This window comes from Mercurialis annua, linkage group LG6 (assembly GCF_937616625.2).
Source record: "Mercurialis annua linkage group LG6, ddMerAnnu1.2, whole genome shotgun sequence".
Taxonomy (NCBI): Eukaryota; Viridiplantae; Streptophyta; class Magnoliopsida; order Malpighiales; family Euphorbiaceae; genus Mercurialis; species Mercurialis annua.
Window position 1 is genome coordinate 1,565,172 of NC_065575.1, and position 64,983 is coordinate 1,630,154.

A 64,983-nucleotide genomic window follows, 5' to 3' on the forward strand; every position below is an offset into this window, starting at 1 on the left:
AGTGTTCTTTTTGCAGATTTATCATAGAAAGCATGGAAATTAGTTAATTAGAGTGGATTAAGTGGTTCTAGGAAGTTGCTTGTCTTTGATTTATGGTTTCATGTTTTGGTATTGATCCTAATCTTGCTCTGGATAGGTAAATAACAGTAATAATATAAACAAAATGTAAAGAGCTATTGAAGCAGTAAATTAGTAGAAAACAAAAGTAGAAAAAGAGCATTTGACATTAGTACTTGCAAAAGATAAGGTACATGTACATAAGAAATACAAAGAAGAGAGGAGTCATTTAAAGATTAAAACCGAATAGCCACTGAATATGCAATTTTGCTGCTCTGCAAATAAACAAACTTCATTTGAGCATTAATTATGGATATGCGATGCTGTAAATGTAAAATAGCTGAAAAGAAAAAGAAGAATCTACCTATCTGAAGTAATTATAGTGTAAAAGAAGTGTGTCTGTGCTTTGTTACAATAGCTGACTTATATACTATTTGATGCAGGGGCATAAGAGTCAAGCAAGCATTATAAATGTGGCTATAAAGAAGCCAACACAACACAATACAGTTGTATCAAAGGAGCCAAATGTCAACAAATGCTTGGATGGAATGACCTAAAATGGCCCCTATTGTGACTCCTATGGAAAATAGAGGGCAACCCTTGCTGACAAAGCCAGGCCTGCCGCCTGCCAGTTTCTGAAGTAGTTAAAATAGATGGTTTTTTAGAAATATGTAAATAAACTAAGGGTATAAAAGAGAACTAAAGAACACCTAGAGGGTTAAGAAAAGAAGAAACTATTTCTAACTAAGGGAGAGTATATAAGAAAAGCCATTTCACTGTTCATTGTACAGTGAAATGGCTTCTCTTTTATACTATTTATATAGATATATAGTGGTGTATTTAATAGAAATAATTACTCTTATTAAATCATTAATTCATATCGATTTGCCTATCCTAAAAACAATTAAAAGTATTTAAAATTTATACTCTTGTTTAATTATTTATTAAATTCTTATATAATTATTTATATGAATTAATGTTGATTTTAATGTAATTTTTTTCTACTCTTATATAATTATTTATATAAATTACATCTTTTTATTAGAGCTTATATGTTAGCAAAGTCACGGATCATGTATAAATTAAACTCTTATCTAAGCAGTGCATTAATTCGAGATTTTAAAATTTAATTTTATTAGAATTCTTTTTAAGCGTATTTTATTTTCTAATTCTAGTTCTACTGAACTTTAAACTCCTCATTCACATTTTCTATTCAAATAAACTCATACTAATTTTATACCTTTTTAATATGAATTATATACTCTTAAGGAAGTCTAATATTATAATTTTGCCTGCCGGCCCTCGCCCCCTCGCGCCCCCTTCTCACACTTATAAAATTCATATTAAGCAACATTGTTTCGGTAAGGGAATTCTTATGTTAACTGTCACAAATCGTATTGCTCTTATGCGTCTAAGGCGTTTTGGCAGGGCATGAAATACATCCATCTTGTATTAAATAAAGATAGGATGTGATGTTAATCTTAAAGGAATAGCTGAAGATACGAATTTTTTTACAAGTGCAGAACTAAAATGTCTTTGTGAGAAAGCTGAACTTGCTTCTCTGAAGGAGAACATGTTAGGCATATTTGTGTGTGACAATCATTTCCGGACCGCAAAAAAGTTGGTGAAACCAAAATTCACTGAGGCAGATATGGAGAAGTACGCATCATTTAAAGCACACAGTCAGCTTGTGCTTTCTAACTTGCTTGCTCACTTTCTTAAGTCATTTCATCTATCCATAGAATAGCTTGTTTGACTAAGTAACCCCCTTTCGGCTGACTGTTGGCTAGCTGAAGCAGAGACTTGGTTGCTAGCATGAACGTTGGTGCGGGAGACACTGAAACTATAAAACTCAATGAAAAAGTTAGTAAAAGAAGGGTTGTGTGTTAAATTATTTGAATTTGATTCTTACAGTTTTAAAATAAACATACTTTTTAAAACTTATCCAATAAGTGTGGCCTTGTTTAGAAATTCTCCGCAAGTTCTCTAATTAGGAATTTCTTAGGTATGGGATTTTCATATATTCAGAAAATTCAAACTAATTCAAAATTGGATAATTTTGTGTACATTATTTAATTGTAGTGATTTATTTAATATATAGTGGTGTATTTAATAGAAACAATTACTCTTATTGAATCATTAATTCATATCGATTTGCCTGTTCTAAAAACAATTAAAAGTATTTAAATCAAATTTATACTATTGTTTAATTATTTATTAAATTCTTATATAATTATTTATATGAATTATTATTTTGATGTATTTTTTCTACTCTTATATAATTATTTATATAAATTACATCTTTTTACTAGTGCTTATATGTTAGCAAGGTCACGGGTCATGTATTAATCAAACTCTTATCTAAGCAGTGTATTAATTATAGATTTTAGAATTTAATTTTATTGGAATTCTTTTTAAGCGTATTTTATCTTCTAATTCTAGTTCTATTGAACTTTAAACTCATCATTCACATTTTTTATTCGAATAAACTCATACTAATTTTATACCTTTTTAATATGAATTATATACTCTTGATAAAGTCTAATATTGTAATTTTGCCTGTCGCCCCCCGCCCCCTCGTTCCCCCTCCCCTCGCACCCCCTTCTCACACTTATAGAATTCATATTAAGCAGCATTGTTTCGGTAAGGGAATTCTTATGTTAGCTGCCACAAATCGTACTACTCTTATGTGTCCAAGGCGTTTTGGCAGGTAGGAAATCCATCCATCTTGTATTAAATGAAAATAGGATGCGATGTTGATCTCAAAGGAATAACTGAAGATACGAAGTTCTTTACAGATGCAGAACTAAAATGTCTTCGTGAGAAAGATGAACTTGCTGCTCTGAAGGAGAACATGTCAGACACTTTTATGTGCGATAGTCATTTCCAGACTGCAAAGAAGTCTGTGAAATCAAAATTCACTGAGGCAGATATAGAGTAGTACGCATCATTTAAAGCACACAGTCATTGAAACTAGAAGGTCTTGCAAGGAAAAGTAGTCACAAGTTACTCTTGGTCTTAAAATAGTTTTAGTATGTATTTCCAATAGTGAATTTTTTCTTTATCTAAACATATTTATTAAATATCAAGTACCTAATACCTAATTGATGTAAACCACAAATAAACAAAACAACTATTGAGCTAAAAGGGATATGTAGCTAATTCTTACTCATTTCAATTGTATTACCTCATTTTTTGTTTGATTAATGATTAATAATCATGTTATAGTATTTGTTTTTTTAGAGTCAAAGACTTTATTATAATCCAAAACAGTTACATTTGTTATAATTCAGAAAAGTGACAGAACTACTCCTAATGACCTGAAACGGAACAGACATTTTGCGCAAGAATATACGCTGTTTGATTTGTAGATTGATAGGTGCATTTTACACCTATGTTTAGGAGTTGTTTTCGCTTGTTTTTAGTATACTTTGAAGCGTTTTTTCCCCGTATTGGTGTGCTTATTTTGTGTATTAGCGTTTCAGGTAAAATGAAGCTATGCGAAGTGTTTTGGGCTTAAAGAATGAAGAAATCAAGTATCGGAATAGGAGCGAGTTGAAAGAGCGAAGAAACGAGCAAGATACGGGCGTTTAAAGGAGGGGCTCGATCGAGCCCTTCACTAATGAAGGAAGGCTCGATCGAGCCCTATGAACAAAGCTGTCCAGAAGTTTCTTCAAGGCATAAGGCTCGATCGAGCCCTCACTCTTAAGTGGATGGCTCGATCGAGCCCCTTAAAAAGAAGCTCAGAATTTGAATTTCGAGACAAGACAAAACTCAAGGGCTCAATTTCTATTTTAGGCCCAACACTCCTTAGAAGGGTGTCCTTTGTTTACCTCATTTGTAACCCATATAAATAGCACATTATCTTTTTTAGGGTAAAAAACAAGTTGTAGACATTTGGATTATTCTCTAGTTTTTACCTTTTTTTAGATTAGCCATCTTCTCCTTGGAGATTCCTCCATTATTGGAGCTTGATGCAAGTTTTATTTGCTTTATGATAACAAGATCTTCATTTTTATTACAAGCTACTTATTGTGAATCTTCATTATCTTTATGGTTGTTTGTTCTACTTATTTAATCAAGGTAATTCTTCTTACTTTAATGTTCTACTTTGCTCATTCCTTGATTGTTTGTGTTAATCTAAATATGAGTAGCTAAATTTCCTTTGTTAGGGGGTTAGTATGATAACTTAGGGGTTTGATTGATTGGTTGGTCCTTAGTGTTGTATGCTTTTGTTTCTTTCCTATTACTCATTACTTGTTTAGGATTAGCTACCTTAATCAATGTCATAGTTTGATTGACGCACCGAGAGGTGGTTGATTAGATCGACCTTTAGGTTAGAAAACCTAGATTTTAGAGCTCCACGAGAGTGGGTTTGAACCTAGGTGACCTTGGAGCGGATTGATTAATCGTTTGATATTGATTTAGTTTGCCTTGTAACACGAGAGTGAGCTTGGTGTGATTGAATGACTAGATAGCGGTTTTGGCATTCCTTGAGGCTCGAGAGAGCGGGAATGACGTTTTAGGCCTCGCCCGGTCCTTAGTAGTTTACACTTGACCAATCATGATGGCATAACCTAGGTTGGATTACTAACTCCTTGACATTCCCCTTTTATTGAATTAGATTCTTGATAATTAATTCTCTTTACTTGTTTAAATTGCAATTTCACGTTAGTTAATTCTTAGTTAGTAATTGGATACTTGAACCTTCAACTATTTGTATCGCTAAACGAATTGAATCATAACTAAAATTCATTCTCATCAATTTACTCCTAAATTCACACCTTGTGGGTTCGACCTCGTATTTACCGAGTATTACGAGTTGGGTTTTTGCTCAACAAGTTTTTGGCGCCGTTGCCGGGGAGTGACGAGTGTTTATTGATTGATTGAAATTAGTTATTGTTCGGTCGAGTTAGCTTTATTTTCTGTTTTTATCATTTTTGTTGTTTTTGCTTCTTTCCGGATTTACGCGTGGTTTGCTTGTTGTTGTTTGTGTAGGAGATCAACTATAGTGTATGCACAATACACGAAGGGCCAATCTTCCGCTAGAACCGTTTCAAGACAACCTCGGGAGATTTGAAAGAAGTGTGAGAAGGGAGAATCGTATACCCGTTATCATGGAACATGGGGATGATAACTATGAGGAGGAGCATTATCACCCTCAAAATGATGGAGTGAGGCAACATCCGCCTCCTCCACTCGATGAGAGGAATCGGCAAGAGCAACAAGAGCAACAAGGGGATAATCACCCTCAAGTTCAAGGCCATCAAGCACAAAGAAACTTTGGGGGATTTCTTCCTCCCGGATGTGGATAATGCTACCTATGGGTGCTTTGCAAGACCGGTCACTGCGGCTACTTTTGAGATCAAGCCTAGCACGATTCAACTCCTAGAGAATCGGTGCCAATTCTTTGGGTTACCGAGTGAGGATCCGAATGAACACATAGCCAAGTTCTTGGGAGTGTTGGACACATTCAAGCTCCATAATGTCACCTCCGATCAAATCAAGCTTCGGATGTTTCCGTTCTCACTAAGAGACAAGGCTAGCTTGTGGCTTCGATCACTACCTAATGCATCAATCCACAATTGGCGGGATCTTGCTCAAGCTTTCCTTCACAAGTACTTTCCGATGGGGAAAACCGCGAAGTTGACAAAGGACATCATTGATTATTACCAATATGAGGGGGAATCTCTCTATGAAACTTGGGAGAGGTTCAAGGATCTCCAAAGGCACGTACCGCATCATCGGCTTGTAAGGGAACATGTGCTTCAAATATTCTATAATGGTTTGGGTGAGATCACAAGATCTACCATTGATTCGGCCGCGGGAGGTTCTTTGATGCAAAAGACGCTTGATGAGGCTAATGAATTGATTGAAAAATTGTCTATGGTGAGTAGCACTTGGTCCTCGGAAAGGAGAAGACCACCGGCTCAAAAGGCATTAATGACACTTGACCAATCCAAGGAGTTTGAAGCGATGAAAGCCATGAATGCCTCTTTACAAAGTCAAGTTGATGCCTTGAAGAAGCAAGTGGGTCCACGGAATGCTCCGGTTGCATATGTCCAAGTAGGTTGTGAGCATTGTGGAGATTTCAATCATGGAAGTAATGAGTGCTATGCCATGGGTCAAACTTAGAGCGAACAAGTGAATTATGTGGGAGGTCAACGCCAAGGGAATGATCCTTACTCGAACACCTATAATCCGGGGTGGAGAAACCATCCTAACTTCGGATGGAGGAATCAAGAGGGCCAAGGCAATGTGCAAGCAAATCAACAAGCGGGTCCTAGCTTCCAAGGAGGAAATAGGCCCCAACAACAAGGTCCTTATCAAGGCCCTTATCCTAACCATCAAGGGCAAGGAAACAACTATGGTGGTAGACCTCAACACCCTCCGGGATTCCAACCACAAAAGAATACGGATGAGGGAAATGTGCTTTCCAAGGTACTAGAGAAGTTAGAGAAAATGGAGCAAAGGGAGAAGAATCAAGCTTCTACCATCCATCATTTGGAAACTCAAATTTCTCAAATGGCAATTTCGCTTCAAGGAAGACCACAAGGGGGATTGCCATCTACTACGGAGAACAACCCTAGAGAGCATGTTAAGGCGGTGGAGCTCCGAAGCGGGAGAAACCTTGAGAAAGCCAATGGAAAGAGACAAGTTGTTGAGGAGGATGAGCCTCAAGTTTTGATTGACATAGCAAGTTCAAGTCAAGAGTTGCCAAAGGAATGTGAGGAGGTGGTTATCGAGGTGGAAGAGCCTTATGTGAGGCCACCGCCGCCGCCGCCGTTTGTACCACCGGTTCCGTTCCCAAGCCGGTTAAGGAAAGCTCAAGGGAACGAAAAGTTTCATAAGTTCCTTGAGATTTTCAAGAAGTTGCAAATTAATCTAAGCTTGGCGGACGCACTAAGGGAGATGCCCCAATATGCAAAATTCTTGAAAGATATAATTATGAACAAGCGTAGTTGGGAGCAAGGTGGGACAATACCGCTCACGGAAAATTGTAGTTCCATAATCCAAAGCACCCTACCAACAAAGCTTAAGGATCCAGGGAGTTTTTCTATACCTTGCACTATAGGAAATATGAATGCTATAAATTGCTTGTGTAATCTTGGGGCAAGTATTAACTTGATGCCATTGTTTCTTTTTAGGTCTTTGTTTAGTGATCAACCGGTAAAGCGCACCTCGATGGTATTGCAACTTGCCGATCACTCTCTCAAAAAGCCGTATGGGATAGTGGAAGACGTACTTGTTAAAGTGGATAAATTTATCTTTCCGGTGGATTTTGTGATCTTAGACTATGCGGTGGATAAAGAATGTCCTATGATCCTTGGTCGCCCTTTTATGAACACCGGGCGTGCTCTCATCGATGTTCATGCCGGCAAGCTCACCTTGAGAATTGATGAGGAAAGTGTGGAGTTTGATATGAAGAGAGTGATGCGGAATGCCTCGAGAAAAAGAAAATCAAAAGAAAGAAAGAATAAAAACAATATCAAGAAGAAAAAGAAAATAAAAATTAAAAAAAAAAAAGAGGAAAAATGAAGAAAAAGAAAAGAAAGAAAGAATAAACAAAGGCAATAGAAAAATAAAAGGAAAAAAAAAATTCACAAGTGTTGAAAATCCGAGTTAGGTCAAAAAGTGCATAATAAGTTAGTTGTTCAAGTCAAGTTTTAGCCAATTATCCAAATTTTCCTACCCCTAACCCCTAGCCAAGCTACAACCCTTACACAAGTCCATATGATAGTTGTTGATTACCGAATCAAGTAGTGGAGTTCGGGACTAAGAGCAAGCTTATGGTGAAATTTCGCATGTAGTGAGCCTAATTGTTTACCCGAAACACTTGAGTGTTGGAGTGCCATCTTGTGAGAATTAAATTGCTTTTGCTTGATGTCTATGAACAATATGCCATGAATTGCCATTTCTTGTGGACCAATGTGTGCATGTCCCGTAGATGATTGTAACTTCGAGATTGCTTGACATGATGCCATATCGATAGTATTCTCAATGTCATTGGACTATGTCATTATAATTGCATTCCTCATTTGTTTGCATCGCTTGTGGTTGATAATACTAGTTGATTGTTTTTGTGTCTTCATTGATTGGGAGTTCGGTTGTTGACATGAGTTCATAATCACCAAGATTGTTAATGTTGTTTTGTTAGTAAGATTCATTTCTTGCTTGGGGACAAGCAAAGGGTAAGTGTGAGGAGGTTTGATAGGTGCATTTTACACCTATGTTTAGGAGTTGTTTTCGCTTGTTTTTAGTATACTTTGAAGCGTTTTTTCCCCGTATTGGTGTGCTTATTTTGTGTATTAGCGTTTCAGGTAAAATGAAGCTATGCGAAGTGTTTTGGGCTTAAAGAATGAAGAAATCAAGTATCGGAATAGGAGCGAGTTGAAAGAGCGAAGAAACGAGCAAGATACGGGCGTTTAAAGGAGGGGCTCGATCGAGCCCTTCACTAATGATGGAAGGCTCGATCGAGCCCTATGAACAAAGCTGTCCAGAAGTTTCTTCAAGGCATAAGGCTCGATCGAGCCCTCACTCTTAAGTGGATGGCTCGATCGAGCCCCTTAAAAAGAAGCTCAGAATTTGAATTTCGAGACAAGACAAAACTCAAGGGCTCAATTTCTATTTTAGGCCCAACACTCCTTAGAAGGGTGTCCTTTGTTTACCTCATTTGTAACCCATATAAATAGCACATTATCTTTTTTAGGGTAAAAAACAAGTTGTAGACATTTGGATTATTCTCTAGTTTTTACCTTTTTTTAGATTAGTCATCTTCTCCTTGGAGATTCCTCTATTGTTGGAGCTTGATGCAAGTTTTATTTGCTTTATGATAACAAGATCTTCATTTTTATTACAAGCTACTTATTGTGAATCTTTATTATCTTTATGGTTGTTTGTTCTACTTATTTAATCAAGGTAATTCTTCTTACTTTAATGTTCTACTTTGCTCATTCCTTGATTGTTTGTGTTAATCTAAATATGAGTAGCTAAATTTCCTTTGTTAGGGGGTTAGTATGATAACTTAGGGGTTTGATTGATTGGTTGGTTCTTAGTGTTGTATGCTTTTGTTTCTTTCCTATTACTCATTACTTGTTTAGGATTAGCTACCTTAATCAATGTCATAGTTTGATTGACGCACCGAGAGGTGGTTGATTAGATCGACCTTTAGGTTAGAAAACCTAGATTTTAGAGCTCCACGAGAGTGGGTTTGAACCTAGGTGACCTTGGAGCGGATTGATTAATCGTTTGATATTGATTTAGTTTGCCTTGTAACACGAGAGTGAGCTTGGTGTGATTGAATGACTAGATAGCGGTTTTGGCATTCCTTGAGGCTCGAGAGAGCGGGAATGACGTTTTAGGCCTCGCCCGGTCCTTAGTAGTTTACACTTGACCAATCATGATGGCATAACCTAGGTTGGATTACTAACTCCTTGACATTCCCCTTTTATTGAATTAGATTCTTGATAATTAATTCTCTTTACTTGTTTAAATTGCAATTTCACGTTAGTTAATTCTTAGTTAGTAATTGGATACTTGAACCTTCAACTATTTGTATCGCTAAACGAATTGAATCATAACTAAAATTCATTCTCATCAATTTACTCCTAAATTCACTCCTTGTGGGTTCGACCTCGTATTTACCGAGTATTACGAGTTGGGTTTTTGCTCAACATAGATCGCCTCACGAAAATAAAAATGACGTTACTAAACTGCTTAGTAAAGAACGAATACTCTCCAACTAGAACCCTCGCGTCTATAAGATTTGGATTCCTAATTTTTAATATTTAGATTTAGAAAATTCAAATATTTACTTCTAATTATGGAACATTTGAAAAAAGAGAATGAATCGAAATATAACTTCTATAACAAAATTAGGCGCAAAAAGCAACCAAATTGTTCCAGTGGATAACTCGAGATTATAAAAATTAAAAATGTCAATTAGATCAAAAAATGTGAGTGCATTATAAGGTGGTAATTACACATAATGAACAAGTTTAAATTTAAGTAACCTAAAATCTATTAGCCTAAAATTACTCTACTACTCTACAATATTCTAGATTATTCTATAACATATATCAAATTTAGCTATAATTGAAACACAAACTTTTTAATCTGATTACATTGATGAAAACAACAATTTTAGCGACCTTATAGTAAAAGATAAACGTGTGAGCATGAGTATGGAGTCAGCAGAAAATCCAAATTAATGAACAAGAAAAAACCTCATGCAATTCACATCATAATACTTCCTTTAATGTTAGAATTTTTCCCTCTATAGCTCACTCCACAAAGCACTGCTCTCTTTCTTCCATGAGCCTGAGGGTAGAGTCAAAAACATCGGCCTAATCAATGGCTCGACATAATATCCATAACCATATGTACTTCCACCGGAGGACAAGTCACGGTGGTCAACACCCTGTTAATGATCCGGCTAGCTGTCTGGTTTATGGAGTCACGGACTTGAGCCAAAGAGTGGTCATGAGGTTGAAGTTTGGTTATAGCTTGGCATAGTACACATTTTATTGTTTGAGCTTCGAGTGGGACAAGTAGTTGCACACTGCAGCGGCTACATTTTTCCCTTCTACTTGTCATGGGTCTATAGTTTGTGTTACAAATTATAATGTGAAATTTGAGATATGATCATGGAAATTGAGAGGTGTGTGTGGAGGAATTCTTGTATGAAACAGTTCGCCACGTCATGTTATAAACCATCTATTAATTATTTAACATGTATTGGTTACATTTAAGATTTATCTTTTTTATTCTAAAGTGTTTGACTATAGTTAACTCGTGGTTAATTACAGATATACCTTCCATTAAAATTTCTCTTTTAGACATTATATTAGTACAAAACTCTCGCGTTGCTTTGAGATTATCGTTTTTCTAAGAAGAGAAAGTGCCAAAAATTAAATTATAAAAAAATTCAGAAATATTTAATAAGATTTTAATATTAAATTTGCAACGATAAATAAATATTCAAAAAAAGTAATTTGACGTGTATTATTGAATAAATTTATGTATATATATACTATAATAATAAAAAAATATGATTATCATAAGAGCTATTCTAATTACAATGTCAAATGGATTAAATTTTAATATGACCGATTGCATAATAATATATATGTATTTAAAATTTATTTTAATAAAAACATACATATATTACAAAATTTATATGTGATTACTTTACATATTTAATTTAAAACGTTGAGTTGATAAAGTATTCAATACATATCACATTATAAAAACATTTAGGCCAATTAAAATAAACAATAATTTTTTAAATATAAACAATAAAAATAAGTCCCATCTTTTGAAAAGAACTCACAAATAATGAATATATAGTGTCTTATTTCTATTTAGTTTGTTTTTATCTTTGAATTTTGGTAATTAAAAAACTATAAAAAGAATTTTGAGTAAGAAACAAACAATTGGAAAAGACTCCGATAAATATGAGTATTGTAAGGGGCAAAGCAGAAAACTGGAAGGGGCTTTTTAGGGAGAAACACTTTCACTGTTTGAAAGTTGCTTCTCTTTTATATGTTTTAATGAAAAATTATTGCACGCAACCGTTGCATTATGTCATTCGTGCTATAAACAAATGATGCGATAGTCATGTGAAAAAATTTATAATAAAAAAATTAAATAATAAATAAAAGATTTCGTATCGCAAATCTCAACTGGCTTGTTGTAAATATGACATGGCACAACCAATGCATGGGATAAACACTCGTTTTATATAAATTATACTAATCAAACGAACGAAGGATCACTTTACCCCCTCAACTTGGCACAAAGTATTAAAAACGTCCAAATTAGCAAAACATGATCACTTTTACCCTGAACTTGTCAAAAATGGTACAAAACCACCCCTCCCCACTCTCACCCAAAAGAGTATACACTCTCCGATTTTAATGGTGGTTTATTTTTTCAAGATGGTTTTTTGATGGAAAAAGGATTAAAATAGTCCTAATTTTTTTTAAACATTATAAATTAATACCTAATGATTTTAAAAAATAAAATTAATCCCTTTAATTTAAAATTTTTTATAACAAATTAACTCCCGAATTTTATAAATACAACAAATTAACTCCAAAATTTTATATATACAACAAATTAACCCTAAAAATTTTATATTTTTAATAAAAAAAATTAATTTTTTTTAATTTTTTTAAAAACTTTTGTTTTTGAAGAACATACATGTGTCTGTTCTTCAAGAACATGGCGGCGCCGCCGTGTTCTTGAGAGAACAGACCGACTATTCTTGAGAGAACAGATGGTTGTTCTGTCAAGAAAAGCCGATCTGTTCTTGAGAGAACAGATGGATGTTCTCTCAAGAACAGATTTCCGGCAGGAGGAGCTCCTCCTCGCCGGAAATTGGAAAAAAAATTAGTAAAAAGTTTAAAAGGGTTACTAGGTTAATTAGAATTAAATTATCATTAATTAGTATTTAAATATAATTTATTAGAGTAAATTATGATTAATTAAAATTGCACTTTCCAATTAAGGTGTCACATCAGCATAGGGGTGTTTTTGTACCGGTTTTGACAAGTTCAGGGTATTAATTTAAAATGAGTTAACAAAAATTAGGATCTTTTTAAATCTTTTGCCATTAAAAACCATCTAGGAAAAGAAACCCACTATCAAAAATCGGAGAGTGTATCTCACTCTCTTAGAGTGGGGATGAGTGTTTTTGTACCAAATTTGATAAATTTAGAGTAAAAGTGATCCTGTTTTATTAATTTGGACGTTTTTGATACTTTATGCCAAGTTCAGGGGGTAAAGTGTTCGTTCGTAAAAAAAAATATAAACCAATCCAACCTACATAATCAACTAACCAAACTTAAAAACGTACTTGTTCCCCTAGACAAACTTTAAGGGCATGAATGCCCTTTTTCCCTCTTTCAAACCTACATATAAATCCCTAGAATTTCAAACAAGCATACCTTGGAATTTCAAACAAGCATATATTTTTGTGATTCAGATGGAAAACCAAAGGAGTAGCAGGTGGGTAGACAACCATGGTAATGACAAAGATGTAAATGAGAAGAATGGGAAATGGAGAGTTAAATGTGCACCACATTGTTAAGGAATGTGGTGCACATTTAAGTGTCATCAGGTAGTGTCCTGTTTCTGTCTACACATTGCTGCTCTGCAGTTGGTTGTTGGTTGTTGGTTGTGCTTCCTCTTCGGTCATACCATATATTACGATCTAGATCGTTTTAATGAACTTGTGTTTATTTGAATATGTGGACAGTCCGCAGTCTGTTCATAGAGCTTATGCTGGAGAAAGTGAGAAAATTCTGCGTGACGCATTTTCAGAGGCAGCATCTCATGCACTCACAGGCAAACCGTCCCTAATTTTCATAGATGAAATAGATGCATTGTGTCCACGCCGTGATTCAAGGTATGGGATGATGCCTATATGTTTTTCTTTTTAATAAGGATATGTGGAGAGTAAATATCCATTTTATAAATTTAACTTAGACTTTTGAATGCAGACGGGCGCAGGATGTTCGCATAGTCTCTCAACTTTCTTCTTTAATGGATGCAAACAAACGGCCGTCTAATTCCTTAGTTCACGCTGTTGTGGTTGCATCAACTAACAGGTTGTTTTCTCATTCTTCTGATTAAGCTATTATATATTACATAGAAAAGAATTCAATTAGAACAAAAATATATTTTCTTGGATTTCCATTTAACTTGATGAAATCAAAATATGCTACATGAAAAGATGGTGCTTACGTTGAGCTTTTTGCAGTTATCTTATAGCATATAAGTATTATATATTACAGATGTAAGATATGTAAGCTATTTTGTCGTTCTGGTTGGATGGTACTTGTTTATGCATATCAAATTGGTCGTATATTCAATTTTTTGATAGTATATACAATGTATGATTATGGTTTATTTACTTTTTCAATCTGAGTTGTTTAGATACTTCATGCTTGAATTCTGCAGAACAGACCTTTTTGTTTATTGTCTTCTTTACATACATTGTTAAGCTGCGCGTGTCTGATGATGTCTCTTGCAAAATGATTGTCTGGGATACTTAATATTAGATCAGCTGTTAGGGTAATATTCATAAAAAAATTTAAAAGTTTGTTTGTCTGAAACTTACAAGTTACAATGTGTGATTATTGTGTAGAATTGATGCAATTGACCCTGCACTAAGAAGGGCAGGGCGTTTTGACACTGAAATAGAAGTTACGACACCTACTGTAGAAGAGATATTTGATATATTAAAGGTAAAGTTCCACAGGTTCAGTTTTATAAACATATCTTAGTTGCAACATGGTAAAGGTTCACATTTTGATATTTTTGTTCATTGTAAAAGTAGATCCTTGTCGCAACATGCATCATCCTGTTAAAATTCATTTCAGTAAATTTACAACCTAGTGATTGGAGTTGAAACAATTGTTTTTGTAAATTTCTAAAATTCATTTAATGAATAATATAAAATTAATGGAATGCATGATGCCTTTTATGTTTGTAACTTTATGAAAATTGACTTGTAATTTTGAATTCTATGGTACTTAAAGTACTTGCAAAAATTATTTGGAAAAGCAATGAAATCTGCAATTGAATGGTCTGCAGTTTTTACATGTCTGTTGGATGGAGGCTGTTCTCTCTCATGCCAATTACGAATTATAGAAAATCTAGTTCTGATATGCATGCAATTTTATTCCCAGTTGAATTCCCACTTAACATTATATTTTTCCCCCAGATTAGTTTGTTCAAAATATTCCAAATTAAACAAAATTTCGAACTGAAATAAGTTATTAGTTTAGTTCCAAGCATATTTAACAAGCTTAGTGTTTGATTTTTGTTTTTCCTTTTGATAAGAAAAGATGTATAATATGTAATTTTCTTTTCCTTTTTAATGGTTTCAGCTCTACACTAAAAAGCTTCCTTTGAAACCCAATGTTGACTTGCAAGCCATTGCTGCATCTTGTAAGGGGTTTGTTGGTGCTGATCTAGAAGCTTTATGTCGTGAGGCTAGGGACCATGCTAAAGGAAGAGCTGGTGTGTTTTGCTTAACTATGGAAGATTTGGAACATGGTAAATCTGTGGCACATCTTTATTGTAGCTGAGTGAACTCTGATGATGCCCATATTTATCATTGTAGAAGCTGAAAGTTTCTTGTGTTTCTCTATTGTCAGGAAAAGCTCCAACAAGCTGTTGAGTGGCCTATCAAACATTCTGCGGCATTTTTAAGGATGGGAATATCACCTGTCCGTGGTGTGCTTCTGCACGGGCCTCTTGTTAAGGCTGCAGCTAATGCTGCCCAAGCTTCCCTTTTTTCCTTGAGGTTTGATAATTTATTAATGCCAAGATTATTATAGCAAATTGTCCTGGTTGTGATCCAATAAAAAATAATACTTTCATCAACATGGATGTCTTAATGAGTATATAAGTTAGTATATTACACAATTAAAGTTCGAGCTTGGAAAACTGTTGGACACTGTAAAGAGACTGATGACTATTATATGCAGTGGCTGTTTATTCATGCGAATAAACTTTTTTTGTGTATATATAAACAGTGGTTGTATATCTGTCACTTGGGAATAAGGATGTGTTTATATAAGGATGTATTTGCCTTTCACTTGAACCATTGACCTGGACTTCATATATCATCTTCTTGAATCTGCAGCGTGATTTGTAATTCCAAGAAACACTTCTATGAATGCAATGAGTAATTGTGTACAGAAATGTGCAATGATATTTTTTTTCATCCTAATCAGTGCACTAAGAAACCGCTCTATTTGAATCATGGAGCACTTAATCAGCTTAATTTTGTATCTTGTTTTCTTCTTTTAAAATCTGCATTGGTGATTCTTTTTGTTCATAGTGATTTGTAGACCAAGAAAAATCCTATTATGCTATAGTTGATTCCTTTTGGAGAACAATTTGGTTATAAACGAATCAAAATGGCGGTTAATTTTATTATGTCATATTTGTCCCTCACCTCCATCCATGGCTTCTCATTTTACTAAAATAAAGTTGCTTCTCTGGTATTCCATTCTTTTTGTGATAGATAGAGTTGAATTTTCTTTTTTCTTCCAACTCTTTTGATTCAGGTTTTTTTAATTTAATGAAACTTCATCTTATGTTATTGAATGCTGTAAAATACTTAGTTTTAATTTCATTTTTACTTTCTAAGTACTTGGAAACTGCAATTCAGTGGTGCAGATGTACATTCAATGTATGTTGGAGAGGGTGAAGCACTGCTGCGAAACACATTCCAAAGAGCTCGCCTTGCAGCTCCAAGCATGATATTTTTTGATGAGATTAATGTTATTGCTCCCAAACGGTGAGTTATTTTCAATTTGTCAATATCTACTTTGCATGAGCACTCGTGCAATACATCTTCATGAAAGAGAGGGAGAAACGTTGCACCCAGTGCATTTGCTAAATGCAATCACCGGACTTGAGAATGCAACATTCATGGGTTTGGTTTGCATCGGAATGTCAAGCTCCCTGGAAACTGGAAAGTGACATTTGTGAACCAGATTTTCTCTGCTTGTAGTGTTCACTTTAAGATTGAAATATCATATTTTCCTTGTGAATAGGAGAATGGAAAAATTAAATGCAAATTCCTGATCTTTAGGCAATTCTTTAGGCCGGAATCTCAGCAAATTTAATCTTTTGTGTTTTCATGATGACATTTGAATATTTGATGTGCTTTTGGCATCTGTTGAACTGATCAAAAAGCTCTTTTTCGTCCCCTCAGCTTGATGTTTGGTTTTGAATTTCTAAAAGATAATCATTTTCTTTTTATGGCAGAGGTGGGAATTCAAGTAATAGCACTACAGTTGAAGACAGGCTTCTGTATACTTTGTTGACCGAAATGGATGGTCTGGAAGAAGCTAAGGTAAATGCTAATGTCATGGACTCATGATTAAACTTTCCATTTATCTTGAAACTGTGCATGTAGAAAGTTGGAGACTTAAATCTAACTTTGTTGTCTATGATTTAAACCTTTTTTGAATAAGGGAATTCTTATATTAGCTGCCACAAATCTTCCTCATGCAATAGATGATGCTCTTATGCGTCCCGGGCGTTTTGATATGGTAAGAAATCCATCCTATCATATGACTTATATTCTTCCCAAATCCTCGGTTATTGTGGAACATATAACCTTGTTTTATCCTTTGTTTTCTTCTATGATGGTTTTTCAAATCTAAAATACATAATTTTTATAACACGTAAAGTTGTTTTCTCCTAAGGTACTTCATATTTAAAATAGAATTAACTTAGTTATGTTGATCTTGCATTATGGGATCTTTGCAGTAGTTTAGAGGTGAAAAAACTTTGACGGTGAATATGGAGGGTAGTATGATCCCAAGGTCAATTCCTCTTTGACTCTCAAAAAAATTTCTGATTCAGGCTGAATTTACGAGTTACAAATTCAACAGAGGGAAGAGCTTGGGTAGATGACTTATCTGTATCTAGAGACTGAATGTAGAAACTCTTTATCAAATCGAAAATGACAAAATTAGACAGCATCGGCTATGTTACACAGACTCGGATATGGGTGTCCAAAATGGATACGTATCCGCATATCCGACTCGCTAATTTTCTTAATTGAAGATACGGGGATATGGATCCGATATAGGACTCGGGTACTTAGATACAGATATATATGTATAAACTAGACATAAGTTTTCATATGTTAGTTTTAAAAAATAAAAAAATAACTCAAATAAAAGTTTATAACAAGAAATACAGTCTTTGCTCTTAAGAACCGAAACATGACACCAAATAAGATACATGATATGGTCTTTTTACCACATGATATGGTAACTTTTCATGAATTCTATCTTTAGAAGTGTCCACCTGTCAGTTAAAGAGTCGGACCCATATCATGTGTCGTGTCGGTGCCATGTCATGTCCGACACGGGTATGGCAGGGCAAAATGAAGAGTCCGGGTAACATAGAGCATCGGAACATGATGTGAATTTAACTTGCAACTTAATCTGTTAGTCCAAATTGACCACCTTTAACATCTTACAAAAGAAAACAGGATACCCTTGGTATTTAGTATATTCAATGTGGAAGTAGAAATATTTGGAAAATTTATCATTCTTAAAAACAAAAGATAAAAGATAATGCCTGTAAATGTACTATTTTTTGTTAATTTTATTGTGAGTGTACTTGAATAAAAAAAGCTATTTCTTTGTTGATTTGATATTCATTTATTAGACTGGTTTTCTTGGTTGGTTCTTTGAAAGATCTGTTAAGAATCACCTGAAACAACCTAAAGAAGCCATGGGAGATTAACACTGAAGCATAATCTTACTATCTAGAAGTCAAATATAATTTATACTATGACGTGATCTTGAAATTGTAATTCTCGCTGAATGCCTGAATTCAACAGTAAGAGTACTGAAAATCTGAAAGGTGCTTGCTTATTAGTATCAATTATTAGATTATTGCATGTTAGTTGAAATCGTATAGGAAGTTCAAATATGACTTTGGATCTTAATTACTGATACATATAAGCCTAGCCTGAAATATAATATTTGTGCATAAATTTTTATTCTTGATTTTGCCAAAACAAATTTCGTAAGACACAACATATGTAGATATCTTAAAAAGGCAGAATTTGATTACAAAATTGCAAAGTTGCTAAACGGGCAGTTTGTTAAATTAACATTTAGTTCTGAAATCTTGTCTTTACTTTGAATTGCCAGGTGTTGTATGTACCTCCACCTGATGTTGAGGCTCGGTATGAGATACTTCTTGTTCTTACCCGGAAAATGCCGTTAGGCGATGATGTCGATCTAAAAAGAATAGCAGAAGATACAGAGTGCTTTACAGGGTCAGAACTAAAAGGTCTTTGTGATGAAGCTGGACTTGTTGCTCTGAGGGAAGACATGTCAGCCATTGTTACGTGCAACCGTCATTTCCGGACCGTAATGGAGTTGCGGAAACCAGCATTAACCGCGGCACTTATAGAAAAGTACTCATCATTTATGAAGACCCGCAAGACCTCTTCGCGGAAACCAGCATCAACTGCGGCAGGTATAGAAGAGTACTCATTTATGAAGACCTGCAAGACCTCTTCTAACCGGATTGGATCTTATAATAGTGATAGCAGTGGACGGAGTCACAACTTGTTCCGTACGACTCTCTCTCTTAAAATTGGTGTATTAAGCTTCGTATTGCTTGTTGTTGCAATTGTTGCTCAATAATTTGTTGAAGGCATCCCTGTCCTCGTAGGGACCCAATGCTTCATTCTTGTATTGTACCTACATAATTATTAATATTTTATATGTAATTTATATTTTTATTTAATTTAGTATTTATTAGTATAAATTTAATATTGTATGTATTTATATAGTGATTACAAGATTAAAAACTATAAATGTAAAAGTTAATTTAATGTTTGTTGCTGGTTTCTTAAATTTAGAAAATAAAAGAAAACTTTAGAAAATTCTCCACATCATTTATTGTCTCTCCCTGTTCTTATACCAATATATTCTTTGTTATTTTTTCCTCATATCTGTGGGTTCTTCATTTTTTTAAATCTGATTGTTTTTTTTTTTTGAGATTCTGATTCGTAGGTACTGTTCAATTTGAGTCAATGTGGTAAAATAAATTATTTTTTATAATATTTAATATGTGGATACTGCTTAATTTAATTCTTTCAATAAGATGTTTGCTAATAAAATTTATGTTTTTTTTGTTCAGGGAGTCATCATGGTGGTTAATTATAGATCTTAAATATTATTAGCTCTGAATTCTTTAAACTGACGGAAACTATACTAACATGTAAGGTCTTTTTTTTTATCAAAGAACATGTAAGAATTTCATGTATAATATATTTATCATATCCATATTCCTTGCACTTAAACTGAAATTTATGTTTATTTCTTTTGCAGGATAATATTCGGAATACTTCATTTTAAATCTTGAAAATACTGATTTTACTCCACTAAGAATCATCAAGGGAAGTCTTCATCCTCTTTGTGCTACAGTAGCAGAGATCATTTCGCCAAGACAATATATTATAGGTTATTTAATTGGTAAGATAATTCTTTGGATTGTATTACAGGAAAGTAATTTGTTTTTTTTCTAAATCATGTACTCTTTGATTTCACTATTGTAAAATCCACACTTATAAAATTCTTTATCTCAATTAAATTTTATTTCATTTTTGTTCCTGTTTTTATTTTTCTGTGTCAACTTTTAACTTCAAGCCACTAATTATGTGTAGCCAATATATTCTTGCGCATTTTAAAAAATTGTAATTTAATTTTGGGAACTTTTTATTTTTAATATACAGGAATAATGCTTTAGCTAAATTTAATGTATCTTCAATCTCTAAAAAAAAAAGATAACACTTAGAATGAAAAAAATAATAAAAGTATTTCTAAAAGATCTTTTTAAATGGTAAAACTCATATTAAATATAAATGCTATTTTAATTTAATTTTTATGAATGTTGTTTTATAATTTTACTTGAAAATAAAATAATCATGGAATTGAATTGAACTCGCTATTTAAATTCTACATTTTCCATCAATCTCTATTAATATATTGAAATATTTATTTTTATTACTAAGATTATTTATTGATCCTAACTGATTTAAAGGGAAATTCAAGCCTAAAACAATTGTCTAAGTTTATCAATAAATAAAAAAAAAACTCTTCCGTTTTTGTGGAGTCTCTCTCCTATTCTAGGGCTTCCTAGGGTTAGGTTTTTCTCTTCTACTCTGAAGTTTTTTTTTGGTTTATTCCGTTTTCTCTACGTCTGTGTACGTGTTTTTCTGCTTACTGTGGTTTGTGGATGGGGTCATCATTTTGGCGTTGGGATTGAAGAGGGGTTGGTGGAGGCTTGTGCCCAATTGCGGTTAATGGTGGAGGAACAAACGGCAGTTAACCTTGAAGACGTGGTGGATGAGGTGATTGGAGAAGTCTGAATTATGTGTTGTGGGGAAGTTGCTGACAAAAAAATCTTATAACCTAAACCGTATGAAAAATGCCCTAGCTAGTGCGTGGCGACTTGCGAAGGGTTTTAACATCAAAGATGTAGGAGATAACCTTTTTATCTGTGATGTGAGTTTTTCTCAAGGTTGGATAGGGCGAGTATTCTCCGAGAAGGACCATGGCACTTTGACAAACATTTGATTTTGTTCAAACCAGTAAAGGTTAATATGCAACCAAATAACCTATTGCTGGTAGGGTGTCCGATGTGTGTTCGTATATATGATCTACCCATTAATTGTCGAGGTAAGGCTGCAGTGGAAAAAATTGGTTCGAAAATTGGAAGGGTTATGGAATGGGATGATGAAGATAGGACTGGATGGAATAGGTATAGCAGAATTTGGGTGGTTATAGATACAAATAAACCTTTGATGAGAGGTATGATGGATATTAATCCACTAGGAGACAAATGTTGGATCTCTTTTAAATATGAGCGGATTCAAAACTTTTGTTATTGGTGTGGAATGCTTGATCATATGAAAGTAGATTGTGAAGTGAAGCCGGAACAGACGGAGGTGTCGGAATGGCCATACGGTCCTAGCTTACGAGCTACTCCACAAAGAAGGAAATTGATGGGGAGTAGAATGGCTTCGGGTATGGGCAGTAGGAGCCAGGAGAGACAACCAAGCTCAACCTCAATGAGTAACGCTGAGAGGGATACAGTGAGATGCAATCTGTTTGCTGAAGATGGAACACGAGGGGGAGATGATGAAGTAAATGATACAGATGTGCAAAAGGGCGGATGTAATGATTTGCATGGAACGGTTACTGTTCATGAAATCCATGCAGGAGAGACGATATATGATGGGGTTATGGAGGGTTTGGTTGAAGTAAATGTTAGTCAAGTACATGTTGATGATCTGGGAAAGCTGGATAGTTGAGAGACGATGGAAAGAAGTAAAGTGCATGATATTAGTAGAAAGAAAAAGACCTGGACCAGAAATAAATCCACTCAGAAGGGAAACAAGGGCAGTATTAGTGGTGGGACGTTAGTGGTTTCTATCAAACGGAATCACGTGACGATTCAGGATGATCAAGAACCGATTAATCTTTTTTCGAAAAGAGTCAGAGATGGATTATCATATCAGTTTGGAAATATCAAGATATCAGCGGAGACTGCTGAGCAGTCTCGCCGGACGCAATGAAAATTCTAAGTTGGAACCTTCAAGGTATGGGGAATCCTTGGACGGTACGAGCACTCAAATTTTTGATTCAAAATAATTTCCCAAATTTTTTCTTCTTGAATGAAAATAAGCTTAACCGAGGTGAGTTTGGTAACATTTGCAGAAGTTTCGGTTCTTATAATTCTTTTGTTGTCGATCCTTTTGGTAGACGAGGTGGCCTTGCACTGTTTTGGAATAAAAACCTAGATGTTATGATTAATGATTTTTCCAACAATCATGTTGATTTTTATGCTATGGATTTGGCTCTGGATGTGAAATGGAGGGGTTTGGGAGTTTATGGGTGGCCTGAAGGAAATAATAAGCATCTTACTTTTGATCTTTTGAAGCGCATAAAAGTTGCCCTACTATTCTTTTCGGTGACTTCAATCTCGTTCTTTACAATTACGAAAAGAAAAGAGGTCGTTTAAGGGACCAAAGGGAGATTGATGCTTTTCAGTCGACTATTGATGAATGTGGTGTTGCTGACTTGGGTAATGAGGGTCATGCTTTTACGTGGACTAATAAGCGAGTAAAAGATCAGCTCATCCAAGTGAGATTGAACATATTTTTTGCCAATTCAAAATGACCGGAGGTTTTCGTCGATTGGCAAGTTTCTCATCTTGTAAGGCACCAATCAGACCCACTGCCCCATTCTGTTATGTACCAAAGTGGAGAGTCAAAGAACGGCAATTAAACCATTCAGGTTTGAACCTTTCTAGATGTGTTATGATGGTTTTGATAATTTTATGGTTCAAGCATGGGGTAATGAGAGGTGCATCGACGAGAATTTTATGGATAAATTAAGAGACTGCGAGTTCAGTTTGAAGGAGTGGGCTTTTCAGAATATTGACAGCCTTCAAAAACAGCTAAAACAGGATGTAAAAAAGTCAAGAGTAATGCAGAATAGAGATGGGGAGGAGATACAGAATGGTACCACTATTGTTCTTCAGTCTGAAATAGATGAGCTGCTTCGAAGGGAGAAAATGATGTGGAAACAAAGGTCAAGAGAGGATTGGCTTCATTGCGGAGATAGAAACACCAATTTTTTCACCAAAAGGCATCAAATAGAAGGAAGAATAACATAATACTTCGAATTAGAGATGATATGGAGACATGGCAGGTTGATGAGGGTGTGAAGCGAGTGGCTATAAGCTATTTTCAAAAGATGTTTTGTACATCTAGTCCCTCGAATCAAGAGGAGGTCTTCTCTTGTATTAATTCAAAAAATTTGAATGAGCAGGTAGCTGACATTAGCAGGCCGTTTAGTACAGAGGATATTACTCAAGCTCTAAAGCATATGGGTTCGTCGAAGGCTCTAGGTCCGGATGGGATGTCAGCCATGTTTTATAGCTCTTACTAGAATGTTGTGGTTAGTGATGTGATTGCTTGTGTGAATTTTTTTTTGAGGATGGGGTTATGTCTAGCAATATGAATCACACCAATGTTAATTCAGAAAGTGGCTAAGGCGTCGGCTATGAAAGACTTCAGACCCATTAGCTTGTGTAATAAACATGGCAGAAATACATATTAACCCAAGTTAATAAAAGAATGCCACAACAACAATAATCTATTGAAAGTTTATAAAAAGTATTAGACATATAAGACTTATAATTACTACTGTGTTCTAAGAATAAAATCAGTTTAATAAACTTTATTAAATAAGTAAAACCTCCGAAAAATAAAGAATCGGAGAGCAGCTGACTCGCTCATATCATAACCTTGAAAAAATTGGGAAATAACGGGGTTATATATACTGAGATGAGTTCATACCACTATTTACATTTATTAAGTGGAAATTTTTTAAAACTCTTTTAAAATATTTAACATAAACATTACGTATAATAGTTGGAACCCTAATCCACAATACTAAATATATCCATAATTTAATAGGCCTGATCCCGAGAGTTAAACTACACTGAGTTACCACCGATCGCACTTAAACCATATCCAGAGTCCCGAGAGCCGAGCTACACCGAGTTACTCTAGTGGTCACGAGAGCTATGCTCACACCGAGTTACCACCACATATCACATACCTTGTCTAGATCAATACCGGTGCGCATGCAGTCTTAATGATGCCCATTAGGTAGCATGTTCCAACTAAAAGTCATAATGGAAAAACATTTCAAAATATACATACAGTATATATTTATATATTAAAATAACAATTTACTTAATAAAGCGGTAAATAATAAGTACAAACTCATTGTTTGCTAATCCACGTGATAACCTGGCAAGCAACTTATCCTGGTTCGTCTTCGAAGCACGAACAATCGACGAGTCTAGACAATATAAATAATTATTAAAAACGGACTCTAATTCTAGAGAGTACTAGACACCACATAAAACTAGCACAAACAACATGTCAGAGTAAATCAATCCAGAACAACCACAACTCAAAATAAACTATAATGCCCAAATAATACAAGTCTATTGAGTTCTTATTTTAAAAATCATTTAGAAAATATTATTTAATTATATATTAAATAAATAATAATTCAATTTCTCAATAGCGGGTTAGCCGAGTTACCGATAACTACCAAGCAAACCTCACTTGTCGGGTGACCCAAGTCTAACCCGACTCAAAACATTTACCAAATATAAATCCGAGTGTATATTTATAAAATAATTTGATAACGTTAATATATTTATATCCAATTATAAACATAGTTTATAATTATAGAAACAACTTGATTAAAATAATAATCAAAATTTAAAACGGAACTCAATAACTTAAAACTCAAGTAACCAATAGTTACTAACAATTTACTTAATTAAAATAAATTAAGAAACCTTTTAAAATTCAAAACGTCAAATTGACACGTCTAGTCAATAATTCCAAAATTTAATAATTACCCGAGTAATTATAAATTATCGGTCAAAATTTAGTTATCGATTTCCGATTGAAATTACCAAAACACTTTAAATTATAAATGAATTAACAAATTAGAATTCAAAATGATAATCGATGGTCTAATTTTTAATCGAAAAAATCAAATCGAAACCTCAGATTAGTTATACATAACTAACCAAGCATTGAATAAATTAATTAATCCTAACCATTATGAACCCACCATTAATCACTCTAACCAAACAAATTAGGCAAAAATGTAACCAATTCATTTAAATTTAACATTAAGTAAACAATTGCCCAATAGAATTTAAGAACCATAACCCCGCCCCAACATTATCTTCCTCAACTAGAATTTTATATTTACTGTAACACGACCAGTAGCATAACCTCATTGTCTCCTTTACAATCATACATATAATCAACATATTAATACTCAAATGAACAGCAACAATTCAGTTTAGAATAACAACCAACAATCAACGACGAACGATGAAATAAAAATAACGTAAACTCAAGAGAATCAAACATACCGTTTGAAGATAATACGCTTAATGATTTCAGGAATGAATCGGTTAGGCTTAGTCTAGGATAACTGAAATTGTCCTTCGTTTCCTTAATTTCCTCCAAGACAACTGTTGATGGAGGAGGAGGACTAGGACTTTTCTTAGGCATTAACTTCCTAAAATCCCCAGTGGAGTACTTCCTAACGTACACCTAAACAGTCCCCGTCTTTGCTCCACCCCTAGCCATTTCCATAAAATGCTCACTCTTTTCTTTTTGTTTTTCTTTTCTGAATCCTTTTCTCTTCATTTTTTTGTACCCACACAAACTTCAAACCTGTCAACCATATTAGTGAAGTTAAAATTTCTAACCAACCCATAAAAAATCAAATAGCCAGTTGCTAAGTTTAAATTTCTTACCTTTATCAAAAAACAATCTTCAACTACACCCTTGATCACTTTCTTCTTCTTTGTTGCAGATGTAATGTTCTTTTTGTAAGATTTTTCAGCGAATTTTCTTATATTTTTTATAAAGGTGTTCTTTTTCTGTAAACGGTGGTAATGTTGAACAATAGAGGAAGAATGATGAACAATGAAAGGAGAATGAAAAAGAATAAAAAAAAAATATAAAACAATCAAACCCTAGATCAGTGTCAGCGGAAGAAACGAAGAAGACGAAGAGAGGAGAAAATATTTGAAAACAAAATAAAATAAAACGGAACTGAGGCGAGAGAGGGAAAAAAAGTAAGAGAGACAAAAAGAAAACTTATTGCAGTTACTTTTCATTTTAATTTGTTTAATTTTATTTTTTTTAGAAAAAATCAACTAACAGACCCTGACACAAGCAAAGATGTCACACATGCGTGCAGAGGGGACAGGCGCCGTCAGATGGTGTCTTGACGAGGAATCGGGTGCCACATCGACGAAAAATGAAAAAAGCGCCGAGTAATTCATTCAGGGGATTTTGTGAGCGCCGTCACAAAAATCAGGGGGTTTTGTGCCCATTACAATAAATTTTGATATATTAATAAATTGAAATGAATTAAAATTATATTAAATTTTTTCTACAACAGTTTAAAATTTATTAAGCTACCTAGTTATATACATAGTATAAAAACCATATATTTTTTAAGAAAAAAAACATTTTGAGCTTAATTTATGTCACGACCCATTTTCATGAATCGCGACCGGCGCTAGGGTATGGGTATGGTTGTACCAAAACCCGTAGCTAGCCTTGCGGATAACCAACTTATAACATTTAAAACAATGTACCTGTAGAAAACCACATGCTCGGGGGCAACCGAGACTTCAGCCTAGACTAGCAGTACAATATAAACAACATATATTTAAAGTACGCTTATCTCAAAATAATCTCCAACAGTATGGCAATATAATATAAATACCATAAACACTGTAATCATGTCAAAAGCGATAAAGTAACAGTTGGACAAATCCAACAAACAATAGTCTAAAATATAAATAAAAGACTAAGACATAAATAAGCTGATACTACTACTGCGGTCTAAGAATTTAAAACAGTTCGACTCTTTTTTTCTAAAAATAAAATAAAAACCTCCGAGAATGAAGAAACGGAGATCGACCAATGCTCAAATCATAAACCTGGAAAATTTGGGAAAACAACGGGGTCAAGATTACTGAGTAGAGTTTATATAACCATTTACATTTATTAAGTTGAAAAACCTTTAAAACATTTAATAAAACATTTTCATTATGGATTATCAATGAAACCCTAAACCACAATTCTAAATCCATTGTCGTGTCGGTGAGACGTATCTCAATAACCGATCCCCGACTATCACTTAATAAATAGTGAGCCCAGGAGACGTATCTTCCACCGGTTCCCTCACTAAGGTGAGACGTATCTCAAACCCACCTCAATACCATAATCATTACCGGTGCGCACGCAGTCCCGATGATGCCCATCGAGTAGCACGTTCCAAATCAAATCCACAATGCCGAAAACAATTCGAAAGCTGTGTATACATATAAATATACAAAATATAACATTTGCTTAATAAAGAGGTAAATAGAGATATAAACTCACTGCTTGCTAAATCCACGTGATCCTGACAAGCACATAACTCTGGTTTGACTCTGAAGTACGAACAGTCGACGGGTCTAAATAAAATATTAAAATCATAATTAAAATCAGACCCTAACTCTAAAGAGTACTAGACACCACATAAGACCAGCACAACACAAAAACCAAGTCACATTTAATAAACACTTATATTAAATGCATTCCAGATATAACCCAAGTTATAAGGTACAACCATATAATCACCTTTAAAATGGTACATAAAATAATTTAAATAAATCCGAGTTAAAATCCATATTAGTGAGTCAGCCGAGTTATTAAAAATTACCAAGCTTCTTCCCACTTGTTGGGCGACCATAGCCTAACCCAAAACAAAACTTATTAAATTCATAAACCCGAGTTTATAAATTAAAATTCTTTAATAAAATAATTATCTATTTTAAAAATAGAATTCAATATCTTGCAATTTAAGTAACCTAAGTTACAACCCAAAACTTAACCATTTTAAGCTTATAAAAGTTTAGGGACTAAACTGTACTTTAGCCAATTAGGAACTAAACTGTACTTTAGCCAATTTCGACATTTCGATTAAAATTAAATATAATTACCCGAGTAATTAAATTAAATTAAGTTATAAAATATTTAACCTAATCAAATTGTCCATTAAATTCAAACTAGTTCAAGTTTTTATCAAAACCAAATTTAATAGTTAAAACTAACTTAAAGGATTCAATTGGTTTCAATAAAACAATTTGGTGACCATACATGATAATTAACCACCTTCAACAATTTGAATTCCATCAAATTCATGCTTCTGCCGCCCATAGCAACTCATGGAGGAAAGGTAATCTAATGTTAAGTTTTCACTCCATTTTCTTATAATGAACCAAACATTAAATCTATATCATGAATCCTACAATTTAATTACAACAATTAATCTTAAAACATAACTTAATTAACAAGAAAAACTCAAGAACAAGTTTCTGTAATCGTAACAATTCACGGCGAATCAAACGGTTTCAATAACGATGATTTATCACGACTCGACAATTCAATCTACATCCTATTCATTATAGATTACAAGAATTCGATCTAAGGCAGCTGAATCACAACAGAAAAAGAACGGCAGAAAGTAGCAAGGACACGTCGAAATCGAAACGGCGATAAACAGAGAAATCCTTACGTACCTTATAGATTCCGAAACGTAGGGATCGAAGAGAACGTTGAGTCGATGTGAATCGTCGAAGAAGTTTTTAGATTGATGCTACAACATGACGGATATGAACTTAGAAACGTATGTGACGATAACGAATAGGATAAACGAATGAAAACAAACATGATTTACTTACCGAATGCGAGAACAAGTGAAAGGAATGATGGGTAATGAACTTCAGAGCGTATTAGGGTTTTCAAACGGCTAGGGTTTTGTTAAAACGAAGTAAAAGAGTTTGGTCGAGTTATGGGGTCTATTTATAGACCCCACGAAAAAAAATCAACAGCGGGGCGCGATGGCAGGCGCGTCGCGAGGCGCGACGGGCCATCGCGCCCTAACACAAAAATTTTAACAGGGCGCGACGCGAGGCGCGCCAGCCCTGTCGCGCCTTCCGTCGCGCCCTGCAGGCCAAAAGAAGAAAGGGCCTGAAATGGGCCCCGAGCCCGGCAACGATGGGCATCCGAATCCAAACTTCAAAAATGAACTAAACGAGCTTAAACACGCGAGATACGAGCGACGAAACAATCGAACGACCAATGGAAACACGAACGGAAAATACGGGGTATTACATTCTCCCCAACTAAAAAAAAATTCGCCCTCGAATTTAAACATAAACAAATAATATAACAACACACCAAGTACAGAAACAATCAACTAAATTACATAAGTAACGTTACACGTACCTCAAGGAAAGAGGAAAGGATAGCGTTTCCGCATATCGGACTCCGTCTCCCAAGTGCACTCCTCAACAGAATGATTCCGCCACAGAACTTTGACCATCAGAATCTCCTTGTTCCGTAATCTGCGCACTTGCGTACCGACAATCTCAACTGGTTGTTCCTCATAGGACAGCTCCTGGTCAATCTCAACGCTCTGAGGCACAATCACATGTGAAGGATCTGAGATGCACTTCCTCAGCATAGAAACATGAAAAACAGGATGTACCAAAGACATGTCTGGCGGCAGAACCAGACGATAAGACATAGCTCCAATCCTCTCTGAAATCTCATAAGGCCCAACGTACCTCGGTGCCAACTTTCCCTTGACACCAAAACGAACCACGCCTTTCATAGGCGAAACCCGAAAAAACACAAAGTCTCCCACCTGAAACTCGATGTCTTTTCTCTTCGGATCAGCATAACTCTTATGCCGACTAAAAGCAGTCTCCAACCTCCGTTTGATCAACGGTACCTTCTCTGAGGTAATCTGAATAATCTCAGCACCAGACAACTTCCGCTCGCCGACCTCTTCCCAGCAGATAGGAGATCGACACTTGCGTCCGTACAAGGCCTCATAAGGTGCCATCTCAATGCTCGCATGGTAACTGTTGTTGTAGGAAAACTCAATCAACGGCAAATGAGTATCCCAGCTACCCTGAAAATCAAGAATGCACATCCTGAGCATATCCTACAATGTCTGAATGGTCCTCTCAGACTGACCGTCAGTCTGAGGATGAAAAGCTGTGCTGAAGTCCAATCGAGAACCCAAGGACTCCTGTAACGCTTTCCAGAACCTCGAAGTGAACACCGAACCTCTGTCTGAAACAATCGAAACTGGTACACCATGCAAACTGACAATCCTGTCGATGTACAACTGAGCCAACTTCGAAGCAGGATACGAAACCTTGATCGGAAGGAAATGAGCTGACTTGGTCATACGGTCAACTATCACCCAGATGGAATCGTACCCCTGTCGAGTACGTGGTAAACCAACAACAAAGTCCATGGCAATCCGCTCCCACTTCCACTCTGGAATAGGTAGTGGCTGCAGATAGCCAAAAGGTCTCTGATGTTCCAGCTTCACCTGCTGGCAAGTTAGACACTTGGAAACGTACTCTGCAACATCTTTCTTCATTCCGCTCCACCAATACGTACCCTTGAGGTCATGGTACATCTTGGTAGATCCCGGATGAACACTGTAAGCTGACCTATGCGCTTCCTCCAGAATTTGGTCTCTCAAACCATCCAAATCCGGAACGCACAGTCTAGAACCAAACCTGAGAACTCCGTCAACAAGAACAAACTCGGAATTCCCTTCCAGATGGATCTCATCCATAATCCGTTTCAATTGTGGATCCTCAGCTTGTAAAGCTTTAATCCTATCAATCAAAATTGGCTGCACCTGCAGTTGTGCCAACAAACTCCCGTTCTGAGAAACCTGAAAACCGTAGCCCGAAGCTATCAAACTATGCCACTCCCTAACCATGGATCTACGCCCAACCTCAGAAATATGGGCTAAACTGCCCGAAGACTTGCGACTCAAAGCATCGGCTACCACATTAGCCTTACCAGGATGGTACTGAATAGTACAGTCGTAGTCTTTAAGCAACTCTAGCCACCTCCTCTGTCTCAGATTCAACTCTCGCTGATCAAAGATGTACTTCAGACTCTTGTGATCAGTGAAGATCTCGCAAGTCGCACCGTACAAGTAGTGCCTCCAGATCTTCAGAGCAAAAACCACAGCAGCTAACTCCAAGTCATGAGTAGGGTAATTCACCTCATGCTTCTTCAGCTGACGAGAAGCATAGGCGATCACCTGTCCATGTTGCATCAACATGCAACCTAAGCCGATCCGAGAAGCATCGCAGTACACTGTAAAACCCTCAATGCCAGAAGGCAACGCCAAAACAGGAGCTGTAGTCAGAATCTCCTTCAGCTTCTCGAAACTTGCCTCACACTTATCGGTCCACTCAAACTTAACACCCTTCTGTGTCAGTTTAGTCAAAGGTGCAGATATTCGAGAAAAATCCTACACGAACCGACGGTAGTAGCCAGCTAACCCAAGAAAACTCCTGATCTCGGTAACTGACCTCGGCCTCTGCCAATCCATAACCGCCTCAATATTCTTCGGATCAACCTTGATCCCATCCTTAGACACCACGTGTCCTAAGAAGGTAACCTGTTCCAGCCAAAACTCGCACTTTGAGAACTTAGCATACAAATGATGCTCTCGCAAAGTTTGTAGTATCGTCCTCAAATGATAAGCATGCTCCTCCTCACTCCGAGAATAAATCAGGATGTCATCAATGAAGACGATAACAAACTGATCCAAAAACGGCTTGAAAACCCGATTCATCATGTCCATAAACGCTGCTGGTGCGTTAGTCAACCCAAACGACATGACTAGAAACTCAAAATGCCCATAACGCGTTTTGAAAGCAGTCTTAGGCACATCGACCTCCCGAATCCGAAGTTGATGATACCCGAATCTCAAGTCAATCTTGGAAAAGCACTTCGCACCCTGCAAGATCAAACAAGTCGTCGATGCGAGGAAGAGGATATCTGTTCTTGATGGTAGCCTTATTCAACTGCCTGTAGTCGATACAAAGCCGAAAGGAACCATCCTCCTTCTTAACAAACAGAACTGGAGCACCCCACGGAGAAGTACTCGGTCTGATGAAGCCACTGTCCAACAGTTCTTGTAACTGCTCCTTTAACTCCTTCAGCTCAGCAGAAGCCATCCGATACGGCGGTATCGAAATAGGACCAGTTCCAGGAACAACGTCAATGCAGAACTCGATATCCCGATCAGGTGGTAATCCAGGCAACTCCTCTAGAAAAACGTCAGTGAACTCATTCACTATAGGGACAATGTTTATGCTGCCCACCTCAGCATCCATGTCTCGAACCACAGCTAAGAAAGCTTGACAACCCTTACTCATCATCCGCTTTGCCTTGATCGCAGAAATCAGATTCTTCGGTGTCTCCGCCTTTTCCCCTTGAAAAGAAAAGGGTAGATCACCTGGAATCCAAAACTCAACCGACTTCCCTCGACAGTCGATCGAAGCATAATGGCGTGCCAGCCAATCGATCCCTAAAATCACGTCAAAAGAAAGAACATCCAAAACAACTAAGTCAGCACGCAAGTCTCTTCCATGGATAACCACGGAACACGATGGATACACAACGTCCACCACCACACAGTCAGACAAGGGAGTAGAAACACCCCTCTTCTTGTTCTTGTACTGAGAAGCTGCCGATTGGTAGCTACCACCACCACTCTGCTGTCCAGAGCCAGAAGACTTCTTGGTCTGAGAAGGACCAGAAATCTCCCCAAACTGTAATAACGAACTCTCCATATGCCGAGCACTATCCACTACGTCTGTAAAGTCTCTCTGTGCCTCAGTCAGCAAACTAACAAAATCGCGCCCTAAGCCCTTTACGTATCTGTCGTTCACTCTTTGCGGATCTGCCTGTAAGTCCGGAGCGAACCGACCCAACCTCACGAACTCCGTCGTGTACTCAGATACTGACCTATCATCCCTAGTAAGTGTAAGCAACCTGTCTCTATGACCCTCTGTCACTGAGAACGGCAAGAAAAAGGCTGTGAATCTCTCCACAAATTGAGCCCAAGAGATGGTAGTCATGTCAGCATGAACAGATCTACAAAACTAGTCCCCAGCTGAACCCTTCATTGACATCTCGACTAGAACGACGGTCTGACGCTCAGTAGCCTGTAGTCGCCGAGCATTCTGCTCAACCTCCTCGAGAAAGTCCAGTGCGTCTCCAGAACCGTCAAACTCTGTTGGCTTCAACCTCATGTAAGCCAAAACCAAATCTTTGTCAGTGGTTCCGACACCACCAACTGCTGCACCACCAGCCTGTGGTTGCTGCTGCTGAACAATCTGACCCAACACTGCATACTGATCCTGCATGGCGACTTGCCCCGCCTGCAGCTGAACTTGGTTGAGTTGTAGAGCAGCAACTCCAGCCAAAAATGTGTTGAAGTCAAAGTCCTCCAACTCAGGTTGTGCCCCACCTGGTGCTTGAGCACCTCCTGCAGCACCGCGTCCAACGCCTCTGCCTCTACCTCTTCCAACTTGACCTCGGCCAGCTTGACCTCGGCCACCTCGACCTCGACCAGCTCGACCCCGACCAGCTAGGCCTCTGCCTGCCAATCCTCTACCAGCATGAACCTCTGGTTCATTCTGATCCACCTCCATAGAGATCGCATCATCAGCCTCAGCATTTTGCTGAGCCGCAGCACGAGTACGAGTGTTCATTCCTAAGAATGAAACAAAAATTCTCAAAACAAACAACATTTAACCAAATAAACACAACATGGCGAATCAGCCAACAAGTAATCACCCAAGTGAAAACAGCCATAAAATAAGCAGTAAACAATTTAATTCACACGACTGACTCATGACATTCCTATAGGAGTAGGCAGAAAGTTTTGAAAACAAAAGATGACGTTTCAAAGACAAGACTCGAATCCTAATTCTGCAGTAGTTCCTAGGGCAAATTAACCACTTAACATGCCAAACAATAAACACTTAACATTAAAAAGGCCTTGGTTTGAAACCAAAGCTCTGATACCAAGTTTGTCACGATCCATTTTCATGAATCGCGACCGGCGCTAGGGTATGGGTATGGTTGTGCCAAAACCCGTAGCTAGCCTTGCAGATAACCAACTTATAACATTTAAAACAATGTACCTGTAGAAAACCACATGCTCGGGGGCAACCGAGACTTCAGCCTAGACTAGCAGTACAATATAAACAATATATATTTAAAGTACGCTTATCTCAAAATAATCTCCAACAGTATGGCAATATAATATAAATACCATAAACACTGTAATCATGTCAAAAGTGATAAAGTAACAGTTGGACAAATCCAACAAACAATAGTCTAAAATATAAATAAAAGACTAAGACATAAATAAGCTGATACTACTACTGCGGTCTAAGAGTTTAAAACAGTTCGACTCTTTTCTTCTAAAAATAAAATAAAAACCTCCGAGAATGAAGAAACGGAGATCGACCAATGCTCAAATCATAAACCTGGAAAATTTAGGAAAACAACGGGGTCAGCATTACTGAGTAGAGTTTATATAACCATTTACATTTATTAAGTTGAAAAACCTTTAAAACATTTAATAAAACATTTTCATTATGGATTATCAATGAAACCCTAAACCACAATTCTAAATCCATTGTCGTGTCGGTGAGACGTATCTCAATAACTGATCCCCGACTATCACTTAATAAATAGTGAGTCCAGGAGACGTATCTTCCACCGGTGCCCTCACTAAGGTGGGACGTATCTCAAACCCACCTCAATACCATAATCATTACCGGTGCGCACGCAGTCCCGATGATGCCCATCGAGTAGCACGTTCCAAATCAAATCCATAATGCCGAAAACAATTCGAAAGCTGTGTATACATATAAATATACAAAATATAACATTTGCTTAATAAAGAGGTAAATAGAGATATAAACTCACTGCTTGCTAAATCCACGTGATCCTGACAAGCACCTAACTCTGGTTTGACTCTGAAGTACGAACAGTCGACGGGTCTAAATAAAATATTAAAATTATAATTAAAATCAGACCCTAACTCTAAAGAGTACTAGACACCACATAGGACCAGCACAACACAAAAACCAAGTCACATTTAATAAACACTTATATTAAATGCATTCCAGATATAACCCAAGTTATAAGGTACAACCATATAATCACCTTTAAAATGGTACATAAAATAATTTAAATAAATCCGAGTTAAAATCCATATTAGTGAGTCAGCCGAGTTATTAAAAACTACCAAGCTTCTTCCCACTTGTTGGGCGACCATAGCCTAACCCAAAACAAAACTTATTAAATTCATAAACCCGAGTTTATAAATTAAAATTCTTTAATAAAATAATTATCTATTTTAAAAATAGAATTCAATATCTTGCAATTTAAGTAACCTAAGTTACAACCCAAAACTTAACCATTTTAAGCTTATAAAAGTTTAGGGACTAAACTGTACTTTAGCCAATTAGGGACTAAACTGTACTTTAGCCAATTTCGACATTTCGATTAAAATTAAATATAATTACCCGAGTAATTAAATTAAATTAAGTTATAAAATATTTAACCTAATCAAATTGTCCATTAAATTCAAACTAGTTCAAGTTTTTATCGAAACCAAATTTAATAGTAAAACTAACTTAAAGGATTCAATTGGTTTCAATAAAACAATTTGGTGACCATACATGATAATTAACCACCTTCAACAATTTGAATTCCATCAAATTCATGCTTCTGCCGCCCATAGCAACTCATGGAGGAAAGGTAATCTAATGTTAAGTTTTCACTCCATTTTCTTATAATGAACCAAACATTAAATCTATATCATGAATCCTACAATTTAATCACAACAATTAATCTTAAAACATAACTTAATTAACAAGAAAAACTCAAGAACAAGTTTCTATAATCGTAACAATTCACGGCGAATCGAACAGTTTCAATAACGATGATTTATCACGACTCAACAATTCAATCTACATCCTATTCATTATAGATTACAAGAATTCGATCTAAGGCAGCTGAATTACAACAGAAAAAGAACGGCAGAAAGTAGCAAGGACACGTCGAAATCGAAACGGCGATAAACAGAGAAATCCTTACGTACCTTATAGATTCCGAAACGTAGGGATCGAAGAGAACGTTGAGTCGATGTGAATCGTCGAAGAAGTTTTTAGATTGATGCTACAACATGACGGATATGAACTTAGAAACGTATGTGACGATAAGAATAGGATAAACGAATGAAACAAACATGATTTACTTACCGAATGCGAGAACAAGTGAAAGGAATGATGGGTAATGAACTTCAGAGCGTATTAGGGTTTTCAGACGGCTAGGGTTTTGTTAAAACGAAGTAAAAGAGTTTGGTCGAGTTATGGGGTCTATTTATAGACCCCACGAAAAAAAATCAACAGCGGGGCGCGATGGCAGGCGCGTCGCGAGGCGCGACGGGCCATCGCGCCCTAACACAAAATTTTTAACAGGGCGCGACGCGAGGCGCGCCAGCCCTGTCGCGCCTTCCGTCGCGCCCTGCAGGCCAAAAGAAGAAAGGGCCTGAAATGGGCCCCGAGCCCGGCAACGATGGGCATCCGAATCCAAACTTCAAAAATGAACTAAACGAGCTTAAACACGCAAGATACGAGCGACGAAACAATCGAACGACCAATGGAAACACGAACGGAAAATACGGGGTATTACAATTTATCAAAACAACTCTAAATTTTAAAGTAAGTTCGAAATAACACTATAAGAAAAATCATCTAAATACAGTCGATTCTTTTGATTATTTTTATAAATATATAACTTATGTTCACTTAATTACGAAAATACTACCAAATAAAAAGGACAATATCTCTTAATTAATTACAAGAAAACAAACATAAAAAAAATTAAAAATAGTCACCTTTTGTTTTGTTTTGTCTGGAATTAATATGTAAATTGTTTTCAATAATTTCTTTTAGCATTTTTTTTATTTTATGTGAATTGACTTTCAAAATAATCTTTCTTAAACATTCTAAACGATGAATTTTAAACAATCCATGGATTTGGATAAAATCCATTGTTTTTCTAAAAAAACAAATTAATAAAATTCTTAAATTTATAAATTCCCTCATTTTTTAAAATTCATCATTTTTAGGGTTTTAATTTCCCACCTCCTAGGTGGAAAAGTCCAAATCCACCATTTTCATAAATAATGAATTGTATACTATTTATATTTCTCCATAATTATCCCTAATAAAAAATTAATATTCCTAAAATATCTTTAATCCTAATTAAACCATTTTTTTTCTTTTATCGCATTTTTACCTTTTTATTTATAGAAATATCTTTTAAAAATATTATTCTACTGCGAAGGGTTTGGCCAATTATTATTTTGTAAGTTTCTTTACATATTTATTGTATTTAATCAATAGCTATGTGATATACAAATTATTCATATTTTAGATTTATCAATAGTTATGATGTGAAAAGAGAAGCAAAAAATATTAATTTTACTATTATCTTGATCTTATGTTATAAAACAATTGTCTTTTGCTATAAAATGATTAGTGTTTAAATATCTAACTGAGGGTAAAAATGGAAGAAAAATATGTTAAATTTATGGATTGCAGTTATTGAACCAAACAAGAGTGGAAGAAAAATTATGTTAAAACTCCATGGATTTTGTTTTCAATTCAAACGATGAAATTTTACAATCTATGTATTTAAATTCATTGATTTAGAATCCATCGATTTTGTTAAAATCTATAGATTTAAAAACCTTCAATCTAAACGGTGCCTGTATAAAATAAGATTTTCAATAAAAAAATATAATACTTTTGTTAATTTTAAATTATTGAATTTAGATCAAACAAAAATTGACCTATATATACTTCTTTTAATCGCGGATTCAATTTTTTTAACCTAAATCTATAAAACAATTAATTTCACCGTTCAATAATATATAACATCATAAAAATATAATAATGAAATTTTTCAACAATTGATATTTAGTTAGTTACTTCAATTATTTTACTACTTAATCATACAACTTTAAAATAATTATTTTTATCTTATTAAGTTAATTTATTTAAATTTACATCAATACTTGATTATAGTATTTAAGTTAGTCATGTTCCTCTTTATACATTTAACTAATTTTGTATTTTTATACTATATGTCAATTTTAATACTAAAATAAAATATAAATTGTGCATATACCAAAATCTAAATATTGGAATGAGTATGTTTTTTTTTCTAAACAGTTAATATTTATATAATTTAAATTGTTAAATTTAAGTTTATAATTAAATTTAAAATTAGTCGATTCCGAAGCGAGGGTTTTTCACTAGTTAAACAATATAACAGAATAAATTGAATGAGTTAAACATATTGACATATATCACATTTTAACCCGTATAATTAATTAACTCGTTTATGATACAACTACATATAACCTCAACAGTATTCTACCTCGGCGGTAATTCATTATTTTCAATATTCGCATGTCACAACTCATTTTGACAACCTATACAATCATTTGACATTCACATAATGAGAGAAATAAAAGGGAAATGAACCCTCAAAGAACTTTGAGGTTCTTCGGGTTTAAATTTGATTTTAATATGAGAAAAAAGTTAACAAAACATAGTTTTGCATTTCCTTAGGGTTTAAAGATTGCAGGATATAAATAGAACAAATATAAACATAAAGCCATAACATAAGCACAAGGATTATAGACAACATGGTAAACATAAGAAAAATGTACTTTTTTAAAAGGAAGAACAAAAAAAATTCAGATACCGATACATGAAGGATAACTCTGGCCTCATCTAACATTAACAGCACTCTCCACATTCCAACATTTTGTACAGTCACGTTTTAGACTACCCTCGTCGTCTGCTGATTCTTTACACACCGTAAAAACACTTGTATTGTCGGTCATTTTATCTCCTCTTGCAGGGGCGTCAGGTGCATTCAACATCTGAACCTCAGCTACCTCAACTCTATGTATAAACCTTAAAACTACACAATGTACAGTTTTCGGTACAAGCAACAACTTTTATTTTCAATAAGCTCATACCTGTCTAGAAAGATAGGCAGAGAAGTAGTAACTCTAGATACTCGAAGGAAGAAAGTGATGAAGCTCACACTAGCCTCAGTTAGCTGTACAGACTTTCTTTCCTAGGCCGCCTAAGCAAGGTGCAAAGACTGCAAAGCAACTCTCCGTTCTGCAAACAAATAAATAAACCAGTAATTGAAGTTAGTTGACATGTAATTTATGAGTCCTTTGCAGCCCAGTTACATGAATTTGTTTTTAGGCGCAAAAGATATAAAACCATGCAGATTCAAATTTGCATACACAAAATTCAGATACAATCTCAATCAGCAGAAAAATCAAGACTATTAGTACTAAATGTTCAGCGAAAGCCAGAAATTCAAATTCTCACGATTTACTGCCCATATGCATGATTTAAATTCTCAAGAATGTGCAGATCAGAATCTAAGATAGAGGTTAGTACAAGAACCATAAAGAGTTTAGGTTACAGAAATGGTTACACTCTCCAAAAGGTTCATTGCTAAATATGAGCCTCCACACAAAAGCAAAATGTCCATGTATCAATACTAACACAGAAATATTCAGCAAGAAATTTCACCAGTACTACTACTAACACAAAAAAATATTAAAGCACAGATGTATCTCCAAAATCTTTTTAAGTAACAAGCAGCTAGGCAAATAAGGTAAAGCAGTCAGAAATAAGAAGAGGTTCTTCTTACCCCCAGCAGCAACAAGTTTCTCTACGCGTGCAACAATATGCTTTCCGTAGGTATACTTCTTCAAAGCATTTAAATGAACTTTAATCCGCGTAAGGATTAACTCGCGTTGTTGGTCATCACAAGTCTCAAGTACTTTCTGAACAACATAATTAGCAAACTGATCTTTCATCATTGCCTGAAACAATACAAAAAAGAGCAAGACAGATGGGAGTGTTAGAAGAGAAAATGGCTAAACATCATAAATTGGTATCAGCAAGTTCGAAAGTGATTGCATTCTGGCTTGAAGATCGCATAAAAAATTAGTCACCTGGAGAGGCTCGTTTTCATCAGTGGTTCCAAGCATCTCACTAACCAGTATCTCCCGCTCATTAGGACCACTAAAAGTTAAACACTTCTCCACAACGTTGGAAGCAAACTTCTGCTGACTCATCTGAACTATCTTCCCAGCTAACTCCTTAATAATAGCAGAACGTTCGTGGGATTTTCCATGCTCTAGCACATGCTGTAAAATAGATGGCAGAGGTTATGAAAAGCAATATAGAGAACGGATTAGAAAGACAACATAATGTTTGATAGCAAACAATCACAATAATGAGAATTGTGAGTAATTAAAATAGGAAATAATGTAAGGTGTTCACATATTATTCTTCTCCCCCTCAGGAAGGGAGAGAGACAGTGTAGGAGCACTAATTTAACAATTAAAATACGAAAACTGAACTCCTGCGTCTTATAGATCAGCATCTGATCAATACACAAGTAGTATGATATTCTCTTCTATCTAATATGCTGAGTTAGCTCTGGAAAAAAAACATTAAGATTCAAAGTAGACACATCCAAAAAAGAGAATAAAGGACTTTCAACTATGCATACCAAAAAAACACGAATACAAGAATAGGCGAATGGATACCACTATCCATGAGAATATTCAGAAAAAAACACAAACCTGAACAACATAGTTGCCATATTGATCTTGTGCCAACATGCTAACAGCTCCTAAAATCTCAACCATAACCTTACTCTGTGTATTAGGGTCCTCGCAGTGCTCCAAAATCCTCTGCCAATAAGAGAAATATTTCTCATTTATATTTCTCTTTAATTGGAAAACTCTAATTCTCTAAATAACTAAGAAACTATATATCAACCTGTATCACACGGCAGCCATATGGATGGGTAGAGAGAGTCACAACTTGATCGAAGAATGTTGTGACAATAAACTGAATACTTTCTCCAGGAACACACTCAATACACTTCTGGATGACATGGTTTCCATTCTGGTCGCGGACACAGCGCATGATATGACCATCAAGCTCTTCAACCATTTTTATCTTCTGATCAAGATCAACAACCTCAATGGCCTGAAAAATATATTTACAAGGAATTTCCAGTCAGATCTAATTATTAGGAGCTCATGTACTGCAGAACCACAAAATCAAAAAACAACACAAGCACATAAACATGTAGTGATATTAATCTAAGTGCAGCAGGTCTATTATAATAAAATGGCTTCCTTTTTAAATCACATTACAATAAATAAATTAGAACATATGCAGTTCTGTGCACCTCAAAATAAGTAACATCGTCATTACCAGGTGTAAAGCCAAGAGGCTAACTTGTGCAATGGCTGTAAAGTGTAAACCCAGGCTGCACCCCAATACAACCCACTTAGTATTATGGGACGGTTTAACTGGGAATTTTCTTATATGAACCTAAAGCATAGTTGCACGGGTTTATCTAGAACAATTCAAGCTCAAGTGATATAGGTACATACAAAGATATAGCAAAGGATAAACGTCTTTTCAGATAAAAACTAGTAGTACCTTCTGGATCACTTGGCATCCATACATTTGTAAGCTAAGCGTCAAAACATGACCAAAAAGGTTGCTAGCCAGTTCTCTTCTTTGTGAAGGAAGTCCATGTTCAAAAAACTGCAGTTACAGATTTAGTTATTTTATAATAAATATAAAAAGAGACAAGTATACGAATCAGCAATGGAGGGATACCAGACCTTCTGAATTACATAATTACCAAACACATCAGTCATCAAAGCAAGGGCTTGAGGCATAATTTCCTGATAAACCATGTTTTTTTCATCAACTGTAGCTGTTTCAAGTTTTTGTTGAATAAATCGACTCCCATATTGGTCGGCGCTGCTCATAAAAAGGGTCAAAACCAAAGAACCATATTATAAGTGATGATGATGATAATAAAATAATGATAATGATTTATTATTATAGCAAAAACAATATAGCCAAGATCAGCACTACAAGGGTTGTATATTACATAAAAGATAAATTTTTTTAAGCAGAAAATACCTGAACTCAACGACATGGCCAGCAATCTCTGAAAGTTCAAGACACTTAGTTTTATTGCTCTTGAACTCTTCCAAGAGTGATGAAGCAAAGCTCTCATCCATATTACAACCTGCATCCAGGTGCCATGGCCCCATGACACCAGCTAAGTTCCTCATCCCAGAAGGATAGTGCATATTCAGCTCATTGTGTCTTATTGGACTCCCAGGTCCAACAGGGGAGTTAGGAATAACGGAACTTGCTAGAGGACTTCCAGGATATGACAAGCCGACACCAAAGGCAGGATTTCCATAATAACTATGATGATTGGAACCAGATTTACCACCCATAGGTACACCATACTGTGATTTTTGGGATGACAAAAGCGCTCCAAGATAAACCTTCTGAAATTGCACTAAATTTAGATAAGAATTACCTAAGTAGTTTCTATCCACTGAGGGATCATTAAGAGCTGCAAGCTGAGCAGCAGCAGCATATTCAGGAGTCCTCAAGTACTGGAGGTATAGTGGGTCTGCAAAAGCGGCCTGAGCGGCACTCCCTGCCATCGGACTACCCACTCGTCCAAAATTATGAGGATCAGATGCAGCAGAAGTTAGATTCGCTCCGGACCCCAAACCTCCTCCAAGAACTCTTGAATCCAGATTGGGTATGGCCATACCTGAAGCGGCAGCAACATTCTCAAACAACATTGGTGGATTACCAGTGCCAAGCTGGCTACTCGTCATGGAAGCCATTGCTGGATTCATGGAATATCCACTTATCCCATAGTTTGGCAGTGATGAATTTGCATTATCTAGATGCTGATACTGGAAGGGTAAGCCACCTCCACCATTGAGAGTGGAGTTCAGTGAGCCTTTCATGTATGAATTGCCTAGGACGCCAGAATTATGCCGTTCAGTGTGTCTTTCAGATCCAAAGGATGAGTTGTTGAGGTCAGACCCATTGCCATTATTCATACCAAAATCAGCATAAGACATTTTTGTGGACTGAGGACCAGAAGGCATATGCGAATTTCTAGATTCAGACTTCTTTAGATAGGCATTTTGCATCACGTGATTCTGACCTCCTTGAATACCAAACAGATTGGCATTCTTTTGGTTCTCGTCATCCATCACGCCATTTGCTGACAGGTTCATGCCAGACAAAGCAGTTGCCAAATCTGTTGGATCATTTATGCTAGATGAAACACCATTAAATGAGTTTGAGCCAGCTGCATTCCTCTTTTCAGAGGCAGAGGGTCGTCCTTGTCCAATGGGTGTAGGACAAGGACTAGGTGCCCTGGCAACAAGTTGAATCCTAGCATCGATCTTTCTGGCGTCAATCAGTTGGATCCTGCTTCTTTGGCGAAGGAGGTGAATGCGAAGCTTGATAAGCAGAAACAAGATGTTTTGAAAAAAGCTTAGTTTTTATTTTCTTCTTTTTGTATTTTCTTCTTTTTGTATTGGATCGTAGGCGGATCCTTTGTAATTTTTGCTTGTGAATATAATGATCTTTTTTACCATTGTTTTTCTTTAGTTGTAGAGTTAATCTAATTCATTCTCTGCCAACTTCCGCGTTTCGTAAGACCAGATCGCCTTTTTGAAATTCTCTCGAATTCATTCTCTTGTTATGGTATCTTGCAGCTTGCTTCTTGTATGTAGCGGCTCGGACCACCGCTTCATCCCTCCTTTCCTCTAGTAGGTCTAGACACAGCCTTGTTCTAGCCTCGTTGGTTTCTTCTTCCAGATAGTTAACCCTGATACTGGGTATGCCAATTTCTACCGGAATTACCGCTTCGGTGCCATAGGCGAGTCTGAAGGGTGTCTCGCCAGTTCCTTTTCTAGGAGTTGTTCTGTATGCCCACAGAACGCTGTATAATTCTTCTGCCCAATTTTCCTTATTCTGAGAAAGCCTCTTCTTTATTCCTTGTGCTATGGTTCGGTTGGTGACTTCCGTCGTTCCGTTTGTTTGAGGGTACGCCACCGAAGTAAATTTCAAATTGATCATTAGTCCTTTGCAGAATGCCTTGAACCGTTTGTAGTTGAATTGTTTGTTGTTGTCTGCTATTACAGTGTGGGGTATGCCAAATCGGTATATTACTTCGTTCTTGAAGAATTCTTCTACTCTGGCTGCAGTGATGGTTGCGACTGGCGCTACCTCTACCCATTTTGTGAAGTGCTCTATTGCGACGATTAGAAATTTCAATTGATGTTTTCCCGTTTCAAACGGTCCAACTATATCGATCCCCCATATGGCGAACGGCAAAGGGCTCTCCATTGATCCTTGAGATACTGCTGGTTTGCGACTGACATTGTCGTGTCTTTGGCATTTATCACATTTCTTGACTAATGTTTTCGCATCTTCTTTGATGGTCGGCCAGTAGTATCCTTGGAGTATTGTTTTTCTTGCTATGGTGATTGCTCCTTCGTGTGCTCCGCATATTCCTTCGTGGATTTCTTTTAGAACGGATTCTTCTGTCTGGGGCGAGACGCACCTAGACCATGGATGAGTTAAGGAGGTTCGGTAAAGAATTCCGTTGTGAAATGAGTAGTTGGCAGATTTTCTGATGGTGCGGATAGCTTCGATTTTGTCTGTTGGTAATTCACCGTGGTCTAAATATTTCATCAATGGGGTCATCCAGGAGTCGGCCTCTTCGATTGCCATGACTTCTGCTTTTCTGGTGCTTGGCGATTCGAGAGTTTCTTTTAACTGCATTTTAGTGAATAGATCTCCGAGTTCCGATGCCGATTTGGCGATGGCGTCGGCTTTGGTGTTTTCCTCTCTTGGAATTTGAATGATTTCCCATTTCCCTCCTTGTGCTTCCAGCTGTTGGAGCTGTGTCATGACTTGCCCCAGATATTCGATCATCCCTGTTTCTTTGGCTTGATATTTTCCCTTGACCTGATTTACCATCAGCTGGGAGTCGCTATAGATCCTTAGGATTTCTGTTCTTATTTCTAATGCTAGGCCGAGGCCTGCGATTAGGGCTTCGTACTCAACTATAGGGATGTGCATCGGTCGGTTCGGTTCGGTTTGGTTTGAAATATGTCAAAACCGAACAAAACCGAATTTATTTTTAAAAAAACCGAACCGAACCGAATGTAATAAAAAAACGAACCGAACCGAACCAAAATATTCGGTTCGGTTCAGTTTAAAAAATTCGGTTTTACCCTTCTATTATTCACAGGTTCAAGACTTTTTATTCATGAAATATTTATTCAGACCTATTAATAATGATATTCACATTCTGAGAGACAAATGTATAAATCAAAGATACAAATTCAGAAAGTTTTTAAAGCTCAAATGTATAAACACAGTTCATATATTTTAAATGCAGAAAATGAAAATTAAGTATCTTCAATTCAACTGCAAAAGTACAAATCAAAATTTGAAATTTTAGCTCCACATTTTTGTCAATACAGCAAATCCATAAACAAGAGCCAAACTCATCACCTGCAATTCAAGAAATATAAATGCAAAAAATCATAAACAGAGATATACACCTCAAAACTTTACAATTCAATATTTACAAAAGTAAAACTCAGAAATAAAAGTAAAGGAAAATCATAAAACTCAAAAATAAAAATTGATGCTATGCTTAAATGAAAAATTAGAAAACGTTTTTAAATGTTGATGCGAAAATCTGAAAATGAGTACCTTAAAATTGCTTTCGTTCTCGTACTGTGTTGGATCCGTCAAGCACTGTGTGTTAAGGCGGTCAGCGTGACTTGTGAGATCCAGGCGAGCCGAGAGCGAGAGATGGAAAGAATTAAGATGGAAGCATGTTAAGGTGGCCGGAGTGAGTGTGAGATGGAAGAAAGTTACGGCGGCCGAAGTGAGTGAGAAGGATTTTAAGGTTTTATTGTAAGGGTTAGGCGGCTAGATGAGTTGTGGTGGATTAGGGTAACATTGAGAGAAAGTGAAAAAAATGAAATTAGGGCTTTCTGGATTAGGCTGTGTGTGAGTGAAGTGAGTGGATTAAATGAACGATCCTCAAGGGATAAAACGACTATGTTTTAATTTTTCGGTTATTCGGTTAAATCGGTCGGTTTTTCATCCAAACCGAACCGAACCGAATAATCCAAAAATTTTATTTAACAAAACCGAACCGAAAAACCGAAAAACCAAACCGAATTTCTAAAACCGGTTCGGTTCGATTTTTCGGTTTCGGTCGGTTTTTGCACACCCCTACTCAGCTACATTGTTGCTGGCGGTGAATTGGATGTTTACTCCATATTCGATTTTGATTTTTTCGGGTCCTCTGAGGATGGCTCCTGCTCCGGCTCTTTTTTCATTTGACGCTCCATCTACGTGAAGTTCCCATACTAAGGCTGGTTTGGGCTGACCAGTCTCGGTTGGAGTTATTTCTGCTACAAAGTCCGCCAAAGCTTGCGCTTTTAGAGTCGGGCGAGGTTCGTATCTTATGTCGTGTTCGCTGAGTTGGATGGACCAGTGGACTAATCTTCCGGATGTTTCTGGTCGTTGGATCGCCTTTCGCAATGGTTGATTCGTTCTCACCACAACGTTGTGACTTTGGAAGTAATATCTCAGCTTTTTAGCTATGGTTAATACAGCCAGTGCCATTTTTTCGATCTCGGTGTATCTTGTCTCCGCGCCTTTCAGGACTCGGCTAATGTAGTAGATTGGCTTCATTTCATTGTCTTCTTCCCTCACCAGCACTGTTCCGATAGTCTCGTCTGTGGTGCTGATGTATAGATACAGCGTCTCCCCTTTCAGCGGTCTGCTGAGCAATGGAGGGGTGACGAGGAACTTCTTTATTTCTTCAAAAGCGTTCTCGCAGTCTTTATTCCATTCAAATTTTTGTGTTCTTTTGAGGGCTTTGAAGAAAGGCAAGCATCTTTTTGCTGAGCAAGACATGAATCTACCGAGTGTGTGATTCGCCCGTTGAGTTTTTGAACTTCGTTTATATTTCTTGGTGCCTTCATGTCCATAATTGTTTTGATCTTCTCGGAGTTCGCCTCTATTCCTCTTTTAGATATCATAAATCCCAGGAATTTCCCGCCTTGTACGCCGAACGTGCATTTGTCTGGGTTCAGCTTCATTCCGAATTTATTCAGTATGTTGAATGTTTCTTCCAGATCTTTTGCATGGGTTTCCTCGTTCTCGCTTTTGATGATTAGATCGTCTACATACACCTGGACTCGTTTTCCTATCTCGTCTTTGAATATGAAATTCATAAGCCTTTGGTATGTTGCTCCGGCGTTTTTCAAACCGAAGGGCATCGTCGTGTAGCAGTAGGTTCCTCCCTCCGTGATGAATGAAGTTTTTTCCTGGTCTTGTTCCTTCATCTGGATTTGGTGGTAGCCTTGAGCTGCGTCGGCTAGGCTATACATCGCGTGTCCAGCAGTAGAGTCCACGAGTTGATCGATGTCTGGGAGAGGGTAGCTATCTTTAGGACACGCTTTGTTCAGATCGGTGTAATCTACACACATTCTATTTTTTCCGTTAGCTTTCTTTACGATAACTACGTTAGCTACCCACTCGGGGTAGTGGACTTCTCGTATGAATCCCGCTTTCTCCAATTTTTCTACTTCTTCAGCGATTATTTTCTGTTTTTCTTCCGAGAACTTCCTTTTCTTTTGTTTTACGGGGTTCGCCGCTTCTGCTACATTTAGATCATGAGTTATGACCTGGGGGTCTATTCCGACAATTTCTGACGCGTTGGCGGCGAAGGTTTTGATGTTGTTTTTCAGCATGGTCGTGATTTCGTTTTCGATTTTTGGGTTCATGTTTGCGCCGAGATTTACTCTTTTCTCCTTGTCGAGTTGTAGTTTCTTTGTTTTGCCTTCGGGTGCTGTTTCTTTTTCTTCGATGTCGTGATTAAGGATTTCTTCTATCGCCATCGTTTCGCCTGATTCTTCTATTGATCGTTCGTAGCACTTCTTTGCCTCGGCTCGGTTTCCTTGTATCGTGATAATTCCCTGCTTTGTTGGTATCTTCATGGTTAGTGCCTTTACACTCGTCACGGCGGCTGAGTCGTGGAGGAAAGGTCTCCCCAATATCGCGTTATACGGCAAGTCGATTTCTACGACACTAAACCGCGTATGTAATTCCTCGCTTTTCCTTGTCCTTCCTAGCTTGACATCAAGTGTGATTGTTCCGTTGGGCTTAATTGGTGAGCCCCCAAATCCTACCACAGGTGTGGCATTTCCTTTTAATTCTGCTAGTTCTCTTCCTAGGCTTTCGTAAGCCTTTCTTGTTATTAAGTTTATTGCGCTTTCTTCATCGATCAGGATTCTCTCGACGTTCCAGTGTTCGATGACCATGGCTACCACTAGAGCTTCGTTATGCTCTTCAGCTATTCTCCCGAAATCTTCCCCGTCAAAAGTTACTAGAGGAGGAGTTGAGAGTTCTGTTGCTTTCCGTTTTCTCTGTGACGTTTGATTCTTCAGGTGTACTCTTTCAGAAGTCATCTTCTTCAATGAAATTTGTTTTTGAGTTCAGAAAAGCTCCTTCTATTTGAAGTTTAGTTAAATTTTTCCCACAGACGGCGCCAATTGATGGAGTCTGCCTTCTGAACCGGTGAGTAAGACCTGCAAAACAAGGTAGAAGCTAACCGGACGGTGGTTGTCCGATTAACTCTCCGATGTTAAAGTCAGTTTAGAGCTTTGAGCAGCGTTTTGTGTATATGAATGTAATTCTGATTCTAGGCATACCTCGTGCTCCTTTTATAGTAGTCGGATATACCTTGTAGAGTCGTAATAGGCAGGTGAATCCTACTTTGTAAGGATTCGGCAATATCGTAGGGATTATCCTGATTTGTCGAGATCTACCTTAATCTGATAAGAGTTCTATTTAGGAACGTCTTCCTAAATAGTCTTATCTTCCTAAGGTAGAGCTTATCCTTCCATATATAGTGTTTGTGTCCGAATAGGACAATACTTCCATTCTTGGTCGACTACCCGAATCCCGGACCTAACGCGCTTTGGGCGGATCATGTGGGATTCGGTCTTTATTGGCATATCATTGAATCTCAAGGGATTCGGTATCAATTGGCATATCACCGAATTTTAAGGGATTCGGCGTCTCCTTCATATCTTCGGACCTTCAGGGGGAGTCCGGTATCACCTGAGAGTGGATCTCCTGTGACTCGGCTCCATTATATTTACTGTAGGATTCGGTATCCATCAATACCCAAAAAAATATTAATATAATAAATGATTATTAATAAATTTATTATAATTAACTAACTTTTTAATTTTTGTTAAAGTTAAATCTTTTCTATTTTATTAATGGCAGTTATTTATTAATCAATAATTTATTATGATTTTAATGCTTTTTTAATCAAAATATTAAGATTTTAATCCATTATGTAAACTTGTGCGTCAGATTAATCCTGCATACTATGAGCTTGCGTTTCTCTACTTCTCAACTTCGACGCAACCTACACACAGCTTTCAAACCCACCAATCTTCTCCTTTCCCGCGCTTTACTTCTGCACAGATACCACATCACCAGTACCACAGAACAAGATTACTCCTGCTATAGCTACCAAATCTCCGATTTAGTCCTTTTTCCTCAGTTTCTAACAAATGGGTCCTTTTCAAACCCTTACTTCCTCAACAAACTTCTCTCAATTTGCTCCCAATTTGCTTTTCTTGACATGGGTATTCAATTACATTCCACAATTATTAAAATTGGATTCATTTCAAATCCCCATGTATGCAGCGCAACTGTTGATATGTACGCAATATGTAACAAAATTCAAAGCGCCCAGAAGATGTTCGATGAAATGCCTGAACGAAACATTGTCACTTGGAATTCGTTGATCTCTGGGTATTTGAATGCAGATTGCCCATTTGTAGTTGTTCGATTGTTTATCGATGCTTTACGGGAGATTAGAGGTTTGACTTCGTTTAGTGTTTCGGCTTGTCTTGCGGGTTGCTCGCAATTGAAGGATGGAATGTTCGGAGCTCAAGTTCATGGACTGATTGTGAAAGCAGGGTTTGATTATAATGCCTTCGTGGGGACGGGTTTGGTTGATATGTACTCGAAGTGTGGTAGCGTTTATGATTCTTGGCGAGTTTTTAATTCTGTTGGGGATAAGAATGTTGTAACTTGGACTTCTATGGCTACTGCATTTGCACAGAATGAACAACATGATGAAGCGATGGATTTAGTGAGAGAAATGATGCGGTTTGGTGTTAAGGCAAATTGTGTGACTTATAATAGTTTATTAAGTTCGTTTTCTAGTCTGGAATGTATGGACTATTGCAAGCAAATTCATTGTTGTGTGATTCGATCCGGTTTTGAATCTAATTCTTATATTGCTGTTACTCTTGTAACTGTTTATTCAAAATGTAGTACCAATGTTGAGGATTTTAAAAAGGTGTGCGCTGATGTTACATTACAGGATCAAGTTTCGTGGAATGCAGTTATTTCTGGTTTTTCCAATTTGGGAAATGGCGTTGAATGTATAATTTGTTTCTGCAAAATGAGGCATGCTGGTATAAATGCGGATTTGTACACATTTACCAGTATGTTGGGAGCAATAGGGGCTGTTTCAGCTCTTGAAGAGGGTAAGGAAATGCATGCTCTTATCGTAAAATCAGGGTATGCCACCAATGTGCACGTTCAGAACGGGCTTGTTTTGATGTATTCGAGATGTGGAGCTATCAATGATGCAAAGACGGTGTTTTGGTTAACCGAGGATCGTGATGTGGTCTCATGGAATGCACTTCTAACAGGATGTGCTCATCATGGATACGGTAATGAAGTTATTGAATTGTTTGAACAAATGAGAAAAACCAAGATTAAACCGGATAATACGACATTTGTTGCTGTGTTATCGGCTTGCAGCCACGTTGGTCTCGTAGATAAGGGGCTTGAGTATTTCAACTCGATGAGAGTTGATGCATCATTTGAACCTCTCAAAGTAGAGCATTACGCTAGTGTTGTTGATATTTTTGGTCGAGCTGGATATCTTAATGAAGCTGAAGCCATCATCAGTGGCATGCCTATAGATCCAGGGCCCTCTGTATATAAAGCTCTGCTTAGTGCTTGTTTAGTTCAAGGAAATAGAGAAATCGGTGCACGATCTGCGGAAAAACTTATGAAATTATGGCCTAATGACCATGCAACGTATATATTATTGTCAAATGTGTTGAGAACATTAGGCTCTTGGGATGATGCAGCAGATGTAAGGAAGTTGATGAGCGAGAAAAGAGTAACGAAGAAGCATCCGGGTTATAGTTGGTTATGAGATTACAAATGCACGCGGCTTCTACGGCAGTGGTAAGAGGTGATGGTTTCAGTGGCTTCCCTTTTTTGACTGCTACTTAGTATCCGTAATAAGTTCTAAAAGAGCTTAGGATGATCAAACCATAAGTGATGAGATAATTATCGTAATTGTTTTAACTAACCTTTTGGGTTGAGGGTTTTTGAAAATAATGGATTTTAAATCAATGGAAGTGAAATTCATGAATTTATAAATTTCATAGTTTGAAATGTATATAGAATCTATGAATTTATAGGCATATATTTGGAATTATTAAATGTTAGCACAATCCATTATTCATTAAAAATAATAGATTTTAATTTTGGATTAATGTAAAAAAAATTACCAACTTTACATGTTTTCTCATTTTAATCACGCAGTTTAAATTTTCACATTTTCATGCACTACCATTTTTTCTCAAATTCATACACGGTGATGAGGTGCATTCATTCATTGGTGTAAAATGACTTCCACCTCAGCAAATTACACCAATGGAGCCATGACACCTCAGCACCGTGTATGAATTTGAGAAAAAGTGATAATTCGAGCATGAAAATTAGAAAATTTAAACTGCGCGATTAAAATGAGAAAACGTGTAAAGTTAGTGAATTTTTATAATATTAACCCTTTAATTTTTGGGCTAATTCCATAAAAAGTCACGACATTTACACGAATTTTCATTTTAATAACGACTTTTAAAAATTGCCATATAAAACCATGACCTTTCATTTTTTTTCAAATCTATCACGGATTATTTTTCCGGTAAATTTTACCTTTCATTTTTTTTCAAATTTTTCGGATTATGGTGGTCACGTCATCAAAAATACACCAAAAATTGATTTGGTGATAGATTTGAAAAAAAATGAAAGGTTGTGGTTTTATATGGCAATTTTTAAAAGTCATGATTAAAATGAAAATTCGTGTAAAGGTTGTGACTTTTTATGAAATTAATCCAATTTTTCCATCTAGGAGGTGAAAATTTGAACGAGAGATTTTAGAGTATGAAAAAAATTTGAAAACACATGAACTATCGTGCTATTCTTTTCATACTAAATAGTGAATTTCGGTGAAATTCATGGATTATACAAAATCTATGGATTTTATTCTTCTAATTCCAAACGGTAATGAAAATATGAATTTCATAATTAATTTTTTGTATCTTAAATCATTATTGAGTATTATATTGATAAATAGATTTTACATTTTGTTTAATAGTATCTCTTTTCCATTGTCTTTCATGTGTTTTCAAGTTAAAATAGTCGCTTTATTACTAATAAATATTTGAAATTAGAACATTATTTATGAAGAAAAGGTTTCGCAAAAATAACCAAACATATATTTTCTTATTCCAATAATAAAATGTAACCTGGTTTATCTCGATCTGCTACAAATATAACATCTGCGGGAATAAGTATAAGTGATTTGACATTAGCATCCATCCCCGATACATATACTATCCCATCAAGTGAAATGTTTAGTCACATACTCATCAAGCACTGCTCCATTATCATAAAAATGACAAACGCTCTCAAACTATTTGGAATCTTCTTGACTCACAGAACATCATAATAAATTTAGCGATATATAATTTTAAATTACAAAAAACAATGTCTATATTATAACAGAGCTCTTCCATATAATTTAAAATAATTTATTTATAAATAATTTCTAAAAATTACAAATTTTAAATTATTTTTTAATGTTTATTTTTGAACTTAGTTTACTCATAATTAAAAAATATGTCAATTTTATACATTATAATGAGAAAAATCATTTTCATTAAAATAGAAATGGAGATGAGTGCTATAAATTAGTAGTTCGTAATCATTGTTAACGCATGCTTATATTCACATGAATATCATGTGATGCTTGTAAATATGGCCATACAGTTCACACATAGACAAAAAGTATAAATTTTTTTTGTAGTTTTTATAAAAGTATAAATCAACCCTTTTACTTGTTTGAAGTATAATTGAGCCCTTTTTGTTTTCAGATATAACAAATAACTCTCCAACACCATTAGAAACACTCGTTAATGGCTGACATGTTTCTCATAATCATATAAAAAAAATTAAAATGAATTTTAATGTTTAAAATATTTACCGAAAATTTAAGGGGGTAAGTGTTCCAAAAGTAAATTAAAAAAGTTTTTTTGTTCGATTTTAAAACAACGAGGGTGTTTGTTAATTTTCAAAAAAATAAAATAAAAGGATTAATCTGTACTTTAGAAAAAAATCGAGAATTTTTTTGTACCTTATGCCTATCACATATTTTTATATATTATAGCACCTAGTAGTAAATTTCGCGTATTTACGCTAAATTAAATTAATATTTATTTAAATAATAAATTTATTAAAATTTATATAAAAAATTATATGTAAATTAATAAAATAAAAATCTACTTTATTCTTAGTACTCCCTCCGTCCCAAAACAATAGTCCACTTTCCCCTTTTCACATAGTTTAATAAATACAATTAATACTCTAACTTTTCACAAATTTATTTTCATTTTTCCTATCATACCCTTATTAAATGTTATAACTATAGGCTAATAGCAATAAATGATCCACTTTAAATGAGGACAATATGGAAAATAAACACTATAAGTTGTGATTAACAAAGAAAGTTGACAATTGTTATGGGACAAAAAAAATAGAGAAAGTGAACTATTGTTTTGGGACGGAGGGAGTAATAAATTATGTGAAAGTATTGACTATTTTTATTCTTAGTAAGATCAGGGTATACCACTGATGTGCATGTTCGAAACCCTCTTGTTTGGATGTATTCGAGACGTGGAGCTATCAATGATGCAAATTAAGACGGTGTTTTACAGAGGCGGATCCATGTATGTAAGGGACCCCACCTTCTTTGGGAAAATAAAATTTACCTACATATGTAAAATTTAAAAAATTATAGTATTAAATAGGTTTTTAGTCTATAAATCCACCAATTCAAATTTTAATTAAGTTAGTGCACGGATCGACCTTTTATTAAGTTAATGCATGTTGATTGAAATTATAATTTCACATTAAAAAGTATCATTAGTAGTGTATTGCAAACATAAAATCTACTTCTTATTTAATACAAATTAAAATTATAATAACTAAAGAAAATTCGTTGATATATATATATATATATATTGTTTGCTAATTTTATTAAATTTATACATTTATTTAATAACTTGTATATTTAAAATTAAAAATATATAAATTGAAACTTACAATTTATTTAGTGGTATATTTTTTTATTAAAATTAACATTTACTTTACACATAGCTATAGTAATAATGGAATGGCTTTTCTGCAATCAAATTAATAAGGTTAAAGTCATTTTAAAATTCCTATATTATTAACTTTTATTTCATTTTGTCCCTTGCAAACTTTTTACATTTTAAAATTATTTATTGTATACTCATGTGATCCTTTTATGCATAAAACGTCGTAGTTTCATGTTAATTAAAACGGCGATTTTTTTAATTCAATCCATAAAAAGACCATAAATGTCCAAAATAAATAGTTAAGGGGTTTCTAAAATGTAAAAAATTAATGAGGGACCAAGTGAAATAAAAGCTATCAATATAAGGACCGCATGATGAGTTTAGCCAATTAATAAAGAATAATTTCCAAAGTGACATAACGATTAATAATATAGAATGAAATATAATATTTGAACAAAGGGTCAACACGCTCCTAAATTTATGACACAGGATCATCTAATCCAATTTATATTTTTTTGATCAACTAGCCCCAAAACTCTTCATTTTTTAGGTCAAATAACCCCATAATTGTATTTTTAAAACGCGTAAAATACAAATCGGAGGAGATAGATGTAAAAAAGTAACTAGATACTTTCCTAATTGTTGCGATATAATTATTTTAAATCTATTTTTTGAAATAAAAATATAAATTATGGGGTTATTTGACCCAAAAATGAAGAGTTTTGGAATTGGTTGTTTAAAAAAGGATAAATTGAATTAGATGAACTTGTATCACAAGTTCAGGGGGCGCGTTGACCTATTGTTCCATAATATTTAGGTGTGAGTGATTTTTAGGATATGAAAATGCATTGATGACAATTATAAACAAAACATTTTAGTATTTTAATATTGTTTAACTAAAAATTTAAATTTAAAAAATATCTAAATTTTTAGAATACTTATGGACCCACCATGAAAATTTTCTGGATCCGCCACTGTCAGGCAGTGGGTAACTATCTTTGGGGCACGCCTTGTTTAAATCGTTGTAGTCCACGCACATTCTGTTTTTTCCGTTAGCTTTCTTTACGATCACTACGTTCGCCACCCATTCGGGGTAATGGACTTCTCGGATGAATCCGACTTTTTCAAGTTTTTTTACTTCTTCCGCTATTATCTTTTGTTTTTCTTCGGAGAATTTCCTCTTCTTTTGTTTGACGGGATTCGCCGTTTCTGCTACATTTAGATCATGTGTGATGACTTGAGGGTCTATCCCGACGATCTCTGAGGCCTTGGCGGCGAAAGTTCTGATGTTGCTTTTTAATATCGTCGTGGTGTCTTCTTCGATTTTGGGATTCATATTCGCTCCGAGGTTTACTCTTTTCTCCGTGCCGAGTTCTAATTTCTTCGTTTCGCCTTCGGGCGTGGTTTCTTTTCTTTGATGTCATGGTTGAGAATTTCTTCGATCGCCATTGCTTCGCATGATTCTTTTATTGACTGATCGTATCACTCTTTTGCTGCGGCTCAGTTTCCTTGTATTGTAATAATTCCTTACTTTGTTGGTATCTTCATAGTTAGTGCTTTTACACTAGTTACAGCTGCCGAATCGTGGAGGAAAGGTCTTCCCAATATCGCATTATATGGCAAATCAATTTCCACGACACTAAACCGTGTAGGTAATTCCTCGCTTTTCCTTGTCCTTCCTAGCTTGACATTGAGTGTTGCATTGGGCTTAATTGGGGAGCCTCCAAATCCTACCACCGGCGTGACATTCCTCTTTAATTCTGCTAGATCTCTTCCTAGGATTTCGTAGGCCTTTCTTGTTATTAAGTTTATTATGCTCCCTTCATCGACCAAGATTCTTTCTACATTCCAGTGTTCGATGACCATGACCACTACAAGAGCTTCGTTGTGCTCTTCGGCTATTCTCTCGAAATCTTCCCCGTCGAAAGTCATCGGCGGCGGAATTGAGGATTCTATTGATTTTCTTTTTCTTCCTTGCGATGCTTTGTCTTTCAGGTTCATTCCTTCAGAAGTCATCTTCTTCAATGAAATTTGTTTTGAGTTCAGAAAAACTCCTTCGAATTGAAGTTGAGATAAAATTTCCCCACAGACGGCGCCAATTGATGGAGTCTGCCTTCTGAACCGGTGAATGAGACCTGCAAAACAGGGTAGAAGCTAACCGGACGGTGGTGGTCCGATTAACTCTATGCCAAAGTCAATTTAGAGCTTTGAGCAGCGTTTTGAGTATATAAATGTAATTGTGATTCTAGGCATACCTCATGCTCCTTTTATAATAAATGAATGCATACCTTGTAGAGTCATAGTAGGTAAGTGAATCCCACTTTGTAGGGATCGAGCTACTTTGTAGAGATTCACCCTGATTTATCGTGATCTACCTTATTCAGACATGAGTCCTATTTAGGAACGTCTTCCTAAATAGTCTCGTCTTCCTAAGATAGATCTTATCTTTCCATGTTGGAGATTTGTCCAAATGGGAAGTGCAATACCCCAAAATATTTTATTAGCTAATTGGACCACGTGTCCAATTCAGATTTGCTAGAGTGGCGAAATCGGGAAGATTTTAATAAAACAAAGATAAATCTTTTAGTAGGTCGGTTTTTAAGGAAAATGATTAAGCGGAAATTAAGGTTATATTTCAATTCTAAAGTTAGAATTGGAATCAAAAGGAAAAATGTCAAGAAAAATCCAAAATAGAGTACAAGGACCAAAGTGGTAATTTAGCCACTTTGTGTCGAAAATAGAAATATTTGGATTTTGACGGGAAAGTGTTAATATCGAGTTTTGTATTATTTATCGGATATAAATAATACGTCTAAATCGTAATAAAAGAGTATAACGATTTAAGTATGGATTAAATCGTAGAAAAGAAAAGTTTAAAGGATAAATGATAAGAAACAAAAAGAACAAGGATCAAAGTGAAAATTTAACCAAAACATATAATAATCTTCATTTGAAATGAAGAGGCAGAGGAATCATCCAGAGAGAACGAGAGAATCCATCGCCGATCGATTCGTTTCGCCGCCGTTTCTCCGTCTGACGTCCGAATTGAGTGATTCAAGCGGGAATCTCTTCGGAATTGAAATCTCTATCGTATCTGAGCATCAAATCAAGGTAAATATCTCAAGAATTGGTTTGAAAATAGGATTTATTGGCTGATTTGTATGGGGTTATGATTTAGGTTGTAATTTGATGTTTTTGAGTTTATTATGGCGTTTTTGAAGAAACCGAGATATGGGTATCGAGTATTGGTGTGTGAAGCACGTCGGAATGGTGATAAAACCCCGGAAATCGACTTCCGAGGAGCTGTGCACGTGGTGCACGACCGTGTACCACGGGTGCACGAACGTGTACTGAAAGTACACGAACGTGCACCTAGCAAGGTACACGATCGTGTACCTAAAGTACACGAACGTGCACTTCTCATGGTGCACAAACGTGTACTGGAAGCACACGAACGTGCACTTTTCATGGTGCACGAACGTGTACTAGAAGTACACGAACGTGTACCCCTGAGGTGCACGAACGTGCACTTGATTGCACGATCGTGCACCCATCGAAGGGCACGCCCGTGCACCCCGACTCGCCCTTACATGTATATAAATCGTATTTGACTCTAAAGGACGGGGTTCGGACTTTGAGAATCATTAATCTTGAGATTAGCTCGACGTTTTAGATAATTAATAACAATAGAAACATCAGGGACGTTAGGTGATTCTCGAATTATAAGAGTGGTGTTTGCTAAGTCGTTTATACGACTAAAGTTATTGAGTACGTGAATAAATATAAAATGGAACCAAACCCTAAAACATAGAAATATTATATAAAAAAGTATAAGTTTCACGTCTAACTATTAAACAATTCATCAGACGTGTCAGCGAATAGTGGGGTCAATAGAAGCGGACTAGCGAGAGCGTACTATCAAATCGATCACATCATTACTTGGATAGCGGTCACTGTGAGTTGTATTTACTTTTGTGTATTATATATTAAAATTATGTTATACTGCTTTATACGCATCGCACGTTTTATGATTTGATTGAAATGTTATTTGTTTTTATTAAATTTTTATATACGAGAACTAGTATGCAATCCAAAGAAACTAGCTACCTATTGGGTGTCAATAGGCTGTGTGATCACCAGTATCGAGTCAGTCTAATGTGTTTGCATATGAGTGATGAATTGATATAACTCAGCTGGGAGCTGATGATGAATATGATATTTACGATTGGGTTATGATTTTGATACGAGTGAGTGCTCGGCTACGGTGTAGTCGGAGCCCCCGTATCTAGTGGCTGGGCCACCAGCGAGTTGGACTCGCAATTGATATTTACGATTGGGTGATTCGATTGATTTGTATATGATTGAGGATTATTTGAGAGTGTGTTGCATACTAGGATATTAGTTTCGTATGGATCAAATACCTGTTTATATGTTTTATATTGTTTCTTGAAATGCGATGCTGTGTTTTTATTATAATACTGTTAGTAAATACAGACTCACTCAGTATTTTCCCAAATACTGATCCCTTCACCTTTGATGTTTTCAGATGTTTAGCGGCTGGACCTAGATAGAAGCCAATTTTTGGGATCCGGAAGTCAACTATGTAAATTTAGCTCCTTGACTTCCGTAGTGCTGCAGTAGTGGTCAGAGTGACGTAGTCGTAGCTTGGACAGCAGTATATTTTGACTGTATATATTCCTGCTGTCTTGTTTATATGTTTTGATAAGCTATGTGTTTTATATTTTACTCATGGCCTGAGATGCCGGTGAAATGTTTTGAAACATTAGCTGATGTATATAATGCCGCGTGGCCCGTTCGTACGAGGTACGGTAACGAGAGCCCGCGAGGTTTTAACAGTTAATGTATATATTTTTACATATGTGTTTAAATGTATTACCTTCCGTTGTTTACTGCTGTTTGTTGTTTATTTGCGAAAAATTATTTATGTTTTTAGGCTTGCTACGGGTTTCGGAGCAACCACTCCCATTCCCTAGCGCCGGTTGCGGCTCAATAAAAATTGGGTCGTGACAGGAAGATATTTTGAGACATTATAGTGGATCGTGGCGATCTATCCGAATCCCGGATTAGCGCGCTTTGGGCGGATCCTAAGGGATTCGGTCTTCATTGATATATCGGCGGATCTCAAGGGATTCGGCCGCCTTCCTCATATATTCAGGTCTTTATTAGGAGTCCGGTATCACCTAAGAATGGATCTTCTGTGACTCGGCTCTATTGTAACTACCGTGGGATTCGGTATCCATCAAAAAGAATAAACGTCTATTTAGGACATAATTTACGCAAATGAAGTATTTGTATTAGAACCTAAATACTCAATTACTAATTTGTTGAAGTTCAATGAAATAAATTATTTTTTTATTTTTTAATAAAATCCAACTAATTTAATATTAATCACAGATAATTAAATTTATATTATTGCACTGAATTTTATTAATATATAAATTGACGAATCAAATTACGAGCCACGCACGTAATATGTAGTGCAAAACTAGTTCTTAAAAGAACATATCAAAATACAAGCTTTTAATCAGCCATGATCCCCAACTTTTAGGCCTTCCATCACGAATGTTCATGAATTTACTTTTCGGCCATAAACCCCCCTGAATTTTCATTTCAGAATCATGAATGTCCTTTTGACCAATAATTGACCAAAATATCCTTAATTAACCAGTAAAAAAAGAACAAAGGATCACTTTATCCCCCGAACTTGGCACAAAGTATCAAAAACGTTCAAATTGAGAAAACCGGATCACTTTTACCCTGAATTTGGCAAAACCGGCTCAAAACCCTCCCGTTATGCTGACGTGGCACTTAATTGGAGAGTGAGATTCATAAAATCATAATTAACTCTAATTAATCACACTTAAATACTAATTAATTCTAACTAAATTTTTAGGAATCTTTTTGAATTTTTTTCGTTCGCTTCAACAAATTGGTCGGAATATTTTCCGGCCAACCTGTTGAAGAAAAACAGACCCGCCAGTGGAACAAACTCACCAGCGAGTCTGTTTCCATAGTCATAATCAACCCAATCCAACCTACATAATCAACCCTAATCAACTAACCAAACTTAAAAACGTACTTGTTCCCCGAGACAAACTTTAAGGGCATGAATGCCCCTTTTCCCTCTTTCAAACCCTACATACAAATCCCTAGAAACTTATAATTTTCAAACAAGCATACCTTGGAAGAACTTATAATTTCAAACAAACATATATTTTTCTGATTCAGATGGAAAACCAAAGGAGTAGCAGCAGCAGCAGCTGGGTAGACAACTATGGTAATGACAAAGATGAGAAGAATGAGCAATGGAGAGCTGACGAAGAAATTGCTGGAAACCAAGCGGCACTGGAAGCTTTACGCGAACTTATACTTTTCCCCCTGTTTTATTCACAAGAAGCTAAAATTCTGGGTCTCACAGTAATATATTCAACTACTAATTTCTTTCACTTTGTTATGTTATTATAGATTTCAATGCTTTGATCTTTCTATTTTCTATTCTCTTTAGTGGCCCAAAGGTTTGCTTATGTATGGTCCATCTGGAACCGGGAAGGTCTTTTTTTTTACCTTGAGTTATATCAAGTTTAAAGGTTTTAACTTTATAGAAATTCTTAAGTTTTTGTTATTTGATGGTTATGCAGACAAGTTTGGTGCGAGCAGTTGTTAAGGAATGTGGTGCACATTTAACTGTCATCAGGTAGTGTCCTGTTTCTGTCTACACATTGCTGCTCTGCAGTTGGTTGTTGGTTGTGCTTCCTCTTCGGTCATACCATATATTACGATCTAGATCGTTTTAATGAACTTGTGTTTATTTGAATATGTGGACAGTTCGCAGTCTGTTCATAGAGCTTATGCTGGAGAAAGTGAGAAAATTCTGCGTGAGGCATTTTCAGAGGCAGCATCTCATGCACTCACAGGCAAACCCTCCGTAATTTTCATAGATGAAATAGATGCATTGTGTCCACGCCGTGATTCAAGGTATGGGAGAAAGAATGATTCCTATATGTTTTTTTTTAATATTGTTCATTCTAGGTCTTGCATAATTTAATAAGGATATGTGGAGAGTAAATATCCATTTTATAAATTTAACTTAGACTTTTGAATGCAGACGGGCGCAGGATGTTCGCATAGTCTCTCAACTTTCTTCTTTAATGGATGCAAACATACGGCCGTCTAATTCCTTAGTTCACGTTGTTGTGGTTGCAGCAACTAACAGGTTGTTTTCTCATTCTTCTGATTAAGCTATTATATATTACATAGAAAAGAATTCAATTAGAACAAAAATATATTTTCTTGGATTACCATTTAACTTGATGAAATCAAAATATGCTACATGAAAAGATGGTGCTTACGTTGAGCTTTTTGCAGTTATCTTATAGCATATAAGTATTATATATTACAGATGTAAGATATGTAAGCTATTTTGTCGTTCTGGTTGGATGGTACTTGTTTATGCATATCAAATTGGTCGTATATTCAATTTTTTGATAGTATATACAATGTATGATTATGGTTTATTTACTTTTTCAATCTGAGTTGTTTAGATACTTCATGCTTGAATTCTGCAGAACACACAGCTTCTATAGACCTTCTTTTTGTTTATTGTCTTCTTTACATACATTGTTAAGCTGCGCGTGTCTGATGATGTCTCTTGCAAAATGATTGTCTGGGATACTTAATATTAGATCAGCTGTTAGGGTAATATTCATAAAAAAATTTAAAAGTTTGTTTGTCTGAAACTTACAAGTTACAATGTGTGATTATTGTGTAGAATTGATGCAATTGACCCTGCACTAAGAAGGGCAGGGCGTTTTGACACTGAAATAGAAGTTACGACACCTACTGTAGAAGAGATATTTGATATATTAAAGGTAAAGTTCCACACGTTCAGTTTTATAAACATATCTTAGTTGCAACATGGTAAAGGTTCACATTTTGATATTTTTGTTCATTGTAAAAGAAGATCCTTGTCGCAACATGCATCATCCTGTTAAAATTCATTTCAGTAAATTTACAACCTAGTGATTGGAGTTGAAACAATTGTTTTTGTAAATTTCTAAAATTCATTTAATGAATAATATAAAATTAATGGAATGCATGATGCCTTTTATGTTTGTAACTTTATGAAAATTGACTTGTAATTTTGAATTCTATGGTACTTAAAGTACTTGCAAAAATTATTTGGAAAAGCAATGAAATCTGCAATTGAATGGTCTGCAGTTTTTACATGTCTGTTGGATGGAGGCTGTTCTCTCTCATGCCAATTATGAATTATAGAAAATCTAGTTCTGATATGCATGCAATTTTATTCCCAGTTGAATTCCCACTTAACATTATATTTTTCCCCCAGATTAGTTTGTTCAAAATATTCCAAATTAAACAAAATTTCGAACTGAAATAAGTTATTAGTTTAGTTCCAAGCATATTTAACAAGCTTAGTGTTTGATTTTTGTTTTTCCTTTTGATAAGAAAAGATGTATAATATGTAATTTTCTTTTCCTTTTTAATGGTTTCAGCTCTACACTAAACAGCTTCCTTTGAAACCCAATGTTGACTTGCAAGCCATTGCTGCATCTTGTAAGGGGTTTGTTGGTGCTGATCTAGAAGCTTTATGTCGTGAGGCTAGGGACCATGCTAAAGGAAGAGCTGGTGTGTTTTGCTTAACTATGGAAGATTTGGAATATGGTAAATCTGTGGCCGGCTCTTGCATAACAAGAGGTGTGACAGTGGAAATCCCCAAGGTGCGCTGGGAAGATATTGGCGGACTAAAGGATGTGAAGGTTTGTAATCATACATGTTTTGCACATCTTTATTGTAGCTGAGTGAACTCTGATGATGCCCATATTTATCATTGTAGAAGCTGAAAGTTTCTTGTGTTTCTCTATTGTCAGGAAAAGCTCCAACAAGCTGTTGAGTGGCCTATCAAACATTCTGCGGCATTTTTAAGGATGGGAATATCACCTGTCCGTGGTGTGCTTCTGCATGGGCCTCCTGGATGCTCTAAAACAACTCTTGTTAAGGCTGCAGCTAATGCTGCCCAAGCTTCCCTTTTTTCCTTGAGGTTTGATAATTTATTAATGCCAAGATTATTATAGCAAATTGTCCTGGTTGTGATCCAATAAAAAATAATACTTCCATCAACATGGATGTCTTAATGAGTATATAAGTTAGTATATTACACAATTAAAGTTCGAGCTTGGAAAACTGTTGGACACTGTAAAGAGACTGATGACTATTATATGCAGTGGCTGTTTATTCATGCGAATAAACTTTTTTTGTGTATATATAAACAGTGGTTGTATATCTGTCACTTGGGAATAAGGATGTGTTTATATAAGGATGTATTTGCCTTTCACTTGAACCATTGACCTGGACTTCATATATCATCTTCTTGAATCTGCAGCGTGATTTGTAATTCCAAGAAACACTTCTATGAATGCAATGAGTAATTGTGTACAGAAATGTGCAATGATATTTTTTTTCATCCTAATCAGTGCACTAAGAAACCGCTCTATTTGAATCATGGAGCACTTAATCAGCTTAATTTTGTATCTTGTTTTCTTCTTTTAAAATCTGCATTGGTGATTCTTTTTGTTCATAGTGATTTGTAGACCAAGAAAAATCCTATTATGCTATAGTTGATTCCTTTTGGAGAACAATTTGGTTATAAACGAATCAAAATGGCGGTTAATTTTATTATGTCATATTTGTCCCTCACCTCCATCCATGGCTTCTCATTTTACTAAAATAAAGTTGCTTCTCTGGTATTCCATTCTTTTTGTGATAGATAGAGTTGAATTTTCTTTTTTCTTCCAACTCTTTTGATTCAGGTTTTTTTAATTTAATGAAACTTCATCTTATGTTATTGAATGCTGTAAAATACTTAGTTTTAATTTCATTTTTACTTTCTAAGTACTTGGAAACTGCAATTCAGTGGTGCAGATGTACATTCAATGTATGTTGGAGAGGGTGAAGCACTGCTGCGAAACACATTCCAAAGAGCTCGCCTTGCAGCTCCAAGCATGATATTTTTTGATGAGATTAATGTTATTGCTCCCAAACGGTGAGTTATTTTCAATTTGTCAATATCTACTTTGCATGAGCACTCGTGCAATACATCTTCATGAAAGAGAGGGAGAAACGTTGCACCCAGTGCATTTGCTAAATGCAATCACCGGACTTGAGAATGCAACATTCATGGGTTTGGTTTGCATCGGAATGTCAAGCTCCCTGGAAACTGGAAAGTGACATTTGTGAACCAGATTTTCTCTGCTTGTAGTGTTCACTTTAAGATTGAAATATCATATTTTCCTTGTGA

The 64,983-nt window shown here is 35.9% G+C and overlaps 3 protein-coding genes and 1 pseudogene across 5 annotated transcripts in view; 3 read left to right on the top strand and 1 right to left on the bottom strand.

The window, feature by feature from the left end:
• The first annotated feature begins 13,112 nt into the window (after window positions 1–13,112).
• LOC126686675 (cell division control protein 48 homolog B-like) lies at window positions 13,113–19,362 on the top strand (annotated as a pseudogene).
• Window positions 19,363–38,874: 19,512 nt separating this feature from the next.
• On the bottom strand, window positions 38,875–44,907 carry LOC130015651 (pumilio homolog 2-like). Its single transcript, XM_056106215.1, has 10 exons — window positions 44,687–44,907; window positions 44,057–44,512; window positions 42,217–43,602; window positions 41,910–42,051; window positions 41,722–41,829; window positions 41,047–41,259; window positions 40,848–40,958; window positions 40,212–40,406; window positions 39,905–40,079; window positions 38,875–39,357 (listed from the first exon to the last, which is right to left on the bottom strand). The coding sequence occupies exons 1-10, from the start codon at window positions 44,905–44,907 to the stop codon at window positions 39,320–39,322; spliced, it is 3,045 nt and encodes a 1,014-aa protein (XP_055962190.1). The 3' UTR covers window positions 38,875–39,319.
• Window positions 44,908–49,865: 4,958 nt separating this feature from the next.
• Window positions 49,866–51,587, top strand: LOC126688276 (pentatricopeptide repeat-containing protein At4g13650-like). The gene has a single exon (XM_050382914.2). The coding sequence runs from the start codon at window positions 49,895–49,897 to the stop codon at window positions 51,413–51,415; it is 1,521 nt and encodes a 506-aa protein (XP_050238871.1). The 5' UTR covers window positions 49,866–49,894; the 3' UTR covers window positions 51,416–51,587.
• Window positions 51,588–60,765: 9,178 nt separating this feature from the next.
• Window positions 60,766–64,983, top strand: part of LOC126688273 (cell division control protein 48 homolog B-like) — a 6,950-nt gene continuing 2,732 nt past the window's right edge. Inside the window, exons 1-9 of one of the 3 annotated variants that reach the window (XM_050382910.2) lie at window positions 60,766–61,085; window positions 61,174–61,218; window positions 61,307–61,362; window positions 61,494–61,643; window positions 61,774–61,881; window positions 62,437–62,536; window positions 63,182–63,445; window positions 63,557–63,726; window positions 64,600–64,728. In XM_050382910.2, coding sequence (XP_050238867.1) covers window positions 60,897–61,085; window positions 61,174–61,218; window positions 61,307–61,362; window positions 61,494–61,643; window positions 61,774–61,881; window positions 62,437–62,536; window positions 63,182–63,445; window positions 63,557–63,726; window positions 64,600–64,728 — 1,211 coding nt within the window. In that variant the 5' untranslated portion in view covers window positions 60,766–60,896. The remainder of the gene's footprint in view (window positions 61,086–61,173; window positions 61,219–61,306; window positions 61,363–61,493; window positions 61,644–61,773; window positions 61,882–62,436; window positions 62,537–63,181; window positions 63,446–63,556; window positions 63,727–64,599; window positions 64,729–64,983) is intronic. The other 2 variants (XM_050382908.2, XM_050382909.2) reach the window with 2 other exon arrangements.

Bases quoted from the DNA above. Each gene is read 5' to 3' on its own strand.
- LOC126688276 (XM_050382914.2), top strand. From the start codon at position 49,895: ATGTACGCAATATGTAACAAAATTCAAAGCGCCCAGAAGATGTTCGAT.
- LOC130015651 (XM_056106215.1), bottom strand. From the start codon at position 44,907: ATGCAGTTAAAAGAAACTCTCGAATCGCCAAGCACCAGAAAAGCAGAA. The intron at 41,830-41,909 runs GTCTGGTATCCC...CTGTAACTGCAG, and splicing joins GTAATTATGTAATTCAGAAG to TTTTTTGAACATGGACTTCC. The intron at 40,959-41,046 runs GTTGATATATAG...TCTTATTGGCAG, and splicing joins ATGGCTGCCGTGTGATACAG to AGGATTTTGGAGCACTGCGA.